The sequence below is a fragment of the Nicotiana sylvestris genome, chromosome 2, assembly GCF_000393655.2.
Source record: "Nicotiana sylvestris chromosome 2, ASM39365v2, whole genome shotgun sequence".
Classification (NCBI taxonomy): domain Eukaryota; kingdom Viridiplantae; phylum Streptophyta; class Magnoliopsida; order Solanales; family Solanaceae; genus Nicotiana; species Nicotiana sylvestris.
The window spans coordinates 157904879-157976967 of NC_091058.1; the positions used below are offsets into that span (position 1 = coordinate 157904879).

Sequence of the window (72089 nt, forward strand, 5' to 3'; positions counted from 1 at the left end):
TTCCTGTAACTGATCCTTCAACTTCTTCAACTCAGGAGGAGTCATACGATATGGAGGAATAGAAATAGGTTGAGTTCCCGGCAACAGATCAATGCCAAAATCAATATCTCTATCAGGCGGCATGCCTGGAAGGTCAGCTAGAAACACATCAGGTAAATCTCGTACTATTGGAACTGAATTAACTGAAGGGGTATCAATACTGACATCTCGCACATAAGCTAAGTATGTGTCTCACCCCTTCTCAACCATACGTTGAGCTTTAGGAAAAGAAATAACTCTACTGGTAGTGTAATCTAAAGTACCCCTCCACTCAACACATGGTACACCTGGCATAGCCAGCATCATGATTTTGGCATGACAATCAAGAATAGCATAATGGGGAGACAACTAGTCCATGCCCAAGATAATATCAAAATCAACCATGCTGAGTAATAATAGATCGACTCTGGTCTTAAAACCACTAAGAGCAACCAAACATGATCGATAGATGCGGTCCACAACCAGAGAATCTACACAGGAGTAGAAACATAAAAAGGAGAACTCAAAGAATCTCGAGATATACCCAAATGCGGAGCAAAATAAGAAGACACATAAGAGTAAGTAGAGCCTGGATCAAACAGAACTAATGCCTCTCTGTGGAAAACTAATATAATACTTGTGATGACAGAATCGGAGGCAACAACCTCGGTACGGGCAGGAAGGGCATAGTATCTGGCCTGGCCTCCCCCTCTAGGGCGACCTCCACCTCGAGTTGGCTGAGCAGGTGGGGTAGCAACTGGAGCTGTAACCATAGCCTGAGAACTCTGTGGGGCACGTTGTGGATGAGAAGTATGTGGAGGTGCACCCCTCCAAAGTCTGGGGCAATCCCTCAACATATGACGTGTGTCACCACACTCAAAACAAGCTCTGGGAGGACGTGGTGGCTATGACTGGATTGGGCCAGGTCTGCTGGACTGACCTCTGAAAGCACTCCGCGCAGGAGGCGCGCTAGAAACCAGAGGTGCATAATAAGGCTCCTAAGATCTGGGAGGAGCTGGAGCATTACTGGATGCTAGAAGAGATGAATGAATAGGAAGACTCATATAACCCCTACCATGACGACCTGCAGCTAGGGTACGGGCACCAGAATAATTGTCCGATTCTCGAGACCTCTTGGCCTCCCTCTTCTCTCTCCCCCTAGCATGCATACCCTCAACCTCCTAGAAATGCTCACCACTTATTGATAAGAAATCTCCATCTCCAACTCACAAGCCATGCTAGATCTGATACTGGGAATAAAGCCCTCAATAAACCGGCGAACCCTCTCGCGAACAGTAGAAACCAAGGCGGGTACATGCCTAACCAAACTGGTGTAACTGACAGCATACTCTGAGACAGTCATAGTATCCTGGCGCAAATGCTCAAACTCTGCATGTCATGCGTCCCTGAGGCTCTAAGAGACATATTCCCTCAGGAACAGATTTAAAAACTAAGCCCAAGTCAGTGAAGCAGCCTCATCTGGACTGTTTAACTCATAGGTGTGCCACCACTCATAGGCAGCCCCTCGAAGCTGGAAAATAGTAAAAGAAACCCCGCTCGATCCTAAGATACTTATGGTACGGAGAATGCGGTAACACTCATCCCAGAGCATCCTCCGATGCTGTCACACCTCCTTTTTTACCTGCACCCCTAGAAGGGGTATAAAGGAGTTTTTCCAATTAAAGGACAATCGAACCGGGATTTATTTATTTAAAATTCAGAGTCGCCACTTGGGAGATTTATGATGTCCCAAGTCACCGGTTTCAATCCCGAATCGAGGAAAAGATTGACTCTATTTAATAGTCCGCAAATCAAAAATCCGGGTAGGGAATTCTGTTAACCCGGGAGAAGGTGTTAGGCATTCCCGAGTTCCGTGGTCCTAGCATGGTCGCTCAATTGTTATTATTGGCCTAATTATCTGATTTTAAACATGTTTAATCCTATGTGCAATTTTACCTTTAACCGCTTTATTTAATTATTATTTTTTCAAGGAAAATTGCAACGTCATTTAAAATATGTCTTGAACCATGACACATAAATGCACTCGCGATTCGCAACACATTTTATCCGACGTTGAGATTTGGATTTGGGTCACATAAATGAACACCCGAGTTTAGGAAAGTAAATTATTAAAATAACGCGCCTAAAGCAACTACACGTTTTTAACTTTGCGAGGGCCATGGGAATTTGCTAAATGGCGTGCCTCGAATTCTGAGGATTAAACAGAACTTAATTAAAACGAGTGTCATGCAATTGTCATTTTTGTTTGGCATGATGCACCTTGATTCTAATTTAAAAGGGTTTTCAAATTATATTTGGAGGGCCATGGACTATTTATTATCTACTATGGTTCACCCCTAATCTACTTCGAAAAAGAAAACCAATTAATTAGATAAAGAAAGAAAATTAGAGAGCCTCTATTTATTTGAAATAAAATTTCAATCTACTGGCTAATTAGAAAAACATTGAATTAAGGGAATATTTAATTTAAGAATCTAATTCACAACTTCTTTCAAACTTGACCCAACGAGCCTAATAACTTTTCAGAACCCAAAAGCTGCTGAAACCACTGATGGATTAAAATGACCCAAAGAAAACCCTATTCACGTTGCAATTGTAAAACAGGTGCTCAAGGTCGAATCTTTGCGGAGCCCAAACATATTTAACTTGGAAACTAAGCCCCAAATTATGATACCAATTCTGAATGCCTTTTAACTGATACCTTCTGGGAATAAGAAATTATCCTACTTCCTACCTACTTAGCCTTCCAATTTAAATCATCCTATCCCGACATGAATAACACAACACAGCATTAAACAATCAGGTAAGCATGTTTGATTCAGCTTTTACTAACTTTAAACATGACTCTGAACCTTAGCTTCACCAATGGGCATGTTTACAAGGCAGAATATGAGTGAATAGATACAAGCTGATATTTAGCAATTCACTGAAATCAAATGGCTACCCAAGCTAAGACAACTGGTCTACAGTATAAGCTAAACATGGATTTACAACCCAAAGCATTACACTAAACCTTTATACAAAACCTTAATAAATCCTTTAACTAGTACTCACTTAGATTTGTTAAAAGAAAACTAAGTAAATAGAATCCACAGTTCATACATCAATACAAATGCAAACTTACTACTGCAGACTACTCTTCACACACGAATTCAGAAAACCTAACTGACATTTGTAGTTCAAAACCTAACTACGTAATATTGAAAAAGCAAGAGAAACATGGGAGGTCAAATTCGAATGCAGCTTCCATTCAACTAGAATTTCGCTAGAATTACATGTCCAGCAGTCATGCTATACTCATAAGCTAAAGAAAAGTACCTGAAATTTGAAAACAACACGGAAAATGAGGAAGCAATAGCAGGACAGTAGCAAGAACAGTGATCAAAAATAGAAACAACCAGGTAAACCAGTTTTAAACCAGGAAACGAAGTGCAACACTCACGAAAATGCGGCCAGAACTTCAAGAACCAAACTTTTTAAAATACCAAACTCAAATCATTTCAACCTAGATAGACCGGAAACTATTTCAGAAATTGAAAACTTTGGAAATCAAATCAGAGGTCAATGGAACAGTAGCCAATTTTTAGCAGTTTCAGTTTTTCTTTTCTGATTCCCTCCCTCTTCCCTTAGGTTTGTCTGTATGTACTCACTCAGAAAGTTCTCTCCCCAATCTCCTAAGCTCTCTCTTCTTCTCTCCAATCCCCCTAACTCTGTCCTAAGTCCCTCCATTTATACCCAAACACTGACCCTGCCAGCTCGTAGGAGCACTCAGGCAGAACCCCACTAGAGTATGTATTGTTTCTCATTAACCCTTGTCTTTACTTTATTTAAAGTTCTAGCAGGTATGGGCAACATATTTTAATCAAACTCCTTTTTACCTACACCATACCATTATGTTTTGTTCCCCACTAACACATTAGATTAATGGTTAATTAAGTACTTTACTAACATCCCACTTAGCAAGACCATTTGCCAAACTTTTAAACCTCCAAAATACCCCTGAAGACCCTGTGATTGCAGCTATAACCAATTCTCCTAAGTTCTGAATGCAACCTTATAACTCACTACTATCTAATTAACGTTATCATACCAACACTAAATTCAAACCAATGTCAGATTCATTTCATACCCTAAACAGTAGGATTCAATTCATCAAACTCAACAACAGCTTAAGCTTGAACCAGGTTGAATCAAATAGCAACAAAATAAAGGCCAAGGCTTTTAATGATTCAGAACACCCTTACAGGTAATGACACAGTAGGTTCAGGTGACAACCAAAACAACAGTTCATGTATTTTTCAAAGTATTTCAACTGACCAAGCAATTCAAAACAATGTGACGACCGACTAAGCGATTCAAACATTGTGATGAACTAATCCTTAATTTTAGCAAACGGACAAACTTAATTTATTGATTGCAAAATCGGCAATGTTCTAACAAATCGACCAACTGACTAGCTTCAACAATTGACTAAAATTAACGAGTCAACACCAATTACCAAACCAAAACAAATTGACGTGACAGGAAATTAATCTGAAAAGACACATATCGAATGAAGTCTAAAAAATGAGATGAAATAAAAAAAAGGAGAAAAATGAAAGCTAAATGACAAACTCCAAATGGAAATGGGAAATACCTAAAATGAACGACCAGCTCGGCTTGAACAAAATCCGGCATCTTTTGATTTTGATCGGAATAGGTCTTAATCACGAGTTCTCAAACGAGAACACACGAATAAAACCTATTTCGGCCTCAAATCTTCAATACAGGCTCTTGATTTGAAAACTCAGCGTTCGTTCATTCGAATTGAGATTCGACAAACTCCGGTTTGATTCGAGTGGAACTAGGGGTGGTTTAGGGACAAGGAAGTCAGGTGGTGGTATGGTGTTAATTTGGGACTGATTGGGTAGGTTTAAGGTTTGAGGTCTTGTCTTCGATCTATGATTCGAAGCAGTCGGCCATGATTCGAGGGTGATGGTTAGAGGGGTTAGGTTGGGGAGGTCGAGGGGAAGCTGGGGTGTGAATTTGGTGGCCATTGGACCACCGGAACCGCCGTGGGGCGATTTCCGGTGGGCGGAGGGCGATGGCGAGACAAGGTCGTCTCTGAATCGATGAGAGAGACGAATGGGAGGGGTTTTGATTTTGGGGGTAGGGGTCGTTTGGGGGTTTTTTGTATTATTAAAATAGGGTGATTAATGTGAACCGTTGGATGATAGAAATCCAACGGTTGTGATCAAATGGGCACGGAACGGGGTCATTTTGGTTCTGGGGTAGGATCAGTTCAGGGATTGGGTCGGGTTCGGGTTGTGGGTGAGATTCTGGACCGTTTGATCTCATCAAATCAAAGGTCCAGATTGAGATGCTCGAAACGGCATTGTTTGGTTGAGGCTGGAGACGGACTGGGTTGGGACGGGTATGGGCTGGTTTTTTGGCCGGGTTTGGCTGAGTTTTGGTCTTGGGCTTGGCCAAATTGGCCTAACCAGATTTTCCTCTTCTTATTCTCTTTTCCTTTTCCTTTCCTTTTCAACAATTAAAACTAAAATCCTAATTAAATTATAAAAGCCGAATTAACTTAAAAAATACTAATTTACTCCAACTGATAATTAAATGCCAAATTAAAAGAGAATCACAACAATTTGACTAAAATTACAAAACATGTTATTATTTTTTGAATTTTCATTTTGTAAAACACCTAATTATTAATTAATTCCAAAAAATATATAAAATTCAAATCTTAAATGCAAATGCTATATTTTTATATTTTTAATGCATTAATAAAATTAAACATGCACACAAAATTATGCAAACAATCAGGGAAATCACACAATAATTCCTAAAAAATAACACATAATTAAAGAAAAGACCTAATTTTGGGAATTCTTTTGGAGTAATTCGTATGAGGCAAAAATCACGTGCTCACAGCTGCCCCTCTTTGTCCGGAAACATGAAGAGTTTTCGTGCAAAGATAAAGTGAGCGGATTCGAGCGTTTTTTGCCTGTTTGAATACTCCGTGGGGAAGCATTTTGAAAGATTTGACCGAACCTCTGCTTCAAAGGTTTCCTACACATCCTTGGCTATAAAGGAATCAGGTCAATGTAGTTCGGGAAGTTTTGGTAGCTGGGACTACCATGAAGCTGCGGTTTTGCTGTTATTGCTGCTGATACTGCCTACTGACCTCCTTATTACACCATGACAAAAATGAAGAAGCTAGACTAAGCTATAATCTATGCTCTACAAAGATTTATTTCCAAACTTGATCTTGTGACTGATGTTCCCTTGTTGATTTGTGTTTCCTCCGCTGTTTCTTTACTTCTGGCTCGACTTGTGGTCTTCCTTCTGATTTCTGCTGGGGATTTTTGTTGTAACCCTTCGTTTTACTGACTTCAAACTTCAATGTATTCCTCTGTTATATGGACAGGCTCCCAACTTCAAAACTTGAAATGTAAAGACTGAAATGTATTCCTCTGCTCTCCAGGCGGGCTCCTAACTGCTAAACTTGAACTGCTTCTCCCTGTTCTCCAAGCGGGTACCTAATTGCTAGACTTGAAATGTATTTCCTGCTCTCCAGGCGGGCTCCTGACTACTAACTTGAAATGTATTCCCTGCTCTTCAGGCGGGCTCCTGAATTCAACCAAAATAGAAGAAAATAAAGGAAATTTTTCTGCCCCGGTTTGGGTATCTAGGAACATGTGTAAGTGTAAAACGAATCATATTACCAAATATCAATAAGAACTTGAAAATAAAACTTGAATCGTACTCCCTTGTTCTCCAGGCGGGCTCCTGACTGCTGAGCTTGAATGTATTCCCTGCTCTCCAGGCGGGCTCCTGACTTCAACATAAACAAAGCAAAGAATTTGAAAGCTAAACTTAAAATTGTACTCCCTCGTTCTCCAGGCGGGCTCCTGACTGCTGCGCTTGAAAGTATTCTCTGCTCTTCAGGCGGGCTCCTGACTGCTGACTTGAAAGTATTCCCTGCTCTCCAGGCGGGCTCCTGACTTCAACTTGAAATGTATCCCCTGCTCTCCAGGTGGACTCCTGACTACCGAACTTGAATGTCTTCTCCCTGTTCTCCAAGCGGGTACCTGATTTCAAAAAAAATAGACAAAAACAAAGAAAATTTTTCTGCCCCTGTTTCAAATCAAAGAAAAATCTTGTTAGTTTAAAATGTGGTGGTTGGTTTGTGGCCTTGACTTTGAGGGCGGTTGCTCCTTCACTTCTCATGATAATCGATTTCCACTTGAAGACCTTGCTTGTTCCTTGACTAATCACTTTCTTTGTCATCCTTACCACAGAAAATACCTCTTCTCCGTTCAGACCCAATACTCTCTATCTGTTGCATTACTCATAAACTGATATTTACCAACCTTTGTGTTTTATCGAAAATACCTTTGATCTGTCCACCAAACACCCTCCATCTGTTGCATCGTGCTCTTGTGTTGACATGTACTGCACCTTTGTGTTTCTCATGAATTCCAAAGCACGTTAATTGCCATCCCCTTAGTGCGCATGCTATTTTTTCCTGACTTAAAGCACTGGCCTTGGCTTTGAAGTCTATTGTTCCCTCACTTGTCACGATAACTTTGATTTCTGCTTGGAAGACCTCGCTTGTCACTAGTTAACCACTTTCTTTGTTGATCTCATTGCAGAGAATACCTTTGACTCATTCACCCAACATCCTCTATCTGTTGCACTGTTCACGAATTAAAATATACCAAACCTTTGTATTCCTCATGGACCTCAAAGCTTGTTGATTTTTACCAACTCAGTGCGTTTGTTGTTCTTTCTTAACTTATGCCACTTTGCTGTGCTGGCCAGATCCCGTTTTGTGCGATTGGGAAGCTGGTGGTAAATTTTGAAGTCATTTCTCACTTATTTTGACCAAACAGACTCAGGAGGAGGAAGTAAACAAGACAAAAGGAACAAAGTAAAGGACAAAGGAAAGAGATAACTCCTAACAAGAAAACTACAAAGTAGAAACCTATCAGATGTGGATACCAACTCTAATGGCCATGACATGCACCTGTAGCCTATTCTGTTGAGCAAGTCTGATGTTCGACTCTTGTTGTACCTTTAAACCGTGAAACTGGGCTTCAATGCTCTGATTATTCAATCTGATTCACAATCATTATTCGACTTGTAGTGCCCGGAGAGTTTTCACCATCAAGCCTCTCTCATTTGTTCTTTCTCTCAACTCACTGTTGCCTCAAGGTGCCCGCGACGGTTTTCACCAATAGGACTCTCTCATTTTTTATTTCTCTCAGTTTCCGTCGCCTTACGGTGCCCGTGAGGGTTTTCACCAATAAGACTCTCTCATTTTCAATATTTTCTGCTTGGACCAGAGTGTTGCCCTTGATATGAATCCTCCACTTCCTTGACTTGTCATCTCTCGAAGACTGATTGGAAGGTCTTTCTTTGGACCGTAATATGGGCTTTTGGATAGGGTTAGGAAGAAAGGATATCAAAGGATCAAAACAATTTGAATGGGTTCAAAATTACAACTTTCGGAATCAGATTTCCTACCACAACCACCACTTCCGCCCCAGTTTCTTTGCTTGGGGACTTTTGGATTTTTATTTTGATGAGACCGAACCGTGAGGCTGCCTACGTATCCTTAAAAGGAATCAGGTCGAACGTAGTTCATGACATAGGAATTGCTCTGTTGTTGTGATTTTTCTTTTCTCTTTCTCTTTCTCTTTTCTTTTCTTTCTCCCTTTTCCTTTTTTTTTTGTTGTTTTGTTGTTTTTTTCTTTCTTCTTTTTCCTCTTTTTTTTCTTTTTCTTCTTTTCTCTTCTTTTTTTTGTTCAATTTTCATTTTTCTTCTCTCCCTTTTCGTTCTATTCTTTTCTCCTTTTCCTTTACTTATCTTTCACGCTTGTGTTTTTGATCTTTGCTACTGATTCCGAAAGCGGGGTATAAAAGAAAATAAATGAGGCTCAAAGGGGTAATGAAGGATAAGGTGTTTAGATAGCAAAACAAAATGCCTTCGTCATTCCAATCTTCAAAACATGCCAAGTACAAACAACACAATTAAACAAACCAAGGAAAACAATCGTAACATCTTTTGATTGTACCAGACTTGATAACCATATCTACAGATTCGCCTTCTACATCTGTTAAATATAAAGCACCATTGGACAACACTCTCACTCTCATTACCAGGAATGACCCCTGTCAATTTGGGGCAAACTTGCCGTTGGCTTCAACCTGATGCGGCAAATGCATTTCAATAGGGTTTCTCTATGTTCTATCTGCCCCAGTTTCACGCAATTCGGGCTTGAAATGATCTCAAAATGCCTTTACTCATTTCCCTCAAATTTCCCTATCATCTATAAAATTGTTTCATTGCTTCATGACTAAACTGACTCTTCTTTTTTTGAAGACCGGGCTGAGAATTATGCATGCATGTCATGTCACTAGAGTCAACAGGGAAAGAACTGTAAAAAGAAAAGAGAACTAAACAAAATGACCATAAATAACAGAAAATGGAAACTTGCATTAGATAGATGGTGAAGGCTTTTGAACAACAAAACAAGCACTAAACTGGGGTTACAAACCTGGAACAACCTAGACAGCACTAAAGGAGTTACTACGACTAAACAAACCAGGCAAAAATAAAAGGATAGAAGGGTTTGAATCATAAGACCATATCCGGATTACAACCCTTGAAATAATCCAGACAACAGAAATGACAACAAAATAAACCACCAAACTCCTCCCTAGCAAACCAAGAAAAGAGCATCTTTCCAATCACCAAACTCAACATCTTAGCCACTAACTTCTGCATCAACAATACTAGGACCTTCACAAGTCTCCATCACATTGTTCTTAGCAAATTTCTTTTGGGTTCCCTTTGCCTGCTCTTTCTTAGGATCAACCTCTAATAGCGCTGAAAGCTTTGTAGCATGTGGACCTCTGAGGTTCTCAGAAGAATTCTCATATTCCTTTTCAAAATAAATCATACCCATCATATGCGTCTCATTATGCATAGGCGATGGACTTTGGCTAGTGTCTGCTGCATCTGGATTTTGCACAACAATGTCGCTTGCATCAATAAGCTTCTGAATTGCTTTCTTCAGATTCCAACACTTCTCTATGTCATGCCCCGGGGCATCTGAGCAATATGCATACCTTTGAGAAAAATCAAACTTCTTTGGAAGAGGGTTTGGCATTTTTATCTAGTTCAGCTTCAACATGTCCAATTGCTTCAACTTTTGGAACAAACTGGCATATGACACTCCCAATGGGGTGAAAGCCTTTTCTTTTTTCAGCAACCTCTCATTCTTAAATGCTTGATTGGGCCGGAAACCTGATCCAGGGGGTTTTCAATAGGCTCGTGGGGGTGGATAGGCATTTTGTGGAGCTGGGTACTGAGAGAGTGATGTACGATTTTGGGAGTTCCATGGAGAGAAGTGGCATTGGGGACGATCACCAAGTGCATCAGGATAGCCATGGGGATGATGTCGAGGCTGGAAGTATTGATCGGGAAAGCCCATCGGATCATCTTTTCTGTTTCTCTTTCTTCCACCCAAGCTTACTGGGATGTTCTGAATGTCTTTCGAACAACTCATGATTTTGCCTGACTTGATTCCCTCTTCTACTAGCTCCCCCATTTTTAACACATCTTTGAAAGGCTTTCCCAAGGCCGGGATCAAATGACTGAAGTAGGTGGGCCCTTGGGCTCGTAGGAAAAGTTCAACCATTTCTTCTTCACCAATCGGGGTATTGACTCGAGAAGCCTGTTCCCTCCATCTGAGCCCAAACTCTCTAAAGCTTTCCTCCGGCTTCTTTTCCATTTTAGATAGGGAGAAGCGGTCTGGGGTAACGCCTGATCTGTACTGAAAGTATCAAACAAAATCTTGAGCCATGTCTCCCAATGTAGTCCACTTACCAACATCTTGGTGAATATGCCAGTCCAAAGCTGCCCCAGTTACGCTCTTACTGAAACATGCCCTCAACAGGACATCTTTCTCTCCAACGCTTCTCATTTCACTACAATAGACCCTCAGGTGGTCTACCGGATCTCCACACCCATCATACAAGTTAAATTTTGGCACTTTGAACCTCGCGGGCAGGCGAACGTCAGGGGACACAGAAAGTTCTTTGTAAACCATGCTACCCTGGTCTTCCCTTCCTTGTTTGTTCTTCAAGGATTTTTCTATGCCTTTCAGCCTCCTGGGTATCCCTTCTTTCCCTTCTCTTCCTGTGAACCTTTCATTTTTAACATGAAGCTTATCCCGAGGGCTCTTCTTGTATGAGTCAGGAACCTTGTAGGCAACCTCTATGGGGTAGTTTTGGTCATGAGCTTTGAGAGGATATTCATTGTTGGGAATAGTGGATATGACAGGAGGGCACTTTTGGGAAAAGATAGTTGGAGGACGAGTGATGGAGCTACTAGGGTGGTTGGGAAAGTTGTGATAAGCGGGTAGATCTGGAGAGTATGGAGGATCATCTGGCATTATGTCCGGAGTTTGGGTAAGGGCAGCATCTAGGAAGCTAGGTGGTGGCGGGGGTGGTGCCTTCCCAGTCATCCAAGCCTGATACATGTCCGCCATGTGTTGTCTTAACATCTCTACCTCTTCAACCAACCCATTGTCCTGTTCAACCAACTGCTTTTGGGCACCGGTATCAACCAACTCAGTTCTTTTGTTGTCTACCATTGTCTTTTGACTTTGTGTTGTAGAGAAGAGTTACCACTTTAAAAACCACAAACCAACCACCCTTCTGCTATGAATATAACAAAATGAGGTCATCACGTTAGCGTTAGGGCATTTAACAACAAAAATATCATATTGCGTGCAATGCACCTAGCCACAATTAACGGTTCTAGAATGACTTCGAGGGTCATAAGGTCACTTGGCATCATCCAATTTGCTCATTTCAACCTCCCTTTTCTTTGCTTTTCTAGCACTTTCTTGATCATTTTCCTTCCTCTTTTTTTCTAATTATCACTCTTTTCTTTCCTCTCATTTCTCACGTCTCATAATTTCACCCTTTTTTTCTTTTCTTTTTTCCCCTTTTTCCTTCTGTTTTTTTCTTTTTAAAAAAAATAAAATGATTCGATCGAACCCTATGTAGGTTGCCTACGTATCATGACGCCACATGAATCAGATCTTTGCGTAGTTCTAGAAGAACGGGAATAAAGTAAATAAACTGACATTCTCCTTTTTTTTACCTCCACAACTACTCTGATGAGAAAAGATAAAATAAAACTAGCAAATCCTCTTTTTTTTGAATTTCTAGACTTAACGTTCTATGATCTATTCTAAACTCAAGCTTAACGGGCATGTTTTTATTTTATCCTTTTGAAACAAATATTCTATTAAGGAAATATCCTAGAAGAGAAAAATATTTTTTTTTTTGATTTTTTTTTAGGAAGAAAATATAAAGAATAAACCACAGAAAAATATTTAGAATTTTCATTTGATATTCTGATGCAAGGTTTCGAAACAAGCAACGAAAAAAATAAAACAAAATATTTTTTGGATTTCAATTTTGATTGCCTAAAGAAGAATTTCTAATGATAAACAAAGGATAAAATATATTTTTTTTTCTATGTACAATATCCTAAAGTTCTAATAAAAATAAAAAGAATTATTTTTTATTTTTCACTAATTTCCCCAAGAAACACCTCAAAAGAAAATCTTTTTGGATTTTGGAATTAATACCTTAAAGAAGGATTTTAAAGAAGTACTAAAAGAAAATCCTCTTTTTTTTTGAATTTTGGTCCTAATATAGTAGAGGAAATATAAAAATAATTTATTGTAAGTCCAAGATATTAATTGCCTAAAGGAAAAACAATATCAAAGGAGAATTTTTTTTTTTATTTCTTATAACAAAAATGCAAAATTTCTTCTCTTTTTTTTCTGGATTTTCGACTTGTAACACATTTCCACATACAAAATAAGAAATACAATAATAAAAGACTCGGCAAACTTAACCTGACTATTACAAACTCTAACATCACCTAAAAGAATAAATACTACTATACAAGACTAGAAAACAAAACAAAAACAATTGACTCAAAAACATAAAATGGCTCCTCGAGCAGCTCCTGAATGCAATGATCCTCGGATATCTGTCATGCTCAAAAGTCAAAATCCAGTAAGTAGATCCACACCTGTATGAGAAAATTTAAACTAGCATTATGTGAGACAATAATATTCCCTAAGACACATGCAAGACATGATTGAGGCTATTTTTGCAAAATGGCTTATTTGACCAAAAGGTGGCTAGAAGTGCAAAATTTGGCTATGACCCTGCAAAGCCAAAACCTAAGATTTACTAGGAAGACCGGACCCTATGTGGGTTGCCTACGTATCACGCCCCGAAAGACGAGAATCAGGTATGCGTAGTTCGGGCAAATTGGATACGGGCCAGAAATAAAAATAACAACTAATTTAGAGAAAATATTTGTTTCTTCTTTTCTTTCTTTTTTTTTTGAAAAATGATGAAACATGTAAAATCTTCTTTTTTTTATTTTTCCCCCTTTTTTTGATTTTTGATTTTTGATTTTTGAAAAAATGATAAAAAGTGCAAAATCTTTTTGAAGTTTCCATGCTCTTTTTTTCTTAATAAAATGTAACAAAAATATAATTGGGCCCTACTCGCTTCATCCTCACACTTCACCCTCTCTTTTTCTTCTTTTTTTCATTTGCCCTCAACTATCATTGGTCCGCCAAATGACCCTTTTACCCTTGAATAAATGCAACATGTAGCACATAGGATACATCAAGATGGTCTTTTCATTTCAGGTACACCTGTCCTAGACAGACCCAACCCCTGTGTTGAGTCTCTAAAGTCAAATGCACATGATGCAAACAAATGTTCCTACTAGGGATCCGACATGAGGCTGAGTTATTTTAGGTTCAAAACCTGGGTATTTGTTCTAGACTTGTGTACCCGAGCGGACAACTCGAGCCGAGGAGGGGGCTACGTACCGGGAACCAAAAGGTCATTCGGCTTAGTAACTTATCCAAGCCTCTTTCTTATTTCAAGATATGACACTAACAGAATAGAGAGTCTCGACCAGCGAGCACATCCCCGAAGATGAGAAGAGAAGGGTTTCGTAGCAGTTTATATACATTTCAGATAATATCAAAGCGGTAAAAGCAACATTTAGCACATTAGGCCCAAACATGTAATAAAATCAGATAAATAAATAAAGCCAAATAATAACAATTATTCTAAGCTCGAATTCTGAACCCTTAACCAGAGATTCTGGGTTCTTTTCCCTAGCAGAGTCGCCAGAGCTGTCACACATCCTTTTTTACCTGCACCCCTGGAAGTGGTATAAAGAAGTTTTTCCAATTAAAGGACAATCGAAATGGGATTTATTTATTTAAAATTCAGAGTCGCCACTAGGGAGATTTATGGTGTCCCAAGTCACCGGTTTCAATCCCGAATCGAGGAAAAGATTGACTCTGTTTAACAGTCCGCAAATCAGAAATTCGGGTAGGGCATTCGGTTAACCCGGGAGAAGGTGTTAGGCATTCCCGAGTTCCGTGGTCCTAGCACGGTCGCTCAATTGTTATTATTGGCCTAATTATATGATTATAAACATGTTTAATCCTATGTGCAATTTTACCTTTAACCGCTTTATTTAATTATTATTTTTTTCAAGGAAAATTGCAACGTCATTTAAAATATGTCTTGAACCACGTCACATAAATGCACTCGCGATTCGCAACACATTTTATCCGACGTTGAGATTTGGATTTGGGTCACATAAATGAACACCCGAGTTTAGAAAAGTAAATTATTAAAATAACGCGCCTAAAGCAACTACACGTTTTTAACTTTGCAAGGGCCATGGGAATTTGCTAAATGGCGCGCCTCGAATTTTGAGGATTAAACAGAACTTAATTAAAACGAGTGCCATGCAATTGTCATTTTTGTTTGGCATGATGCACTTTGATTCTAATTTAAAAGGGTTTACGAATTATATTTGGAGGGCCATGGACTATTTATGATCTACTACGGTTCACCCCTAATCTACTTCGAAAAAGAAAACCAATTAATTAGATAAAGAAAGAAAATTAGAGAGCCTCTATTCATTCGAAATAAAATTTCAATCTACTGGCTAATTAGAAAAACATTGAATTAAAGGGAATATTTAATTTAAGAATCTAATTCACAACTGCTTTCAAACTTGACCCAACGAGCCTAATAACTTTTCAGAACCCAAAAGCTGCTGAAACCACTGATGGATTAACATGACCCAAAGAAAGCCCTATTCACGATGCAATTGTAAAACAGGTGCTCAAGGTCGAATCTTTGCGGAGCCCAAACATATTTAACTTGGAAACTAAGCCCCAAATTATGATACCACTTCTGAATGTCTTTTAACTGATACCTTCTGGGAATAGGAAATTATCCTACTTCCTACCTACTTAACCTTCCAATTTTAATCATCCTATCTCGACATGAATAACACAACTCGGCATTAAACAATCAGGTAAGCATGCTTGATTCAGCTTTTACTAACTGAGTGAATAGATACAAGCCGATATTTAGCAATTCACTGAAATCAAATGGCTACTCAAGCTAAGACAACTGGTCTACAGTATAAGCTAAACATGGATTTACAACCCAAAGCATTACACTAAACCTTTATACAAAACCTTAATAAATCCTTTAACTAGCACTCACTTAGATTTGTTAAAAGAAAACTAAGTAAATAGAATTCATAGTTCATACATCAATACAAATGCAAACTTACTACTGCAGACTACTCTTCACACACGAATTAGAAAACCTAACTGACATTTGTAGTTCAAAACCTAACTACGTAATATTGAAACAGTAAGAGAAATATGGGAGGTCAAATTCAAATGCATCTTCCATTCAACCAGAATTTCGCTAGAATTACATGTCCAACAGTCATGCTATACTCATAAGCTAAAGAAAAGTACCTGAAATTCGAAAACAACACAGAAAATGAGGAAGCAACAGCAGGACAGTAGCAAGAACAGTGATCAGCAACAGAAACAACCAGGTAAACCAGTTTTAAACCAGGAAACGAAGTGCAACACTCACGAAAATGCGGCCAGAACTTCAAGAACCAAACTTTTTAAAATACCAAACTCAAATCATTTCAACCTAGATAGACCGGAAACTATTTCAGAAATTGAAAACTTTGGAAATCAAATTAGAGCTCAATGGAACAGTAGCCAATTTTTAGCAGTTTCAGTTTTTCTTTTCTGATTCCCTCCCTCTTCCCTTAGGTCTGTCTGTATGTACTCACTCAGAAAGTTCTCTCCCCAATCTCCTAAGCTCTCTCTTCTTCTCTCCAATCCCCCTAACTCTGTCCTAAGTCCCTCCAATTATACCCAGACACTGACCCTGCCAGCTCGTAAGAGCATTCAGGCAGAATTAAAAAACTAATTCTGCCCATGATATTCTTTAGAACTCCACTAGAGTATGTATTGTTTCTCATTAACCCTTGTCTTTCCTTTATTTAAAATTCTATTAGGTATGGGCAACATATTTTAATCAAACTCCTTTTTACCTACACCATACCATTATGTTTTGTTCCCCACTAACACATTAGATTAATGATGATTAATTAAGTACTTTACTGACAACCCACTTAGCAAGACCATTTGCCAAACTTTTAACCCCCCAAAATACCCCTGAAGACCCTGTGATTGCAGCTATAACCAACTCTCCTAAGTTCTGAATGCAACCTTATAACTCACTACTATCTAATTAACATTATCATACCAACACTGAATTCAAACCAATGTCAGATTCATTTCAGACCCTAAACAGTAGGATTCAATTCATCAAACTCAACAACAGCTTAAGCTTGAACCAGGTTGAATCAAATAGCAACAAAATAAAGACCAAGGCTTTTAATGATTCAGAACACCCTTACAGGTAATGACACAGTAGGTTCAGGTGACAACCAAAACAACAGTTCATGTATTTTTCAAAGTATTTCAACTGACCAAGCAATTCAAAACAATGTGACGACCGACTAAGCGATTCAAACATTGTGATGAACTAATCCTTAATTTTAGCAAACGGACAAACTTAATTTATTGATTGCAAAATCGGCAATGTTCTAACAAATCGACCAACTGACTAGCTTCAACAATTGACTAAAATTAACGAGTCAACACCAATTACCAAACCAAAACAAATTGACGTGGCAGGAATATAATCCGAAAAGACACATATCGAATGAAGTCTAAAAATGAGATGAAACAAAAAAAAGGAGAAAAATGAAAGCTAAATGACAAACTCCAAATGGAAATGGGAAATACCTAAAATGAACGACCAGCTCGGCTTGAACAAAATTTGGCATCTTTTGATTTTGATCGGAATAGGTCTTAATCGTGAGTTCTCAAACGAGAACACACAAATAAAACCTATTTCGGCCTCAAATCTTCAATACAGGCTCTTGATTTGAAAACTCAGCGTTCGTTCATTCGAATTGAGATTAGACAAACTCCGGTTTGATTCGAGTGGAACTAGGGGTGGTTTAGGGATGAGGGAAGTTAGGTGGTGGTATGGTGTTAATTTGGGACTGATTGGATAGGTTTAAGGTTTGAGGTCTTGTCTTCGATCTAAGATTCGAAGCAGTCGGCCATGATTCGAGGGTGATGGTTAGAGGGGTTAGGTTGGGGATGTCGAGGGGAAGCTGGGCCATTGGACCACCGGAACCACCGTAGGGCGATTTCCGGTGGGCGGAGGGCGGTGGTGAGACAAGGTCGTCTCTGAATCGATGAGAGAGACGAATGGGAGGGGTTCTGATTTTGGAGGGTAGGGGGTCGTTTGGGGATTTTTTATATTATTAAAATGGGGTGATTAATGTGAATCGTTGGATGATAGTAATCCAACGGTTGTGATCAAATGGGCACGGAACGGGGTCGTTTTGGTTATGGGGTAGGATCAGTTCAGGGATTGGGTCGGGTTCGGGTTGTGGGTGAGATTCTGGACCGTTTGATCTCATCAATTCAAAGGTCCAGATTGAGATGCTCGAAACGGCGTCGTTTGGTTGAGGCTGGAGACAGACTGGGTTGGGATGGGTATGGGCTGGTTTTTTGGCCAGGTTTGGCTGAGTTTTGGTCTTGGGCTTGGCCAAATTGGCCCAACCAGATTTTTCTCTTCTTATTCTCTTTTCCTTTTCAATTTTCTTTTCCTTTCCTTTTCAGCAATTAAAACTAAAATCCTAATTAAATTATAAAACCTAAATTAACTTAAAAATACTAATTTACTCCAACTAATTATTACAAATAATTAAATGCCAAATTAAAAGAGAATCACAACAATTTGACTAAAATTACAAAACATGTTATTAGTTTTTTGAATTTTCATTTTGTAAAACACCTAATTATTAATTAATTCCAAAAAAATATAAAATTTAAATCTTAAATGCAAATGCTATATTTTGTATTTTTAATGCATTAATAAAATTAAACATGCACACAAAATTATGCAAACAATCAGGGAAATCATACAATAATTCTTAAAAAATAACACATAATTAAAGAAAAGACCTAACTTGGGAATTCTTTTGGAGTAATTCGTATGAGGCAAAAATCACGTGCTCACAGATGCTAGACCACTGAATACAGGAGGCTTGTACCTCTTGAACCTCTCAAGCCTTAGTTGTTCCTCCTCGGAAGCCGCTGCCCTGACCTCGGGCTAGATTGGCACTGCAGGCGGTATAGGAATAATCTTAGGGACCTGCTCCACATGCACTCGCTGCTCAGGAGTGCGGGTGACGGGAGTCTGTGCTCCTCCCCCAGCCTGGGATGTAGCTGCAGCAAGGGAAAGCAACCCTGCCTGAGCCAAAGTGGTGTACATGTTCATGAACTGTGCTAGAGTCTCCTAAAGTGCTGCAATAGTAGTAGTAGTAGGCGTATCAGACTCCTGGACTCCAGTTGGAACTGCTGGTGGTACCTCGGCGGCAGCTCGCGCAGGTGCTCTGGCTGTACCACGTGCGCGTCCTCGGCCTCTACCCCGGCCCCGGCCTCTGACGGCTGCAGTAGGCGGCGCAGGTGCTTGATCATCTCAGGTAGTACGTGTCCTCACCATCTGTGAGAGAATAGAAAACAAAAGTTTAGAATTGTGATGTCAAAATATTGCACGACAAAGAAATCAAATGAAGTGGAAATTTTCCTAACAGTTATATAGCCTCTCGTAGATAAGTACAAACGTCTCCGTACCGATCAGCGAGACTCTAATAAACCGACTTGTGATTCGTGACTCCTATGAACCTAGGTCTCTATTACCAACTTGTCATGACCCCGGTTCGCCCTTCGTGAACCATCGTGACGGCACCTAGTCTCTACGACTAGGTAAGCCTAAATTGTGAAAGATAACCAAAACTTGTGGAATTAAAATAATTTAAAAATAGAATAAGGCAATAACAGTGTTAAATGTGTCGCTCGGCATACACCATATTTATTTAGATCTCAAAACCAATATCTAAAACCAAGACCCGGAAACCCACGAATCACAAGCTAAGAAAAAGAAATGATACATAGCTCTAACTTTGGAATTTTTGTCTAATAAGAACAGAAGTACAGAAGGGCCAAATACTAAAAGCATGAATAGAAAGGGACTTCTCGGTCTGTGGACGTGGCAGATGTACCTCAAAGTCTCTAAGCATTCGCCTCCCTCAATGATAGTAGGCCTGAGTAGCGGTACCTGGATCTGCACATGAAAAACATGCGCAGAAGGGGCATGAGTACACCACAGCTTTACTCAATAAGTGTCAAGCCTAACCTCAGTTGGGTAGTGACAAGGAAGATCAGGGCCCTACTGAGGTTAAATATAATAATAAGGTCAACGGTAAAGAACAGAACAATATAAATGAGTACAGTAGTGGAATAACATAGGATGTACAAGACAGCAACAACTATAAAGAAACAAGGTAAACACGGAAAGGAAGTATAGCTCGGCACCAATAATAACAAAATCGAGGATCTCCCAGGATTCCTGTAGTCCCATGTGTACAAATCCAATGGATCTCCCGGGATACCGTCCCGTAGTCCAACTCATAGTGTGCGGGGATCTACGGAATCCCGTTGTGTAGTTTTAAATGTAAATACCCAGTACTGGGGGTGATTTGTTCCATTTTGATTTGCCGGGATGTTCGGTTTTAAGTTTCGGAGAGTTTTTGAGACACTTAATCCCTAAATGAGAGCTTAAGTGTTGGAAAGTTGACTGTAGTCGGAATAGTGTGAAGATGGCTTTGGAATGGAAATCTGATGGTTCCTCTAGCTCCGTTGGGTGATTTTAGGGTTAGGAGCATGTTCAGAGTGTATTTTGGAGGTCCGTAGTTAATTTAGGCTTGAAATGCCGAAAGTTGAATTTTTGAAGTTTCCGGTTCGATAGCGAGATTTTGATACGAGGGTCAGAATGGAATTCCGAGTGTTGCGGTAGTTCCGTTATATCATTTTGTATGCGTATGAAAAATTTTAGGTCATTCGGATGTATTTTGGTTGGGTTTTTGATCGAAAACAAAATTCGGAAGATTTTAGAAACTTAGGCTTGAATCCGATGTGTTTTGGTTGTTTTGATGTTGTTTGAAGTGTTTTGAAGATTAGTACAAGTTTGAATAAGGTTTTAGGACATGTTGATACCTTTGGTTGAGGTCCCGGGGGCCTCGGGATGAATTCGGATGGTTGACGGAGGAAATTTTGGAGTGAAGTTGTTGCAGCAGCTGTTCTTCTAGTATTTTCGCATCTGCGGTTTTGGGACCATAGAAGCGAAATTTGGGATTTTCCTCAGGAACCGTAGATGCTGTGAAATGTCTGCAGAAGCGAAACCGCTCCTGCGATTAGAGTTCCGCAGATGCGAAAGCTGGGTCCTTAAGTGAAAGTCGCATATGCGACACTTGTTTCGCAGAAGCGGGACCGCATCAGATGCGAAAATTGCTGGACAGAATGTTTTAAGTTCTCCCATTTTCCATTTTTACGAATTTGGAGCTCGGGGAGAGGCGATTTTCGGGAGATTTTTGATAAAAACAATGGGGTAAGTATTTTTAACTTAATTTTGGTTAGATTACTCGAATCCATTACTAGTTTTGGCATTAAATCTATGAATTTAGTTGGAAGAGTTTCAAAACCCTCTCGGATAAATTTGAGGATTTGAGGGTCGAAATGTTATGGGATTTGGATAATTTTGATATGGTTAGACTCGTGAGAGTGCGAGGTTTTTGGAAATATAAATTTTACCCTATTCCGAGATGTGGGCCCGGGGGCGTTTTGGTCATTTTACATAATTTCGCGCATTAGCTTAGAATGTAATTGTAGAATCAGTTACTTGAAGTGTTATTTACATTATGCAATTGAATTGAATAGATTTGGGTCATTTGGAGTCGAATACTCGTGGCAAGAACGTGGTGTCGGATTGATTTTTTAGCCGGTTCAGGTAAGTGGCTTGTCCAACCTTGTGTGGGGGACCTTCCCCTTAGGATTGGTATATTTAGTAATTGAAATGCCTTGTACATGAGGTGACGAGTGTGTACTTGTGCTAATTGTTGGAAATCCGAATTTTCTTTAAGTAACTACTAGTATGTTTTCCTTTCTTGTTTCAGTACTTGTACTATTAAGCCTGTTGTTAGCTTAAAAAAGCATGTCTAAATGATTTAATTGCTTGATTGCTCAATCTGTTACCTGAACTCTATGCAACATGCTAGGCTAGAATTATTTGTTGCCTTAATATGAAATTTCCCTTCTTTGAATATTTTCTTGCTGTTGCTATGTATTTACATTGGGATTATGGATGTGGGATTTCGATAGCTCTCCCTTATTTGTTTACTTTGGGACTACGGGTTAGATTCCCGGGAGATCCCCCTACACATTTACTTTGGGACAACGGGTTAGATTCCCGGGAGACCCCCTTGTACATTTACTTTAGGACTACAGGTTAGATTCCCGGGAGATCCCCTGCACGCAAATGCTACTTATGAAGGGATATAAGCAAGTATATTATAATGGAGAAGTAGAAATAGTGGAAACTTGGTATCTAGAATAATTTACTAGAATTGAATAATTTAATATTTTGTTTCCTATATATTACACTGGAGGTATATATTTTTAAACCATAATATGCAGTATTTAATACTGGACGTGAAAAATCCAGATTTTTAACCTTAAATTTGACCAATTTTGGTTACTCCCTATAAATTATACTACAAATGCTACTTATGAAGGGATATAAGCCAGTATATTATAATAAAAAAGTGGAAAATAGTGCAAAGTTGGTATCTAGAACAATTTACTGGAATTAAATAATTTAATATTTTGTTTCTTGTATATTACACTGGAGGTATATATTGTTAAACCATAATGTCTAGTATTTAATACTGGCGGTAAAACATTCAGAATTTTTTACCCTAAATTAGTCCAATTTTGGTTACTGCCTATAAAATATGCTGGAAATACTAATTATAAAGGGATATAAGCCAGTATATTATAATTGAGAAGTGAAAAATAGTGGAAACGCGGTATCTAGAATAATTTACTGGAATAAAATAATTTAATATTTTATTTCCTATATATTACACTGGAGGTATATATTGTTAAACCACTAGGTCCCGTATTTAATACTGAATGTGAAAAATCCAGATTTTTTACCCTAAATTTGACCAATTTTGGTTACTCCCATTAAATTATGCTGCAAATGCTACTTATGACCAATTTTGGTTACTCCCCTTAGCTATTTTTATGGCGTATGATACAAGTCACTCTAGTATATCTGCCCATAATATTTAATCATTTCGTCAATACTTATGACCATTGGGTGCAGTCTTTTATGTATTTTTAGCTAAAAATTATATTATACGTTGGGAGTTGTGTTAAACTAATAATTATATTTTGGATAATAAGTTGGATATCATAATTTTACAGGATTATACTTATTAAGTATACCGAAGTCTAATTTTCATTTGTTTTTGTAATTTTAGTTCCTGTATATTATGCTACAGCTATATCACATACAAGTATTTTCTCCAGTATTTTATACCCGAGTGTGTACAATAAATTATATTAAGCTGCAGCTATATCATATGCAAGTATATTGATTTATGCCTATTAAGTTTGATTTCATAGGTTGGTTCCTAGAAATTCTAATTATGAAGCGATATAAATCAGATTACAGCAATTAGTATTTTATCACGTAATAGCTATTATATGATGTGACATACAAATACCTCTAGTATAGTTTCCTATAATATTTCATCATTACCTATAATATTTCATCATTTCCTATGAATTCCAGTACTTTACATAACCATTGGGTGCAGTGTTTTATGCATTTTTAATCACAAATTATATTATATGTTGGGAGTTGTGTCACAATAATTAGAGCATTTATACTTATCCATTATACTGGAGTCTAATTTTGATTTTTTAGTATATTATACTAGAGTTCTATATATATAATAAGAAATATAGAAAACTCGAAAAAAATCTATCCAAAATAAATTGCTGGAATATCATACACTTTGCTTTGTATTTCGTAATAAATACGGTATTTTATGAAGTAACATGCAAGTAATTCTAATATAGTTTCCTATAATATTTCATTATTTCATCTACATTGCATTACTTTATTCTAATATAGTCATTGATGCATTTTTAACCACTAAAATTAATTTATATTTTACATTGGGAGTTGTGTTATAGTAATAATTATATTTTCACTCTTTTCATTAAATTGTGATTCATGAATCTTTATGTTTACCCCTTACGTTTAATTTGCCTTCTGTCTTTTCATATACAGTGTAGAAATTTTTTTCTGCTATATAAGTAGGCTATCGTTTCCCGATTTATTCACACAAACGCATCTAGTTTTAATACACAAAATAGAAAAAAGAACGAAAAATGGATGTCGTGATCAAAACCATAATTGATGAAATGAAAGAAGATATTATAGAAGCATTTGAGATCAAGTTTGATGAGTTCATTGAGAAGTATGAAAGGGATTTAAGAAGACTCAAGGACAAGCTGGATAGGCTGGAGAGGATTGCACGAGATGGGGATTATGGTGGCTCTGTAGAAGATAGTTCCTTTGACTCTGACGATATGGATGATTAGTTTTTTATTTTATGCTCTTTTTTAGTGTATAAACCTTTAAACTCCAGTAGATTATACTGGAAGTATCTGGAAGTAGGCTATGTTTTGTGGAAGTATCTGGAAGATGGCTATGTAGTTTTATTTTCTATTAATATATTATCTTTTTGTTTAAATCTTTATCTGCTTTACTTTTGATAATAATTCCTCTTCAAATTCAAGAAAAAACTGAATAATGACTAAACTTTTACGGTTAGATATGTGAAAAAATCAAACAATCCGCATATAGTACTGGAAGCTATATAACCCAGTATATTATAATGGAGAGAAGTGTAAAATAGTGCAAAATTGGTATCTAAAACAATTTAGTGGAATTAAATAATTTAAAACTTTATTTCCTGTATATTTTGCTGGAGGTATATATTACGAAACCATAATGTCCCGTAGTTTATATTGGATGTGCACAATCCAGATTTTTTACCCTAAGTTTGACCAATTTATTAATTGAAATAAAGTTGTAACGATTGAAGATTATAATTTTGATGGTGTGTTTTTAAGTATAATATGTTAAGATTTAATAATTTTTGCTGATGCAACTCTTGTTTGAATTCTTATTTTGCTTGTTTCCTATAAATTATGCTGGAAAAGTTACTTATTAAGACATATAGGCCAGTATATTATAATGGAGATGTGTAAAACAGTGAAAAATTTCCTCTTGAAATTCAAGAAATAACTTAATAATGACTAAACTTTTACGGTTAGATATGTGAAAAATCACACAATCCCGCATATAATACTGGAAACTATATAACCCAGTATATTATAATGGACAGAAGTGTAAAATAGTGCAAAATTGGTATCTAGAACAACTTACTGGAATTAAATAATTTAAAAGTTTGTTTCCTGTATATTTTGCTGGAAGTATAAATTGCGAAACTATAATTTCCAGTATTTTATACTGGATGTTCACAATCCAGATTTTTACCCTAAGTTTACTGATGCAACTCTTGTTGGAGTTCTTATTTTAGTTGCTTCCTGTAAATTATGCTGGAAAATCTAGTTATTAAGCTATATAGGCCAGTATATTATAATGGAGATGGGTAAGACAGTGTATAATTTGTATCTACTATAATTTGCTCGAATTAAATAATTTAAAAGTTTGTTTCCTGCATATTATTCTGGAGGTATATCACTTGAAAATATAATCTCTCGTATTTTCTACTGTATGTGTACAATGCAGATTTTTTTTAGCAGCAAATCAAGAAACAAAAAAAATAGACATTAATAATATTTTGAAAAACAAGAATACCGAACAAATTATTCGGGATTACAATCACTTTTTCACATGAGCCAATGCAACCTTATTGTATATAATCAATTAATTTTTTTCTGTATTTTCTTGCATAAGGATGAACTACAGCAAAATTTGTGCAATTTGTTCTGTTATGCCCATATTTTTTGCAACGACCACATCTTGGTTCCTTCTTGAATTATGTGCCGGAAACATGTTGATTCTTCTATTTTCTTCCTAGCATTACTTTTGCATCTAGAGGCTTTATGATTTCTGATTTAATAGTGTCTGGTATAACCCATGTTGTTGAATCACCTACAGAATTTACTTGTCCTTCATATGTTTTCAACCAAAAGTCCCTTGAATAATAAGCCGAGCAAAAGGACGATTTCTTTTGATATATACTGTCAATTGCAGCAATTGCATGTTCACAGGGTATCTCATCTAGCTGAAATTCAGAACAATCACATGTTCTTTTGTCTAGATCAACAATAAATTCCAGACCCCCTTCTTTGACATTGAATTTGAGTCGATTAATGGGCAATACTCTAAATGTAAAAGCTGGTTTAATTTTTTCTTTCAATGTTGCTTCTGCCCAATTTGATATCTCACGGAATATTCCTTTTGCAGTTGTCCTTCTTTCATAGAACCAGCTTTGCCTTTTTTCTTGTATGAAATCCATCATTGTTAAAAGTGGCAATTCTCTTGCACCTCTCAAAACATTATTCATTGACTCAACAATATTTGTTGTTAACATATCATATCGTCGTCTTGGACAATGGGAACGAGCCCACTTTCCTGGTGGTTCCTCCATCAAATAATGGAATGTTTTCTTATCAATAGTAGCTATTTAGGACATGAAGTCATCAAATTCTGATTGAATGTATACTCTTGTAGCACTTTGAAAGAGGTTTCTTACAGTGTTTCTCACTCTTCTTTGCTTTAGATTCTTTTCTAAATGATATATGCAAATACCATGGTAGAACTCAAGGAAAACTTTTGCAATGGCCTTGTGTCGATCTGACAAAAACATTAAATTTTTACGAATCCCAATTGCTTTTCTTAATTCTCTGAAATACCATTCATATGATTCGTTATTCTCTGAATCCGCTACCCCAAATGCTATAGGGAAAATCTGGTTATTTGCATCTTTTGTAAAAGCCACTAACAGAATACCTTTATATTTATTTTTTAGAAATGTTCCATCAACAGAAGTAAGTGGTCTACAATACTTCCACCCAGAAATTGACTCCCCGTACATAAAAAACATGTAAACAAACCTGTTAGATTGAAAAGTAAATAACATTCAGTTATACCATATGACTGTCACGACACGGATTTCCTACCCTCGGGAGTCTTGATGGCGCCTACTAATGGGAGCTAGGCAAGCCAAACCTTAACTACTTACTACACCTTAATATTGCTTCTTTTTAACTAACAAAAGGCGATAAAATGATAAAAGCGGAATTTTAAATAAATAAGTGGAAGTCAACAATTATATATTTTAAGGCTACGTCTATTACAAATTTTAAAACCTCAATACCCAAAACCTGGTGCCACAGTGTCACAGACTATCTAAGAGTTACTATATACAAGGTCTAAAGAAATACAATACACTGTTTCTGAACAAAAGAAAATGAAACAGGGAATAGAGATAGAGGGAGACGCCAGGGCCTGCGGACGCCTACAAGTCTACCTTGGGCCTCCGGGTAGACTGAGGGAAGCACTCCAACTACTGTCTAAAAGCTGCTCCTAGATCTTCACACAGTGTAGAGTGTATTATCAGCTCAACCGACCCCATGTGCTGGTAAGTGTCTAGCCTAACCTCGGCAAAGTAGTGACGAGGCTAGGACCAGACTACCAAATAAACCTGTGCAATTCAAATATATACATCGGAAAAGAAATACAGAAATAACCAGTCAATGTGGGGGGGAACATGTTGTGGGGGAGATAACAGTTCTGAATAGAAAGGCATCAAGTAAGGAAAGAAACAACATAACTCGAATATCAACAAGAAGCAGAAATCAACAATTGCACGGCATTACCCTTCGTGTTTTTACTCTCATCCTCACCAAAGCAATTATATAATAAAAGTGTGCACGACATCACCCTTCGTGCTTTTACTCTCGTCTTCACCAAAACAATCATATAATAAAGACGTGCATGGCATCACCCTTCGTGCTTTTACTCTCTTTCCTCACCATATAGTCAATAAAATCGGCACGGAATGGTACATCGTGCGGCACGGCATCACCCTTCGCGCTTTACACTCTTTCCTCACAATAGCAAACAATGCACGACATCACCCTTCGTGCTTTAACACTCTTCCTCACCCAAACAAGAATCACAAACAAAGGGGCAAGGAAATAAACAAGATCATATAGGAATCCCGACAAGGGAACAACAATTATACAATTAAATCCCAGCAACGGAACAACAATTAAACAAGTAAATTCCAGCAATGGAACAACAATTAAACAATGAAATCCCGGCAAGGGAGATAACCAATAAAGTAACAATATCCCGGCAAGGGAATAATTTAATAACTCTTTCTCTTTCTTTCACTTTTGTTTCATAACTCACTTTACCACTTGAGCCAATGCTCCAAAGGGTTCAATCACCTCATATACTTTCATAATTCGTAATATAAATTGAGCCAATGCTCCTCGATATTCAACGGTCACAATTTCTTCCACAAACTTTTCACAATAATTAGAAATCATCACCAAGGCATGAAAGATACAACGAAATCAAGATATTCACAATATAAAAACTCACGGTCATGCTAGACACCAACGTATAGATACTCGTCACCATGCCTATACGTCGTACTCAACAAATACCACATAGCAAATAGGTCTCAACTCCTAATCCCTCAAGCTAAGGTTAGACCAAACACTTACCTCGATGTCACAAACACAATTCAAGCCTCAATTATCGCTTTACCTCTTGATTCCACCACCAACTCGCTCGTATCTAGCCACAAGTTACTTAATTATATGAATAAAGAATCAATTTAAATGCATGAAAATGAATTTTCCAAAGTCTTACCCAAAAAGTCAAAATCGCCCTCGGGCCTACGTGGTCAAAACCCGAGGTTCGAACCAAAACCAGATTACCCATTCCCCCACGAACTCAAGTATATAATTTGTTTTGAAATCGGACCTCAAATTGAGGTCCAAATCTCTAATTTTTGAAAAACCTAGGTTCTACCCAAAACACCCAATTTCCCCCATGAAAATCATTGATTTGAAGTTGAAATCATGTTAAAATATATTAATGATTGAAGAAAACTAGTTAAAAATGACTTACAATCGATTTGGAGAAGAAAGGTTATTTGAAAAATTGCCTCTTATGTTTTTGGGGTCTTAAAAATTGAAAAATAACTGAAAATCCCTTCTAAATATACTAACCTCAGATGCCCTGTGCGGACCGCACAAAATCAACCGCGGCCGCACAGGCTTCCTGTGTTCTGCAGTGATAGGTCTTAGTATTTTGGCCATAACTTCCTCTACATATGTCCAAATGCCTAATATAATATGTTTCTGAAAACTAGACACGAAGGACTACAACTTTTATTTTTTGAATCATCTTAAAATTCCTTGTGGATCAAAAGATATAGGATTCCGAAGTCGGACCAATGAAGTGTTCTTTACCGCGGACCGCACCAAAACTAGTGCGGCCGCACAAGCCTCTCCGCGGAAACAGTCCATATCGTGCGGACCGCACTGCTCTGTTCAGAGGTCCTCCACCTCTCTGAGCCTGCAACAGCTCTGTTTTTAAGCCTAAAACACCTCGGAACCTACCCGAAACTCACCCGAGCCCTCAGAACTCCAAACCAAATGTACACAAAACCTCAAAAATATCTTACGGACTTATTCGTGTAATCAAATCCTCAAAATAATATCATGAACATCAAATTAAATCTCAAGATCATTGAAATTTTCTCAAAACTTCTTTAAACATCAATTTTGCAATTTAAGTCCGAATCACGTCAAATGACATCCGATTTTCACCAAATTCCACATAAAGGTCTTAAATCATATATAAGACCTGTATCGGGCACCGGAACCAAAATACGGGCCCGATACCATCATATTTTAAGCAAATTTCATTTCAAATTTTTTTAAACAATTTCATAAAATAATTTTCTTTAAAAATTCATTTCTCGGGCTTGGGACTTCGGAATCTGATTTTGGGCATACGCCCAAGTCCCATATTTTCCTACGGACCATCCGGGATCGTCAAATGATGGGTCCAGGTCCGTTTACCCAAAACGTTGACCGAAGTCAAATTAGCTCCTTTATAGTCAAAATTTATCATTTTTCACAGATTTTCATATTTAGGCATTCCGGCTACACGCCCAGACTACGCACGCAAATCGAGGTGATGCTAAATGAGGTTTTCAAGGCCTCAAAACACAGAATTTCAAAAGAAGGAAGTACTTGAGTCGGGAAAATGATAGGGATAAAGGCTCCGCATATCAGACTCGGACTCCTAGGTCGATGCCTTAGGAGGACCTCTCCACTGAACACGAACAGAAGGAAAGCTCTTCGACCTCAATTGATGAACCTGCCGGCCTAAAATAGCCACCGGCTCCTCCTCATAAGACAAGTCCCTATCAAACTGGACAGTTCTGAATCTAACACGCGGGATGGATTGTCGTGATATTTCCGGAGCATGGACACATGAAACACTGGATGCACAGCTGACAAGCTCGGCGGCAATGAAAGTCTATAAGCCACATCTCCCACTCGATCAAGAATCTCAAATAGACCAATGAACCTAGGGCTAAGCTTTCCCTTCTTCCTAAATCTCATCACGCCCTTCATAGGTGACACTCGAAGCAACACCCGCTCATCAACCATAAAAGCCACATCTCGAACCTTGCAGCTTGCATAACTCTTTTGCCTGGACTGAACTGTACGAAGCCTATCCTGAATAATCCTGACCTTGTCCAAGGCCTTCTGAAACAGATCTGTACCCAACAATCGTGCCTCCCCAGCTCAAACTATCCAACCAGAGATCGACATCGCCTACCATATAAAGCCTCATAAGGACCCATCTGAATACTCGACTGGTAGCTGTTGTTGTAGACAAACTCTGCTAAAGGCAAGAACTGATCCCACGAGCCTCCAAAGTCAATAACACAAGCTCGAAGCATATCCTCCAAAATCTGAATAGTCTGCTCGGACTGCCCGTCCGTTTGAGGATGAAATGTTGTACTCAACTCAATCTGAGTGCCCAACTCTTGCTGAACTGCTCTACAGAAACGCGAGGTAAACTGCGTACCTCGGTCCGAAATGATAGACGCAGGCACACCATGAAAATGAACAATCTCCCGGATATAGATCTCAGCTAACCTCTCGGATGAATAGGAGACTGCCACAGGAATGAAATACGCTGACTTGGTCAGCCTATCAACAATGACCCATACTGCATCGAACTTCCTCCGAGTCTACGGGAGTCCAACAATGAAGTCCATAGTGATCCGCTCCCACTTCCACTCGGGAAGCTCAATCCTCTGAAACAGTCCACCAGGCCTCTGATGCTCATACTTAACCAGCTGACAATTCAAACACCGAGCCACATATACAACGATATCCTTCTTCATTATACGCCACCAATAATGCTGCCACAAATCCTGATACATCTTAGCGGCGCCCGGATGAATAGAGTACCGGGAGCTATGGGCCTCCTCTAAGATCAACTTTTGAATCCTATCCACATTAGGCATACAAACTCGACCTTGCAATCTCAAAACTCCATCATCATCTAAGGTAACCTGCTTGGCACCTCCGCGCTGCACCGTGTCTCTAAGGACACACAAATAGGGATCATCATACTGCCGATCATGGATACGCTCCAATAAAAAAGAACGAGCGACCATGCAAGCTAATACACGACTAGGCTCAAAAATATCCAGCCTCACAAACCGATTGGCCAAAGCCTGAACATCCAAAGCAAACGGCCTCTCACCGACCGGAATATAAGCAAGGCTGCCCATACTAGCTGACTTCCTACTCAAAGCATCAGCCACCATATTGGCCTTCCCCGGGTGATATAAGATAGTGATATCATAATCCTTCAACAACTCCAACCACCTCCTCTGCCTCAAATTCAACTCTTTTTGCTTGAACAAATACTGAAGACTTTTATGATCCGTGAATACCACTCATGCCACGCCATACAGATAATGCCTCCAAATCTTCAATGTGTGAACAATGGCTGCCAACTCCAAATCATGAACCGGATAGTTCTTTTCATAAATCTTCAACTACCTCAAAGCATAGGCAATGACCTTGCCATCCTGCATCAACACTGCACTAAGCCCAATACGGGAAGCATCACAATACACTGTATAAGGCCCTGAACCTGTGGGCAAAACCAACATTGGTGTCGTAGTCAGAGCTGTCTTGAGCTTCTAAAAGCTCGCCTCACACTCGTCCGACCATCTAAACTAGGCACCCTTCTGGGTCAACCTGGTCATCGGGGCTGCGATAGATGAGAACCCCTCCACGAACCGACGATAGTAGCCTACCAATCCTAAGAAACTCCGAATATCTGTAGCTGATGCCGGTCTAGGCCAGTTCTTGACTGCCTCAATATTCTTCGGATCAACCTGAATACCCTCTACTGATACAACATGACCTAGAAATGCAACTGAACTCAACGAGAACTCACACTTCAAAAATTTAGCATATAGTTGACTATCCCTCAAAGTCCGAATAACCACTCTGAGATGTTGCTCGTGCTCCTCCCGGTTGCGGGAGTATATCAAAATATCATCAATGAAGACTATCACGAACGAGTCCAAATAAGGCTTGAACACTCGGTTCATCAAATCCATAAAAGTTGTTGGGGAATTTGTCAACCCGAATGACATAACCAAGAACTCATAATGCCCGTACCGAGTGTGGAATGTTGTCTTAGGGACATCGGATGCCCTAATCCTCAACTGATGGTAGCCAGATCTCAGGTCAATCTTTGAAAATACCTTGGCACCCTGAAGCTGATTGAATAAATCATCAATCATCGGCAATGGATACTTATTCTTTATTGTAACCTTGTTTAACTATCAGTAATCAATACACATTCTCATCGACCCATCCTTCTTCTTAACAAACAACATCGGCGCACCCCAAGGCGAAACACTAGGTCTAATGAAACCCTTCTCAAGAAAGTCTTGCAACCGCTCCTTCAACTCTTTCAACTCCGGCGGGGCCATACGATACGACGGGATGGAAATGGGCTGAGTGCCCAGAGCCAAATCAATGCAAAAGTCAACATCCCTATCGGGGGCATACCTGGCATGTCTGAAGGGAAAACATTAGGAAAATCACAAACAACGGGCATAGAATCAATAGCGGGAACCTCAGTACTAGAATCATGAACATATGCCAAATAGGCCAAACACCCCTTCTTGACCATACGTAGAGCCTTCACATAAGAGATAACATTACGGGTAGAATAACCAGGAGTCCCTCTCCACTCTAGACGAGGCAAACCCGGTAAAGCTAAGGTCACAGTCTTGGCGTGACAGTTTAAGATAGCGTGGTAAGGTGATAACCAGTCCATCCTCAATATAACATCGAAATCAACCATATCTAAAAGCAATAAATCTACACGAGTCTCAAGACCCCCAATCACCACAATACAAGAATGATGGACTCGATCAACCACAATATAATCACCCACCGGCGTAGACACATAAATAGGAACACTTAATGAATCACTAGGCATGACCAGGTACGGTGCAAAATAAGATGACACATACGAATACATAGACCCTGGATCAAATAACACTGAAGCATCTCTATCACAAACCAGAACCGTACCTATAATAACTGCATTTGAAGCCTCAGCCTCGGGCCTAGTTGGAAGAGCATAACATCGGGGTTGGGCCCCACCACCCTGAACCACATCTCTGGGACGGCCTGCCGCTGGCTGGCCTCCACCTCTGGCAGCCTAGCTCCACCTCTCGTACCTCTACCTCCACCTCTAGCACCTCTACATCCACCCCTAACTGGCTGGGCGGCCTGTGGAACACCGGGTAAATGTACCATAGTGCGAGAACCCTGATGTTGAGAGCTACTCGGTGCTCGAGGGCAAAACCTAGTAATGTGACCTGTCTCACCACAAGTGTAACAAGCCCTCGGCTGTTGAGACTGCTGGCCCTAACGACCTGAATGACCACCCCAAAAACTCTGAAGCGGCGGTGCACTGATAAGAGCAGGTGGTGCACTGTAAGATTGCTGATCAAGATACTACAACTGGGAACCACGGCCACCTGAAGTACCGTGAGAAACCTCGAGCGCTGACTGAAAGGTCCTAGGAGGATGGCCTTTACCATATGAATCTCTACCTCTAGACGAGGTACCACTGAATCTGCTTGAATGACGAGGTCTTTTATCCGACCCATGACCACCTCCCTGTGACAGAACTATCTCAACTCTGCCTCCTTGGCCATCTGAAGACGAATCGGCTGAATAAGACCGTCAATAAACCTCCTCACCCTCTCCCTCTTGGTGGGAAGTATGACAAGAGCATGGCGAGATAAGTCGATGAACCTGGTCTCATACTAGGTAACCATCATGGAACCCTACTGGAGGCGCTCAAACTGCCTCTGATAGGCCTCTCTCTGAGTAATGGGGAGAAACTTCTCCAGAAATAGTTGTGCAAACTGCTCCCAAGTCAAGGCTGGCGATCCGGCTGGTCTAGCCAAGCAATAGTCTCTCCACCAAGTCTTGGTGGATCCAGACAAGCGAAATGTAGCAAAATCAACCCCATTGGTCTCAACAATACCCATGTTCCTGAGAACCTCAAAGCAACTATCTGGATAATCTTGGGGATCCTCAGTAGATGCACCGCTGAAAGTAGTAGTGAAGAGCTTGGTGAACCTATCCAGCCTCCACAAAGCATCAGCAGACATAGCTGCTGGTTGAACCGTTGGAGTCTGAATCTGAGGAGCTACCTGCTCCGGAGTGCGAGTAGCAGGAGTCTGGGACCCTCCTCCAGCCTGAGAGATGGCTGGTGCTATAGGAAGCAAGCCTGTCCGGGTGACACTCTCTAAGAGGCCCACTAGTCGGACCAGAGCATCCTGAAGAACTAGGGTAGCAATAAACCCCTCTGGGACCTAAGATGGGCCCACCAGAACTGCTGGGACCGGAACCTCCTCATCAAAGTCAACCTGAGGCTCCGCCACTGGTGCTGCTGCTCGGGGCTGAGCTCTGCCCCTACCTCGGCCTCTAGCACGGCCTCGTTCTCTGCCCCTCGTGGTAGCTATTGTTGGGGGCTTGGGCTGATGAGCGGTGGATGTGGAAGCGTGTGTTCTCGCCATCTGAGAAAGAATAGAGTAGAAGTTCAATTAGCATCGAGAAATGAAATCGCACGACGAGAAAGAACAAATGTGAAGTTTTTCCTAACTCTGTATCCTCTGGGGATAAATACAGATGTCTCTGTATCGATCCCTCAGACTCTACTAAGCTTGTCTGTGAACTATGAGACCCATGTAAACTAGAGCTCTGATACCAACTTGTCACGACCCGGATTTCCCACCCTCGGGAGTCGTGATGGCGCCTACTAATGGGAGCTAGGCAAGCCAAACCTTAACTACTTGCTACACCTTCATATTACTTCTTTTTAACCAACACAAGGCGATAAAATGATAAAAGCGGAATTTTAAATAAATAAGCGGAAGCCAACAATTATATATCTTAAGGCTACGTCTATTACAACTTTTAAAACCTCAATACCCAAAACCTGGTGTCAGAGTGTCACAGACTGTCTAAGAGTTACTACATAAAAGGTCTGAAGAAATACAATACACTGTTTCAGAACAAAAGAAAATGAAACAAGGAGTAGAGATAGAGGGAGACGCCAAGGCCTGCGGACGCCTACAAGTCTACCTTGGGCCTCCGGGTGGACTGAAGAAAGCACTCCAACTACTATCTGAAAGCTTCTCCTAGATCTGCACACAGTGCAGAGTGTAGTATCAGCTCAACCGACCCCATGTGTTGGTAAGTGCCTAGCCTAACCTCGGCGAAGTAGTGACGAGGCTTGGACCAGACTACCAAATAAACCTGTGCAATCCAAATATATACAGCGGAAAAGAAATATAGAAATAACCAGTCAATGTAGGAGGGGGAACATGTTGTGGGCGAGATAACAGTTCGAAATAGAAAGGCATCAAGTAAGGAAAGAAACAACATAACTCGAATATCAACAAAGAAGCAGAAATCAACAATTGCACGGCATCACCCTTCGTGCTTTTACTCTCATCCCCACCAAAGCAATTATATAATAAAAGTGTGCACGGCATCACCCTTCGTGCTTTTACTCTCGTCCTCACCAAAACAATCATGTAATAAAGACATGCACGACATCACCCTTTGTGCTTTTACTCTCTTTCCTCACCATAAAGTCAATAAAATCGGCACGAAATGGTACATCATACGGCACGACATCACCCTTCGTGTTTTACACTCTTTCCTCACAATAGCAAATAATGCACGGCATCACCCTTCGTGCTTTAACACTCTTCCTCACCCAAACAACAATCACAAACAAAGGGCAAGGAAATAAACAAGATCATATAGGAATCCCGATAAGGGAACAACAATTATACAATTAAATCCTGGCAAGGGAACAACAATTAAACAATGAAATCCCGGCAAGGGAGATAACCAATAAAGCAACAATATCCCGGCAAGGGAACAATTTAATAACTCTTTCTCTTTCTTTCACTTTTATTTCATAACTCACTTTATCACTTGAGCCAATGCTCCAAAGGGTTCAATCAACTCATATACTTTCACAATTCGTAATATAATTGAGCCAATGCTTCTCGATATTCAACGGTAACAATTCCTTCCACAAACTTATCACAATAATTAGAAATTATCACCAAGGCATGAAAGATACAACGAAATCAAGATATTCACAATATAAAAACTCACGGTCATACTAGACACCAACGTATAGATACTCGTCACCATGCCTATACGTCGTACTCAACAAATACCACATAGCAAATAGGTCTCATCCCCTAATCCCTCAAGCTAAGGTTAGACCAAACACTTACCTCGATGTCACGAACGCAATTCAAGCCTCAACTATCGCTTTACCTCTTAATTCCACCACCAACTCGCTCGTATCTAGCCATAAGTTACTTAATTATATTAATAAATGCTAAATGAATCAATTTAAATGCATGAAAATGGATTTTCCAAAGTTTTACCCAAAAAGTCAAAATTGCTCCAGGGCCCACGTGGTCTAAACCCGAGGTTCAAACCAAAACCAGATTACCCATTTCCCCACAAACTCAAGTATATAATTTGTTTTCAAATCGGACCTCAAATTGAGGTACAAATCCCTAAGTTTTGAAAAACCTAGGTTCTACCCAAAACACCCAATTTCCCCCATGAAAATCATTGATTTGAAGTTGAAATCATGTTAAAAGATGTTAATGATTGAAGAAAACTAGTTAAAAACGACTTACAATCAATTTGGAAAAGAAAGGTTGTTGGAAAAATTGCCTCTTATGTTTTTGGGGTCTTAAAAATTGAAAAATAACTGAAAATACCGTCCAAATATACTACCATCAGATGCCCTATGTGGACCGCACAAAATCAACCGCGGCCGCACAGGCTTCTTGTATTCTGCAGTGACAGGTCTTAGTATTTTGGCCATAAATTCCTCCACAGATGTCCAAATGCCTATTCTGAAAACTAGACACGAAGGGCTACAACTTTCGTTTTTGAATCATCTCAAAATTCCTTATGGATCAAAAGATATAGGCTTCCGAAATCGGACCAGTGAAGTGTTCTTCACCGCGGACCACACCAAAACTAGTGCGGCCGCACAAGCCTCTCCGAGGGAGTAGTTCATATCGTGCGGACCGCATTGCCCTGTTCAGAGGTCCTCCACCTCTCTGAGCCTGCAACAGCTCTGTTTTCAAGCCTAAAACACCCCGGAACCGACCCGAAACTCACCCGAGGCCTCGGAACTCCAAACCAAGTGTACACAAACCTCAAAAACATCCTACGGACTTATTTGTGTAATAAAATCATCAAAATAATATCATGAACATCAAATTAAATCTCAAGATCATTGAAATTTTCTCAAAACTTCTTTAAACATCAATTTTGCAATTTAAGTCCGAATCACGTCAAATGACATCCGTTTTTCACCAAATTCCACAGAAACGTCTTAAATCATATATAAGACCTGTATCGGGCGCCGGAACCAAAATACGGGCCCGATACCATCATGTTCTAAGCAAATTTCATTTCAAATTTCTTTAAACAATTTCAAAAAATAATTTTCTTTAAAAATTCATTTCTAGGGCTTGGGATCTCGGAATCCGATTTCGGGCATACGCCCAAGTCCCATATTTTCCTACAGACCCTCCGAGACCGTCAAATCACGGGTCCGGGCCCGTTTACCCACAAAAATGACCAAAGTCAAATTAGCTCCTTTTATAGTCAAAATTTATCATTTTCACAGATTTTCATATTTAGGCTGCGCATGCAAATCAAGGTGATGCTAAATGAGGTTTTCAAGGCCTCAGAACACAGAATTTCATTTTAAAAGTCATCACAATGACATACTGAATACTAATGACGTACTGGACAACAAGCTTAAAGACGACAGACTTCCATTAAAATATACTGAAATCAAACAAAACTCAAGTATTATATACTGGATTAAAGATCATAATAATAAAAGAAGACAAATAATCACTAAAAAAAAGTAATGACAAATAAAACAAAGTTCTAGGTTAAACAAAACTCATCCAGTATAATATACTGGAGAGAAAGCTTACACCCGACAGACGTCCCGTAAAATATACTAGAATCAAACAAAACTCAACTATGTTATAATATTCATCCAGTATAACATACTGGAGGACAAATATTCACATGAGATTTTAGTATAATATACTGGACAAAATTTATTACTAAATTCAATAAACAAAAAACATTAGCAAAAACCAAACTCAAAAGACAGATTTCCCGTATAAAATACTACACCATATTTATATATGAAGGCCACTATATTATAATCAAACATAAGAAACTTACCTGTTTTCTGCATCTCTCTGAATATTAGTATATGATCCTGGATTTTTTGTTCGATCATATACAAATATGATGGCAGTTGCTCATAATTCTGTTTAGTTGTTCCTCTTAATAAAGATAACTCTTTTTGAATAGCATGCAATGCTTTTCCATAACCAACATCTATCTCATGTGCTCTTTTCATTTCTGAAATGACAAACTTAGGCTTTACTTCAGTAGTTATGTCCCTTAAGTTGTCAATCATGTAATCTCTAATCACATTTGAAGTTGTTTGTCTTTGATGTGACTTTCTAATATCAACCGAGCACTCATGTGTTCTCTGAAATTTAACTATTTTAAAAAGTGTTGATTCCTTAATTCTTGAACCTCGAACAGTCCAACCACACTTTTCATCAGTACATACCAAAGAGTATCTCGTGTTACTTGACCTGTCAATATAGAACTCAAAGTGCTCCTTTATAGTTGTTTAGCAAAACATCTAATCATAGCATTTTTGTCTTGAAAAACATACCCGAGTTTTACATCATCCAATGATGTATTTTCCTTTAGTATTATTGATGGGGATTATTTTGCCTTTCCTTTTGCTTTCCTTTTTCTTCCTTCAATAGTGTCTAGTGATTCAATGTGTTGATCTTCCACAGGAATTGCAATTTCATTTTCCATTGTAATGTCATAAATTGGCATCTCCTGCTCTTCTGCTATTTGAGGTATCAGCATCACTTGCTCTTCCGAAACATATGTGTTTCTGTGCAATAATTGTTGATTGTCAATTTCCATTATTACATTACCTTCTGCTTGTTGATCTGGTATTTCTGATATTTCAACAATAAATTTGGAACCTTTATAGTATGGATCGTTTTTTAAAAGCATCATACACAAGGTAAGATCTTCATCTTTTGTCACTTGTATTCCCTTAGCAATACCTAGGTTGATATTTCATACTTTTGCTTCAAACTTGTTGTTATCGAACTCCATAACTTGAAAAATTTTACTCATGAATTCTTCAAATGAAGTCCCATCATTTATAAGGAGAAGCTTCGTTTTATGATCTAAGTACTTATAATCTGTTGTCCATTTGCCATCGAATGCGATGATCAAGAAATTTGTATGCATCCTGTATTAAATGAACCCAAATAATTAGATATTTAGAAGTTATACTGTTAAAAAATATAACTCCATTATAATAAGTTGGAATTAATTGAGTTTTTCATATTAATTAAGCAAATTCCAGCTTATTATAATGGGGTTACTGTAGTCACATATACTTCCAGTATAATATACTGGAAGTGTCTAAGTTTTACTTATTAAATTAACAAACGTCCAGTATTCTATACTGGGGTTTTGTTCTATACCATTTTATTTATAATTTTTTATAGTAGTTTGGATGAAAGATACTTCCAGTATAATACATTGGAGTTTTATGAGTTTTTCATATTAATTCATAAAGCTCCAGTATATTATACTTGTGATTTTTTCAAGAAATTATGCGAATGTGTGTTCTTATTTGAATAACAGATAATTACAGTATAATAAGCTGGAAGAATCTTAGATTTTGATATTAATTCAAAAATCTCCAGCATGTTATACGAGCATTATATTTTGTACCATTTTATTCTGCAGACTTTATTGATTTCACATATATAATCATAAAAGTCTATCATTTTAATCAAGAAATTATGGGAATCTTAAAAATTTAGATGTGTTCTTCTTATTTGAATCATATATACTTCCAGTATAATAAGCTGGAAGAATTTGAGTTTTTTTATATTGGTGTTATCTTAATTTTAGGAATCAGCCACTGTAAAACCATTTTATGAGATACTTCCAGTATAATAAGCTGGAAATTTCTCAGCTTTAAATATTATTTTAAAAAGGTCCAGCAAATAATACTAGCGTTATGTTCTGCACGATTTTATATTATTGTCTCGACCCAAAACCGACTCGATCGTGATGGCGCCTATCGTGAAACTAGGCCAGCCGACACAACTCCCGAATCAACCATTTTCCAATAAAAGTTGTTTTTATACCATTTATAAACCAATAATATCATAATGAAAATTTAAAAGAAAAGTGCGGAATAATTACACAATCCCGACATCGAGGTGTCACTAGTCATGAGCTTCTACCAGGGTCTGAATACAACAAGAGTCTAAAAATGTACTAAATGCAGTAATGAAAATGAGAGGAAGGAAGCGGTGCTGCGAACGTCGTGCAGCCACCTTGCTATCTCTGATGACTCCGCATCTGAGCAATCAACACCCGCTATCGGGTTCTGAAATACCTGAATCTGTATACGAGGTGCAGGGAGTAATGTGAGTACTCCAACCCAGTAAGTAATAAAAGTAAATAAAGACTGAGTAGTAGGAAACAATGAATCCACATTTATGATACACTCAATAAGCACAACAGGCTTTCAAATCAGAATACGAGTCAATCGTCTTATTTTAAAAAAATCCATCTTTTGGTAAAAATTATTTAAAAATGCTTTCCAACAGTTTCAGTAAGGGTTCGATACCATTTATAATAAAAGAGATGAAAACCATAATCGGCCCCTCGGGCAAAAAAACTTAGTTCGTATACAGCCCCTCGGCATAACGGAAATTCACAACCCTTTTCATAACTTAAAAACTTCAGTTCAAATGAAAGATTATTTCATTTGTTCAACATTTTCAATAGCGTCTCAGTCTAAAGATGAATGAAAGTAGTAATTAGATCAACGTATTCAATAGAAACTCACTTTAAGGAGGAGTAAAAAAAATAGTAAGTTCATAAACAGGTCCCTCAGGTAAAGCATCACTTATGTACATGTATATCTATAGCCCATCGGGCAAGCCTCTCAGTCACTCGTGGCTCAAATCTTACCAATCAACACTCACACTCAATAGGTACCATATAGTAACCGCTGCAGCGTGCAGCCCGATCCATATATCGCTACAGCATGCAGCCCGATCCATATATATAGTCGCTGCGCTCACTAGGGGTGTGCAGACTCCGGAGGGGCTCCTATAGCCCAAGCGCTATATCGTTGCGGCGTGTAGCCCGATCCAACATATCGCTATGGCATGCAGCCCGATCCATAAATATATAATCCTCTCAACTAGGCCCTCGGCCTCTCTCAGTCATTAACCTCACAATCAGACTCTCGGTCTATCTCAGTCATCAACCTCACAATCAGACCTTCGGTCTATCTCAGTCATCAATCTCACAATCATTTGGGCCATCAGTAAAATCAAGGGACTCAGCCTAAACAGTTTTTCATATTTTTAAGAAGTAAAGTGATAAAACTAGATTTAAACGATAACAGGTAAAAACATGACAGAGGATATGTTTTCAAAACAAATAGAGTGAGGAAAAGTAGTAAAAATGCCCCTAAAGGGTCTCAACAGGTCGGCACAAGGCCCCAAACATGGCATACAACCCAAAATATAATATCAATCTCTAGAACATGGAATATCATAAGGTTTCAAATCAAATACGCGACTTAACAGTCGTACGGGATGAACCAAGTCACAATCCCCAACGGCGCACAACTCCACGCTCGTCATCTAACGTGTGCGTCACCTCAAAATAACACAACGATGTGTAATCTGGGGTTTCAAACCCTCATGGCAGTATTTACAATCATTACTTACCTTGATCCGGTCCAAACTATAGCCTGCGATGCCTCACCCACGCGAATCAACCTCCGGATGCTCTAAATCTAGCCACAATCAGTGTATGATCATTAAAATATGCTAATGGAATGAAGCTCACTCGAAAATATCCAATTTACATCAAAAATCCCGAAATTGCTCAAACCCGGCCCCCAGGCCCACGTCCTGGAACTGGAAAAACTTTATACCAAAATGTTCTTCATCATCTCACGAGTTCGTACATATAAAGAACTCGAAAATCGAAGTTCGTTTGACCCCTCAAATCATCTCTAGAAGGTCTCATAATCTCAAGCCCTAACTCCGCCTTTTTCTACTGATTTTCATGAATTTACACTGATATTTTCGTACCTTAATCACAATTAATCAAGTTTTAGGGTCCAAAATTCTTACCTCAATGAAGAACAATGGTTTCCTTTCTTCAAACTCGCCTCCAAGCTCTTTTCCCGTTCAAAAATGGTGTAAAAAGGGTTCAAAATCACGGAACAGGTCTTTAAAACATTCTGTCCAAGTATATACTCTTCGCGATCACAGAAAATACTTTGCGATCGCGAAGCACAACTTTTCTCATCCCAAAATTTGCCCTTCACCATCGCGGACAACGCTTCGCGATCGCGAAGAACAAATTCCTAGCTCTTCCGGACAGCCTCCAGTGTAATGGTCATAACTTTTTGCACACAATTCCAAATGACAAATGGTTTGATTGTCACGACCCCAACCCCGGTCGTGATGGCGCCCAACACACTGCTAAGTAAGCCTGACCAATTAACAACCTTAACCTATTTCTCATACAGTTCATTATTAGCTAACACAGTTAAATTGACAAATTACCATATTAGAAGTCTGAGGTAAGGGTTAAACATGCGGAATTTCAGATAAAATCATACTACATAGCCCATATGGATCCGGTGTTACAAGTCCGAGTCTCTAATATAGGTCTATCAACCTAATACATATCAGTCTAGGGAATGTGAATGAAATAAAAGGATAGAAGGGAGAGATCAGGGCTGCGGACGCCATGCAGCTACCTCGATGCTCCCGGATATACGTTGCTCAACTGAAGAATCCTCACTCAGCCTTAGATGCACCTGGATCTGCACGCAAGGTGTATGGAGTAATATGAATACTCCGACTCAGTGAGTAATAAGCATAAATAATGGCTGAGAATAAGAAATCATGGAAGAACATAGAGTAATCTATAATCCGGCAGTTTAAAACAAGTAATTTGGGAGCAATAAACCAATGGAAACAAATTATGGAAATGCTACAACAATTAAGCAGTTAAGTGGCAGACATATAAAGAAAATCAACACATAAAACGGCACCCTATAGTACCCGCTGCGGCGTGTAGCCCAATCCATTTATTTATCGTCGACGGCGCTCACTGGGGGTGTGCAGACTCCGGGAGGGGCCCCTTATGGCCCAAGCGCAATATCAAGCCATCTTGTGGCATCAAATCTAGGCCCTCGGCCTCATATCAATATTAGTATAACAATGTTGCGGCGCGCAGTCCGATCCCATAGTATCCTCACATCTGGCCCTTGGCCATACTCAGTCCAGATGTCATATAAGCCCTTCGGGCAATAGTAAAACAGTAATTCTCAGCCCAAAACATCATTTAATATATCATTTTAGTTTCAAAACCGAGAAAAAAAAAAGAAAAAACAAGTGGCTGAGTTGTAAAATAGTGGAAAACAGTACGACTGAGTTCAAGTAGTAAGTCAAAACAGTGAGGAAATAATGATAAAACTCCCCGGAGGGTTCAAATAGTTGGCACGAAGCCCAAATATGGCAATTAATCCAAATAATAATGATAACAAATAAGCTTCAATCAAATACGAGGTAAAAGCATCACTCGGGACGGACCAAGTCACAATCCTCAATATTAAACGACCCCATGCTCATCATTAAGCGTGTGTCTCACCTCAATATAGCACTACGATGTGCAAATCCGGGGTTTCAAACCCACAGGACATCATTTATATTCATTACTCACCTCGAATCGGCTAAAGCTCTAGCTTGATATGCCCTTGCCTCTCAAATCGGCCTCCTCGCGCGACGAATCTGACCAAAACCAGAACGAATATGTCACAATATGCTAAGGGAACATAACCCAAGCGAAAACAATCGAAAAATATCAAAAATCCCGAAATTAGCAAAACCCGAGCCCCAGGCCCACTTACCGAAAGTCAGAAATTTTTACATCATCGTGTTCCTTGTCCTTCCACGAGTTCATACATGTCAAAAACTCCCAAATCTGACCTCAAATGGCCCTTCAAATCCTAATTTAAAATCTCAAAATCCCAAGCCCTAGTTCTTCCATTTTTAGCTAAGTTTCCATGAATTTCTATGTTAATTTCACAATATAATCACGTTTTTAGTGCATAAAACTTACCTCCAATCAATCCTCTTCGAATCCTTCTTCAATTTCTCCCAAATAGCTCTCAAAATGCTCAACAATGATGGAAAAATGACTTAGGCTCGCGGATGAAATGTTTTAAAAATCCTTCTGCCCAGCTACAATTTCCTTCTATGCGAACGCGAGGGCCTTCTCGCGTTCGCGATGAACAAAACTCCTGCCTCTCAAAATACCCTTCGCGAACGCGTCTGAAGGCACGTGAACGCGAAGCTTCAACTGCCTCAACTACGCGAACTTGAGCTCTATGCCGTAAACGCGAAGAACAAAACCACTGGACCCCCAATTACTTATACGCGAACGCGAAATACTGCACGCGAACGCGAAGCACAAGGTCAAGGCCCTCCGCGAACGCGAGACCACAAACGCGAGCGCGAAGACTAAACTCAGGCCAACCTAAATTCCTTCTACACGATCGCGAGGGACCTCACACGATCGCGAAGGCCAAAATCTACACATGCTGCTGCATTTTCTGCAATTCTCTCAAGTTCAAAACTTCCCGTTAGCCATCCGGAATCACCCCGAGGCCCCCGGGACCTCAACCAAAAGTACCAACACATCCTAAAACCTCATTCAAACTTGTTCCAATCATCAAAACACCTCAAACAACACCAAATCCATCAATTCACATCGAATTCAAGCCTAAGTTTTCTAAAACTTCCGAAATACGCTTTCGATCAAAAACCTAACCAAACCACGTCTGAATGACTTGAAATTTTGCACACACATCCCAAATCACGTAATGAAGTTACAACAACTCTCGGAATTACATTCTAACCCCCGGATCAAAATCTCACCCAGAGGCGGATTCAGTTCATTAGTTACGGGTTCTCGTGAACCCAGTAGCTTTTGTCCCGAATATGTTTTTGTATTGAAAAATTCATTAAATTTGTAAGAATATTTAGCTTGGAACCCAGTTCGTTCATACGGTTAATGTTGTATATTAACTCAATTTTTGTAGGAACCCATAAACCTAAAATCCTAGATCCGCCTCTAATCTCACCTATCAACCGGAAATCGCCAAAATACAAACTTTGTCAATTCAAGCTTAATTCTACACCGGACCTCCAAAACCACTTCCGATAACACTCTTAAGTCACAATTCACCTCCCGAAGCTAATCGAACCATCGGAACTCACATCCGAGCCCTCTAACTCATAAGTCAATATCCAGTTGACTTTTCCAACTTAAGCCTTCTTAAAAGAGACTAAGTGTCTCATTTCTTACGAAAACCACATCAAGCGCAAGCCAATCAACTCGACCACATAAAACACGGATAGCGAAGCATAAAGAAGCAGAAATGGGGAAAACGAAGTGGTAACTCATGAGACGACGGGTCAGGTCATCACATTGATGTTTTGAAAACTAGACACCAAGGACTATAATTTCATATATTGCTCATTTCCTTACTCTTTATATATTGCGAGATATAAGCTTCCAAAGTCAGCCTTGTGCATTAGAGATTCCTAAACCCTTCCCAGATAGCCTATAGTGTAACCACCATAACTTTTTTTACACAACTTAAAATTCTAATTAATTTACATTTCTGAAAACTAGACACAAAGGGATACAACTTCATTTTTGGATCATCTCCAAATTCCTTATAGATTGTGAGATATAAGCTTCCAAAGTTGGATCAGTGCAGCAGAATATTTACTCTATGTGATCGTGAAGGTTCGTCCGCGATCGCGAAGCACTGACATTTTTTTCGCATTTTACTCATCGTGATCGCGTCCAATTCCCCGCGATCGCGTAGAACACTGCTGTAGCCAAAAACCAGCAACTAAAAATAGCTTAGAAATGGTCCGGAACCACCCCGAAACTCACCCAAGGCCCCCAGGACCTCAGCTAAACATGCCAACAAATCCTAAAACATCATTCAAACTTGTTCCACCCTTTGGAGCGCTCAAAACAACTCAAAACATCGAATCACCCTCGGATTCAGGCCTAAAAATTCTAAAACTTTTGAATTCCGAATTCGATCAAAAAAACTATCAAACCTCGTCCGAATGACCTGAAATTTTGCACACACGTCACAAATGTCACAACGGACCTACTCCAATTTCCTAAATTCCATTACGACCCATATATCAAAATCTCACCTATCAACCAAAAAATGCCAAAATTCCAATTTCGCCAATTCAAGCCTAAATCTACTCCGGACCTCCAAAACACATTCTGATCACGCTCCATATCCCAAATCACCTAACGGATCTAACCAAATCATAAAAGTTCCAATCCGAGATCATAGCTAACAAATCAAAACTTGGTCAAACCTTTCAAATTTTTAAGCTTCAAACTTAGAATTGTTCTTCCAAATTCATTCTGATCATCCTGAAAACCAAAACCGACGATTTAAATAAGTCATAATACATCACACGGGGCTAGTCATGCCCAAGAACTGGCGAGCAAAGTGCAAAAGCTCAAAACGACCGGTTGGGTCGTTACATCCTCCCCCACTTAAACATATGTTCGTCCTCGAACGTGCCCAGAGTTGTTCTGAAAGCAAACCAATCGTTGAATAACTTTACCATGATCATACCCAGGGGTGATCCCATGTCACCCTATCTCATATAGGTCAGGTAACACATTGTAACTGAAATTTTTACAATCCAACCTAGCCCATAAACCTCAGAACCACATTTCCAATTCTGAAATCATCCACAAGATCTGAATCTCACATCTATACTCTGAATAAGCCTGAACGAGCTGTATTAACCCATAACTGCAACCTCAAGTGCAATTACATGATATACCACATACCTCAAACACATGTAGCGATAACTTCCATTCACAGCAGCTGCACCCAACAACCGAATACCGGTAGAAAACCCCTTATCAACTAAAGTCTCATTCAAACACTTTCATATACTGCCAATGATAAATAAACCACACAGTAAGCTATAACCATTTCTCAGATCAACCATTCATGAAGTGTCACGACCCAATTCCCGAACCTGGTCGTGATGGCGCCTCTCATGAAGACAAGGCCAGTCATTCAACCCAATTCATCCTTTTAAGACAATTAATTAACACAATTATAGTATAAACATGGTTTAATAATATCCAATAGCGGAAAGTATAGATAAAATACGGAAATCCAACCCAACTCAGCCCTAACCGGGGTGTCACAAGTCATGAGCTACTACAAAGTTTACTAAAATTCTACAAAGTATGGAATTAGGAACAAAGTCTGAAGATATCATAAATAACAGAAGATAAGAGAGAAAACGGGTCTGCAAACGCCATGCAGCTACCTCGATAACTCCGATGAAAACTGAACAGCAGAAAACTCGCTCTATGCCTCAGGAATACTTGTACCTGCACACATGGTGCATGGAGTAATGTGAGTACTCCGACCCAGTGAGTAATAAATATAAATAATGACTGAAGGTAAGAAACCACGTTGAGGCACACAACATTCTATACAGAAGCAGTGAAATCATTTAAAATATTAATTCAGTGAAACATCATGTGAAATTTCTTTTAAACCAGTAAAACAGGTAATTTGGCAGTAAAATGATGAGTAGAAATCTGCCCCTCGAGCTCAATATCAAAACAACAAGTAGAAATCTGCCCCTCGGACTCAGTATCAAAATAATAACTAGAAATCTGCCCCTCGAGCTCAGTGTCAAAATAATAAGTAGAAATCTGCCCCTCGGGCTCAATATCAAAATAATAACTAGAAATCTGCCCCTCGAGCTCAGTATCAAAATAATAAGTAGAAATCTGCCCCTCTGGCTCAGAGGGTACTGTTCACGGGGTAATGTTCACGGATACTGTTATGGGGTACTGTTCATGGCACTATTCACGGATACTGTTACGGGGCACTGTTCATGGGTGCTGTTCATGGACACTGTTCATAACTACTGTTCACAGTTCTGTAAAAAAAAAATGCAGCAACTTTATTGTTTTCGTGCCTAAATCGATCCGTTAACCTTCCGAAATACACCTGAGGCCCCCGATACCTCAACTAAAAGCACCAACATGTCCTAAAACATTATCCAAACTTGCTCCAATCGTCAAAACACCTCAACTAACGCCAAAATCATCAAATTATATCGAATTCAAGTCTAAGTTCTTTTAAAACTTCTAAAACACACATTCGATCAAAAACCCCGACCAAACGATGTTCGAATGACCTGAAATTTTGCACACATATCCCAAATGACACAATGAAGCTACAACAACTCTCGGAATTTTATTCTGACACCCGGATCAAAATCTCACCTATCAACCGGAATTCGCCAAAATACTAACTTCGCCAATTCAAGCCTAATTCAACACCGGACCTCCAAAATTACTTCCGGTCCTGCTCCTAAGTCACAAATCACCTCCCGGAACTAACCGAACCGTCGAAATTCACATCCGAGCCCTCTAACTTATAAGTCAATGTCCGGTTGACTTTTCCAACTTAAACCTTCTTAAAAGAGACTAAATGTCTCATTTCTTATCAAAATCGCTCCAAATAAATTCTAATGCACCCAATACCAATAATGAAACATGAGGAAGCAAAAAATGGGACGAACGAGACAGTAACTCATGAGACGACGGGTCGGGTCGTCACATGAATCCACTTCTCCTTTGGCAAAGACCATAGCAAAGTTCCGAGCCGAACTTCGATATTATCCTTCCAACATGCTGAAATTGAATCCTTTTGTATTCATTAAAGATCCCAACGAGCTCATCTAATCCAACACCCTACTTTGGTGACATGACACATCAATACAGGTTGAAGCCGTAACTTGTGCAATCCGCGCACCAATAAGCAAAATCCGAACATACTCAAATCATGAAAATGACTCAAATGAAAGAGTTGTACCGCAATCTCACTAGTATCACCACACACAATGCTGAGAACCCGTCTCACATCATAGAAACAGAACACACGAATCTAACCCGCAGGATCATACCTCCCCATAGCTTCGCTCCAATGCGCGACCTCATCCAAACACTGGTCCACGTGAAAACACTTTAAGTCACTATGCTCAAAGTCGACAACCGTGCGCAATATGATGTCTAAAACCAAAGCAATCATCATAACCACCGCGAAGCAATTGATATCACATTACACATACCCAAAGGGACACAACCAATACTCTACCTGCCGAGCAATACCTGGTACTCTACCCGCTCGAATTCCACTGAGAGGCCCCAATAACACTGCACCACATGTGCCTATAACCAACAAACCCTGGTGTCTCGCATCACGGAAAGATAACTCATAGATCCCCCTGATTACTAATAGCTCAATAATAATCGAATCAACACATCCCTCACCAATGGCAATCGAAGTCAACAAAGTCGTCTCGATGCAAAACTCACATCCATATAGGTCTACCAATGAACCATACGTCAACTCTAGTCACACACAACAAATAAAAATCCTCCGAAGGTTCACAATGACTGAATCATAGAACTCACTATCATCTGACTAACTTACCCACATCTTTGCCGTTTACAACCACGAGCTAACCTGAATATGAGAACTTCTAGTCTCCAAGTCCATAAAGCACACGAATTACCATATCTGATCCCAATTCCGCCACTCGTATATATAACACACCTCTAGTACTCAATCATTTCATGAGAGGTACACCTATAATTCTTGTGAGCCACCAAGCAAACTCGAATATCATCCGTCGATCGGACAAGATAGTGCCGCAATACCAATAAAGCATTTGCAACTCAAACACATCGCCCTTTCTGAAATGTATACCCTCATCAAGCCACACCAATCAGTGATCTCATTTATCTAGTCACCTGATGCTACCCATGCTATCTAAAAATTTGTGACCTCCCTTTTTCGAATCTGAACCATGCCCTTACACCTGCAAATCTCAATCCTACACAACATACCGCATAACCCGTACCATCCTAGGATAACTATGAGAACTTCATATCCCTTCCAAACCACAAGCAACTATGTACTCCACTAGCCAAGAACTTCCCATTGATCCCATCTAGAGGTAATTCACTATACATCCCATGCTCCTCATGCCAATAGGAAAAATATGCCTCTCTAACTGTGGTGGAAACCATCTAGAGCTCTCCGAATTTCATTTGCACAAAACTAAACCGTCAGGGCTGAATCCTTCTAACTCAACCAAGCTACGCATGCCACTAAAATCCAAGGGTATTGTCACGAAACACCCGAATAAACTCATTAGCTCATAAGCATCCAAAGAACTAATCATATCCCTACCACATCGATCCGGCCTACTACTAAGTTATCCTATCTATCTGAGTTCCTTCTGATTTACCTTCACCAGATATTTCTTCTTGATATAACACCACCATTCCTCAACCCAAACTCGCCACACGAGACCCAAGCATAAAGCCACACCGTCTAAGGCTTATAAGTTGTTGAATACTTTCTCAGATATTCCCAAGAGCACCATGATCAAAATACTTTAATCGGAAGAGACTTCCTGCGAAATCTAAATCTGTACCTTTACCTACTTGATACTGATACACAGAATCCCATAATTGATATAGAAATGCCACAAATCTTGACATCTTCCAATGAAAACTCAGTTTCTATCCACACATACAACTTGAAAATACCCAATTGTTACATGTAAAATCTGGAACACATTAGAACCATTCTCAAGAGTCATCCACTCTACTCAAACCGCAATTAGCCTAATCAAACGAACAGAACCACCCGTGCCCCAATAGCATTCTAACACCGCAGAGTGAAATCTCGTCCTAGAACAACCAATCCACTTCCTGCTCTATGCACCGAGCACCCATTACCAACAACAGCTCAAGACATTCTATGATTCTCATACACCTATGAAGCATGACATGACCTTTGGCAAAAATTTTCCTTTACTCGAGCCATCCTCTGTCTAAATCTTCGTCAGCCATAACTGATTCACCCGTATGCCTCAAACTGGAACCAACATAGTACATAACTGTGCAATCAACTAATCAATAGCAGACTCCCCTACTTAGCTCGAAGCCATAGATCAAACACACTCAATAACTCATAACGCATATACTCTATTGCTTCCATAATACCATAGTGAGATTAAACTCAACCTTTCATACACTCATGAACACAAACCACCTAGTACTTTAAATCTTATGCAAATCTCGCATTCACCCTCGTAACAGTTAAGCCCACTCTCTTAAGCAACCCAAATTTAAATTTCAACACATATAATTCACTTGTAAATGACACCTCCTAACAGACAACATAAGGATCACACAACCTCAGAACACTCCGCAGGAAATAACCCACCTGCTTTTCCCCAAACTAACATTTCTGTGTACCTTCCACCGTCATAAACATCACGCAGTCACGTAGTCTTCCTGAGTCTGAACTCACACCGCAACATAAAATTTACTTCACTTCCAATTAGAACACATGAAAAGATTCTTCACACACCCATAACTCGGGGCTATACTTCGAATTAAGATGGAAATCAAACACCAAATAGTCCTTGTTGCCCCAAAGCAGACACTTTTCGCCTCATTCGGTTTATATGAACACATCTCGTAGTCATAACATACTCATCATGCAACTATCCAGTCATTACTTCTACCAATAGGGCACTATCGAACGTGTAAGTTCAAAAACACTTGCTCACACAATCAGCAACTCAGTGCTCAAGCTATAGGCAAAAATCCGGCCTCAAGTCCTCCATATTGGACCAACATCAACACAAAGATCACATCTCGCCCCTCGATCAAGGAATCACAAGCCATCGATGCACATTTGATACCGAGCGCTCATGCGCGCATACGAACATGTGGAAGGAATTCAAAGAGTTACATTTCAAGCTGAATCAAGGACGCACGATAAGAATTCAAGAATGTGAAGTTTTTCCTAAAGGTTCTGCAGCCTCTCGAGGATAAATACAGACATCTCTATACCGATCCGCGAGACTCTACTAAATATGCTCATGACTCGTGAGACCTATGTAACCTAGGCTCTGATACCAACTTGTCACGATCCAAAACCGACCCGGTCGTGATGGCGCCTATCGTGAAACTAGGCCAGCCGACACAACTCCCAAATTAACTATTTTCCAATAAAAGTTGTTTTTATACCATTTATAAACCAATAATCTCATAATAAAAATTTAAAAGAAAAGTGCGGAATAATTACACAAACCCGACATCGGGGTGTCACTAGTCATGAGCATTTATTAGGGTCTGAATACAACAAGAGTCTAAAAATATACTAAATGTAGTAATGAAAATGAGAGGAAGGAAGTGGTGCTGCGAACGTCGTGTAGACACCTTGCTATCTCTGATGACTCCGCGTCTGAGCAATCAACACCTGCTATCGGGTTCTAAAATACCTGAATTTGCACACGAGATGTAGGGAGTAATGTGAGTACTCCAACCCAGTAAGTAATAAAAGTAAATAAAGACGGAGTAGTAGGAAACAATGAATCAACATTTATGATAAACTCAATAAGCACAACAGGCTTTCAAATCAGAATACGAGTCAAACGTCTTATTTAAAAAAAATCCAACTTTTGGTAAAAATCATTTAAAAATGCTTTCCAACAATTTCAGTAAGGGTTCGATACCATTTATAATAAAAGAGATGAAAACCATAATCGGCCCCTCAGGCAAAAAACTTAGTTCGTATATAGCCCCTCAGCATAACGGAAATTCACAACCCTATTCATAACTTAAAAACTTCAGTTCAAATGAGAAATTATTTAAAACATTTGTTCAACATTTTCAATAGAGGTTCGGTCTAAAGATGAGTGAAAGTAGTAATTAAATCAACGTATTCAATAGAAACTCACTTTAAGGAGGGGTAAAAAAAATAGTAAGTTCATAAACATGCCCCTCAGGTAAAGCATCACTCATGTACATGTATATCTATAGCCCCTCGGGCAAGCCTCTCAGTCACTCATGACTCAACTCTTACCAATCAGCACTCACACTCAATAGGTACCATATATTAACCGCTGCGGCGTGCAGCCCGATCCATATATATAGTCGACTGCGCTCACTGGGGGTGTGCGGACTCCGGAGGGGCTCCTACAGCCCAATCACTATATCGTTGCGGCGTGCAGCCCGATCCAACATATCGTTGCGGCGTGCAGCTCGATCCATAAATATATAATCCTCACAACCAGGCCCTCGACCTCTCTCAGTCATTAACCTCATAATCAGACTCTCAGTCTATCTCAGTCATCAACCTTACAATCAGACCTTCGGTCTATCTCAGTCATCAATCTCACAATCACTCGGGCCATCAGTAAATCAGGGGGCTCAGCCCAAAAAGTTTTTCATATTTTTAAGATGTAAAGTGATAAAAACTAGATTTAAACGATAATAGGTAAAAACATGACTGAGGATATGCTTTCAAAACAAATAGAGTGAGGAAAAGTAGTAAAAATGCTCCTAAGGGTCTCAACAGGTCGGCACAAGCCCCTAGACATGGCATACAACCCAAAATATAATATCAATCTCTAGAACATGGAATATCATAAGGTTTTAAATCAAATATGCGACATAACAGTCGTACGGGACGGACCAAGTCACAATCTCCAACAGCGCACAACTCCACGCTCGTCATCTAACGTGTGTGTCACCTTAAAATAATACAACGATGTGTAATCCGGGGTTTTAAACCCTCAGGACAGTATTTACAATCATTACTTACCTTGATCCGGTCAAAAATCTAGCCAGCGATGCCTCACCCATGCGAATCGACCTCCGGATACTCCAAATCTAGCTACAATCAGTGCATGATCATTAAAATATGCTAAGGAAACGAAACCCACTCGAAAACATCCAATTTACATAAAAAATCTCGAAATTGCTCAAACCCGGACCTGGTACCATGTCCTGGAACTGGAAAAACTTTATACCAAAATGTTCTTCATCATCTCACGAGTCCGTACATATAAAGAACTCAAAAATCGGAGTTCGTTTGACCCCTCAAATCATTCCTAGAAGGTCTCATAATCTCAAGCCTTAACTCCACCTTTTTCTACTGATTTTCATGAATTTACACTGATATTTTCGTACCTTAATCACAACTAATCAAGTTTTAGGGTCCAAAATCCTTACCTCAATGAAGAACAATGATTTCCTTTCTTCAAAATCGCCTCCAAGCTCTTTTCCCGTTCAAAAATGGTGTGAAAAGGGTTCAAAGTCACGGAACAGGTCTTTAAAACATTCTGCCCAAGTATATACTCTTCGTGATCGCGGAAAATGCTTTGTGATCACGAAGCACAACTTTTCTCAGCCCAAAATTTGCCCTTCGCGATCGCGAAGAACAAGTTCCCAGCTCTTCCGGACAGCCTCCAGTGTAATGGTCATAACTTTTTCACACAACTCCAAATGACAAATGATTTGATGTTCTGAAAACTAGACAACAAGAGCTATAATTTCATATGTTGCTCATTTCCTGACTCTTTATATATTGCGAGATATAAGCTTCCAAAGTCAGCCCTGTGCATTAGAGATTCCTAAACCCTTCTCGGATAGCCTATAGTGTAACCACCATAACTTATTTTACACAACTTAAAATTCTAATTAATTTACATTTCTGAAAACTATACACAAAGAGATACAACTTTCATTTTCGGATCATCTCCAAATTCCTTATAGATTGTGAGATATAAGCTTCCAAAGTTGGATCAATGCAGCAGAATATTTACTCTATGCGATTGCGAAGGTTCATCCGCGATCGCGAAGCACTGACATTTTTTTCGCATTTTACTCATCGCGATCGTGTCCAATTCCCCGCGATCGCGTAGAACACTACTGTAGCTAAAAACCAGCAACTAAAATAGCTTAGAAATGGTCCGGAACCACCCCAAAACTCACCCGAGGCCCCCATGACCTCAACCAAACATGCCAACCAATCCTAAAACATCATTCAAACTTGTTCCACCCTTCGGAACGCTCAAAATAACATCAAAACATCGAATCACTCTCGGATTCAAGCCTAAGAATTCCAAAATTTTTGAATTCCGAATTCGATCAAAAAGTCTATCAAATCTTGTCCGAATGACCTGAAATTTTGCACACACGTCACAAATATAACAACGAACTTACTCCAATTTCCGGAATTCCATTCCGACCCATATATCAAAATCTCACCTATCAACCGGAAAATGCCAAAATTTCAATTTCGCCAATTCAAGCCTAAATCTACTCCGGACCTCCAAAACACATTCCGATCATGCTCCTAAGTCCCAAATCACATAACGGAGCTAACCAAATCATAAAAATTCTAATTCGAGATCATATGCTAACAAGTCAAAACTTAGTCAAACCTTTCAAATTTTTAAGCTTCAAACTAAGAACTGTTTTTTCAAATTCATTCTGATCATCCTGAAAACCAAAACTGACGATTTAAATAAGTCATAATATATCACACGGGGCTAGTCATGCCTAAGAACTGGCGAGCAAAGTGCAAAATCTCAAAACAACCACTCGGGTCGTTACAATTATGTTCTGCACGATTTATATTCTGCACGATATAAATGTTTAGCATTTTATTCACAATATAATCTACTGGTTTGAATCACAAATATTTCCAATATTATCTAATGGAAATATCTGACTTTTACATATTAAATTAAGAAAAGTGCAGTATTTATACTGTTTTTTTATACCATTTTTAGTAATTTTTTTATAGTATTTTGAATGAAAGATACTTTCAGTGTAATACATTGGAGTTTTTTTGAGTTTTGCATATTAATACAAAAAGATCCGGCGTATTATACTTGTGTTTTGTTAATTTTTGGAATCAAGTACTGTAAAAACATTTTATGAGATATTTCCAGTATAATAAGCTGGAAGTATCTCAGCTTTAGATATTAATTTAGAAAGGTTCAGCAAATTATACTGGCGTTATGTTCTGCGGGATTTTATATTATTTTTTGTGGTTTTGAACAATGTAGATTTTGTTAGTTACGATCTAAATTATAGAAAAGAAGATATATAATACAATTAAGCACAGATTAATGCATTGAGAAAATTAGACAATAACACAGATTAAAGCATAAAAAACAAACCAGAAAATTCGAAGAATCAAATTTTTTTACTGATACTTTGAATTTTCTGGTTTGAATTACAAAGAGAAGAATTGTAGGGTATTACAATTAAATCTGTGATCATAGAAGAAATTCAAACTAGTTAAATTCAAATAATCAGACAAATAATTGAGAGAATTTACTTCGATTTGCAGATTGACGCTGGAAGATTGTGCTAAAGAAGAATATGAGGTCAAGTCGCGTAAATTTAATAAACAGAGTAGGGGTATTTTAGTCAACAAATTGTTACCCTGCTAACTTCGCGGCTAAATATCGTTGACCTTTGATTATGTGGCTAAATTTGATTGACCAGGCGTAAAACTGGCCATTTATAAATTTGTGGAAGTTACATGATATACCCATTTGTAAAACTCACTTTCACGATATACCTAAGTTTTGAAATTACATCAAATATCCCATAAATATTACATGCTATACCTCCATATATTCTAAAAATATCACGATATTCTACTTTGGAATACAATCCAAACCTAACTTACCATATATTCTAATTTGGAATACAATATTCTAATAAACCAGACCATAATGTTTTAATTTGGAATATATTTTTCAAACTAAAGATACCACAATATTCTAATTTGAAAAATCCAAACCTAGCTTACCATAATATTCTAATGAAGAATACAATATCCAAACTAAACATACCATAATATTCTAACAAAACATACAACAATATCCAAACCAAATATACTTCTAACAAAACATACTATAGTATTCTAATTTGGAATACAGTATCCAAACCAAATATACTACAACGTTTTAATTTGGACATTATCCAATGCAAATATACAATAATTTTTAATTTAGAATACAATATTCAAACTAAACATGCTATAATATTCTAATTTGGAATACAATATCCAAATTAAATATATCACAATATTCTAATTTGGAATATACAGTATTATATTTTAGAATACAGTAGGTATACATAGTAAAATAATTTTACAAAGTAGGTATACAGAGTAAAATAAATATTTTAATAGTATATAATGTTAACTGATGTTTTCAATGGGCATACCGCGTAGATTATCCTATAAATTTTTCTCAATTTCCACATGGGATTTTTACCTTCCTATATCACATAGGAAACCTTATTACCCTCAATGTTTAAGGTTTGATTTAATTACAAACCCGTATACCAAATTACCAATCTTATACCATACTTAATTAAGAGTCTAATTAATGGGCAGTTTTTACTCCTTAATTAAAGGTATCCATATATCCCACGTTTCTCTCCCCCCTTAATTCCTAAGATCTGACCAGCGTCGTTTTCCCCCTCCCATTTCTTTCTCTTCTCCATTCCTTCTTCTTCTCAAAAAATACAGAGATGAGACCCATTGAGTATAATCAGATTTTTAGCCAAAGAGATTCAATATGAAACCCATTGTTTCGGTTATTGTAATTTCTGGTAATTGTCAGATATTGTTCTGAATTTTAACAACTACGAGATCGAGAGTAGATGTATGACACAGAAGACTTCCTCAATCGATCAATCAACTCAACAATTCTCAATTGTAAATTTGTGGGGTAGCCATATGAATCTTCTGTAACCTCGGCTCCATTTTGTCTATATTATTTTAATATTAAATAAATTATCTTTTTAGGCAATTTAGAGGGTCTTTAAAGGTAGAGATTCTTCAAGTGTCACACTTATCCGGCATTGACACACAAGTTCTTGACCAAACCAGAAAAAACTTAGGTTAACAAACATCTGACTCAATATAAGTGTGACAGTGTGGGTGCAATTGTAGTTTATTTGTAGTTTTTTGTAGAAATTTTGTAGATGAAGAGCAAATTTTGTTGTCAACATTTTTTTCCACATAAGATTGTAGTTTAATTGTAGTATAAATGTAGTAATTTTGTAGATACCCTTAAAAACAATACAACTTTATACAATACTTAAACTGATTTGTAGAAATTTTGTAGATAAAGAGAAAATTTTGTAGTCAACATTTTTTTTCAACATAGATTGTAGTGTAATTGTACTATAAATGTAGTAATTTTGTAGATACCCTTCAAAACAATACTGCTTTATACATACGTAAACTGATTTGTAGTTTCTTTGTAGATTTTTTGTAGAAAATTTGTAGATTAGGAGAAAATTTTGTAGTCAACATTTTTTTCCAATATAGATTGCAGTTTAATTGTAGTATAAATATAGTAATTTGTAGATACCATTAAAACAATATTGCTTTATACATACTTAAACTGATTTGTAGTTTATTTGTAGACTTTTTGTAGAAAATTTGTTGACCCAAGCGCATCAGCTCACTCCCGTCAAGAACAAGAGCTCCTCCCTTCGAATAGTTGACGAAAACAAAGCCTTGCATATTTAAATATGCTCAGCCATTCCTAAAAGAAAAAAGAGGAGAACCAAATCAAAAAGATCCTGAGCTTTAGAAAAGAAAGACTGGTATATACTTAGAGAAACAGAAATACGTGAAAAATGAGGAAAGAGAAGCCTGCAGAAAAAAGGAGGAAATAAATCTGATGTAAATATGAAAAAATATTTAGTCCAAAATTTTTAGGCGCCTAATTTGGAAGGAATAAGCTATTCAAATATTTATCCCATATTTGTAGGCGCCTAATTTGGAAGGAATCAGCTCTTAATATTGGGTATTTAATGAATGGTATAAATTTTGTAGGAAAAATATAAACATGGCGGGTAATAATGAAAATATGCACATTTTTAGTAATAAAGTTTCATATATATATATATATATATATATGGTATAGAGAGAAAAAAATCTCTTTCCACGTCACAAAGACAAACCATAGCCCAACAGAAGAGGCCCAGCGTTGGCTCGATACTTAAATAAGAAATTACTGTACGGCTTACTCTAGCAAATCGACGTCGTTTAAGTTGGACTAATAAAAAACTGGCTCGCATAACTTTTGGCCAGATACCCTAATCCCTACAAACTTGCGCCTTTGGATCCCCACTGGTCCTGCCCCGCTGCCACGCAACTGCCGGTCGCCGTCGGTCGTAAGTCACCTTCCCTGAGTATTTGTGTTTCTGAATCTCCTTATCTCGCGGGAAGAGCTCTATTTCTTATCATGATGCAGTAATCAACTGACTTTCGTGACAAAACTCTTTTTTATCTAAGAGGAGATGCTTATCGACTGACTCTGTCTCTTTTGTGACTTAAAGTATTGATTAAATTTTGTTGCTTGCATACTTTTATGACAAAATGGATTGAGTTTCACTTAAACAGATACTCAGTATATTCATAGGCAGCTTCCATAAATTGGGGGAAATCATTTAAAATACCAACTTATAGATGCACATAGTGATTGGAAACTACATTACAAAATGCTTGAAAGTGGAAATCATATACATACACATGCATGTGAAAATTAAAAAAAAGTATGTGTGCCGGTGTGTGTGAAATGAAAAACGAATATATTATCCACTGATTAAGTCTGGGGAAGTTGAACTGAATAAAAGACGACGTGAAGAACATGCTAGTGCAGAATTGCTGGGCTTAGTTTAGCTTCGGTGGTTAAATACTCCACTTTACTTAAAGTTCCATTTCCAAATTTTAACAATCGCTCCTGTTATATCCCAATTCCGCACCTATCTTCTCTTTCTCCTGTCGTCAATCTGATATCTTTTTTTTGTTTTTTTGCCTTTTAATATTCATAGTTTGAACATAAGTGATTATATTTCATGCATGTAGGAAAAAGCTGCATAGCAAGAATGGAGGCAGAGTTTTCCAAGTACATGTAGATTTTTACTTATTGAAAAACACATTTCTTTGTACTTCTCATTCCACAACTTTATGAAACTAGCCTTTACCGTGCAGTACACCAAACGTTAGAATATTGAGTGTCAATCAGCACGGATCAGATCTCCCCACTATTGATTCCCAATCGTTGGCTTTGGTGGGATACCTGCAGTTTTATAAGTTGCTCCGTTTTTCTGAGCTCCAATTGGTCTTGGAGAAGGTTACCAACGGTAATATTTATCCCAATTTATTATCTTAGTTTATTGTATATACTTGCCCATGACATAAAACATGCAGTTTGTGTACACTTGTTTGCATTTGTCGTAGTTGAAGTTGCGCTTGCTTACATTCAGCTATATTAATTATCCGAGTCAATCTTTTTGGAGAAGACTTGGATATGCGATACTCCGTGGGCCTTGAAAGAGCATGATGTCTAGACTTTAATGGGTAGAAATTGTTAAAAAAATAAAACTCTTATCCTACATCAACTATATATAATTGTGGTCAACAAATTCCCAACGAATTACATAAGTAACATGAACCAAAGATGTTCCTTTTTTCCATAATGGTATATACAGATCATGCACATAATATGCCTGATGAATTTCACCATGAAGGCTTGAGAGAAAAACATCGTTAAATATTAAACTTATTTTATTTTCTCCATGCTTGGTTAAGAATCAACTGTATATCCTATTCTTCATAGAGGTAGCTTCAGTCTACATGATTTTGCTTACCCTACCTTACCCACTCTCTCCTGGCTCTTCCTTTTTTCTTTTTCTGGATATTGTTACCTTTTCTTCCTACTGCTATTTTTGTTTTACCGGTAATGAACTTCTCACTTGAAACTTTTACTACTGAAACAATATTTTCTTTTTTTCTTGTTCTCATTTTGACGGGTTAATTTCTAGGTGAATCACTTGTCTTCTTTCTAGGACTAACTCGTTAAACTTAAGTTGAAGTTTAGATGTTTTAAAGCATTGGAGTAATTCTTATCTAGTGTTTTAACAGTTTATAAATTTTTAAGCCTTTTAGCCTAGTTATACCTCAAAGGGACATTCGTGGAAGTTCGTCAGAGTCATTTTTCCTAGATGTACAATACGCGTTCTTTGTTTTTTTCATAAGTTTTTTTTGTTTAACCATAGAAAATTAAGTGACAAAAAATATAAAAATATAAAGTTGTTTGTACTATTATGATAAAGAAAAAAAGCGGGCAATCTATTCCCATTTTCAGAACATCATATTCAAATTACAAAAGCAAACAACTAGTTTGGATGTCTGATATTTTCCAGATCGCTTCTGTTCTTTTTTGTTTTCCCAAAATAGAGCTAATGAGGGAAGCTCTGCCTATTTGAGTTCCACAAATCAGAGCTACTCTTACTCTCTTAGACCTTTTTAAAGGAGGAAGGTCGCCTTAGATTGATAGCTAAAGTAAAAATAGTCCAACTATGACGGATACTGATTTTGGAGAAGAGCAAAATGGATACATAGGATTTGTATAGTGGATTCCGACTAGTTTAGGATTGCAAAGTAGTTGATTGGTCGATTGATCAGTTGGCAGCGGAGATTGGAGATCGAATTTGTAGCATTCTGGCTACTAAGTTGTTGCACAGGACTTTTTGATCTCCAAGGGCAATGTTTCCCCTCTCCCCCGAAAGACAAGAAATGATATTAACACAAACAGATGCTACTCTGCTACCTTATGGCTTATGCTGCATTTCAAGATATCCGAATACGGAATGCCTGTTCCTATTTATTTTTCTTATCCACTTTGATCAGGTTCAGCCTTACCCGTCTTCTTGTTTATTTGGATGGTATTAAATGATTTTGCATATCTATATGTTTGGTGATAGTTACTTGACACCCTCCCCGGCTTTCCAGACAAAGCTGAAGTGTTATTACACTAGGCCTCAAGTAGGGTTCCTTTTCTTTTCTTTCTATTCACGCTTCTTGTCTATACCAACCATCTTGAGCACGTATATGTCTGTTACTGCTTACACAGTGAAATAATCTCCATTCAGTTTTAGGCTTTTAATCATTACCATTGTCACCATTTCTTTATGGTGTCAGACTTGGTATATATATGCTTTTGTTTGTGATGAATGTGATGCATATATGAGGTCTCTTTTACAAGTAGTGAGTACTGTCTTCTAGTTTCTCTTTACATCTAGTTTTGGCACTGGTATAAGCTATGATTTCGTAAAGTGAGGAAAATGAAGGGTAGCTCTATAGATTTGAGCTTTTTTAAAATTTACATCATTTTTAATTGTAATTTTCCTATTCTGCCTCAAATTAATCAAAAATATAGTTTTTAAAGAGTTTTGCATAGAAATAAGTAGATTAGGATACAAATTGTTAAGAAACATAGGATATGGTGCAAATTTCGAAAGACCACATACTTTAGGGGGTCAAAACGCAAAGAACCTGAGAACATTTGATGGAATAGAGAAAGATTTAGTAGACATGAGGAGTAACCTCTTATCACTTACTTCCTTTTGGTGCACCCACGATGTTCCTATTTATATAGAAGAGAGTGTTGTTTGTAGGGAACAATTATATTTTTGTAAGGTTTTTACTTTTAGCGTACTTCTTGTATATAGGTGTTTTGATGCTCTTTATTAACAAAATTTTATCACTTTATAGAAAAATCATGAAAGTTTATGGACAACGTAATAGTAATGCATTAGTTTTCGGTGATTGGTTGGGTGATATTAACTATTTGGTATTGTGCATGTTAGAGATCCTAGTAAAACATAAATGTCAAAGTGGGCATTTCTAGTTTTCAACATTAAACATTAAATGATTAGGAATGTCAAATTTATAATTAAACCGGAGATAATTACCGTTGTATTATGTAGTATATTTCGCATATTTATGTTCCCGCCGCCTAATTTATGTGGTATAATTTTTTTTAGTCTGTCCCTATGAGAATGATAGCTTTTTATATTTAAATATAATTTATCTTTAAAATGCTCACTTTACTCTTCATGAGTTTTGTAGTCACACAAAGTCTGTATATTCTTTTAGATTACAATTTAAAAGTTTTCTTTCTTTCTCAAAATTCCACGCCCAATTAAACGAGGACATATAAAATGGGACAGATGGGTAATAATTTATCGTTATCTAATTTAATATACAAATGATTAATTTAATTCTATAAGAAATAAATATAAATAGACAAAAACTTGAATTTTAAAACTTTTCTAACTTGGAAAGATCAGATTTACTGAATTTTTAAAATCATCATACATGAAAATTTATCTTTAATTAATTAAAAAGATCATAAATTCCAGGAAATTTAAAGTATAAAAGTAGGATGAGCAGGTCTGTCAAGTTCATAATTACACAGGAGACTTTTAAATTAATTTGTTTTGTATGTGGTTCCATATATTTTTAACAAATTGCTTTCTAATTGAGTTTAAGAGATTAAAATAATTCTAACGAAATAGAAAAGGTCAAAGACTTTAAAATATAAACTTTCCTAACGATCTCGAGCATGTTTGAAACTTGGGAACTTGGAAGCATATTGATTTACTACTTTCTTAATGTCACTATATAGGAAATAAATTTTAGGAAAGTTAACGTGATAAATTCGTTACTTCAAAATCCAACTGCAACAACATCATACCCAGTGAATCCCATAAGTGGGGTCTTAGAAGGGTCTGGGGTGTACGCAGACCTTATCCCTACCTAGCGAGGATTTTTTCGATAGACCATCGGCTCAAAAAAAGCGTTTTCAAAACTGGGTTGAAAAAGCAAAATATGAGTAAAAGGCTAGTTTACTTCAAAACCCAAAATATCAATTTATCTAAATTTTTAACAAATTAATCATAATTACTTTTTTATCCAACATAAAATCTTCCATAAGCTTTCTATATTGTTAGTGTCCTCTGATGCTATGTCAATTTCAATTTAGCCAAGAAGCATTTAACTTGCTTTAATTAAAGAATCAATCTCTGCTTTTTGTCTTAATGCTCCATCCATTGTTGTGGGATTTTGACCCATTTGTTTGATAAATTAGAACTTACACAACTTTGTCGTTTATCAACTCATCTTCTAAAGGGGAGTGATTTCATTTATTTGACCTCCTCTAATTGATATCAGATTGCGATATGAAGATTATTAAGATTCTTGCTAATCTAATTCAAAATTTAATGACGTTCCTGAGCAAGGAAAATATAATCAATTAAAGGTAGTCAACCCTGACACCAAGTTGAGAAATAGTTGGAAGAATCACAGATGAGCAACTTGTAGACGTATTTGTGCATCTCCTAAATTAATGATGATTGCAATACAAAAAAGGAAAAGGGATATTAAGATGGTTATTATGTGTATTATCATATCTATGAAATACTTCAATTTTTGTGTGTTTGTTTAAATAAAAAGGAATGTGCTGAAGTACTCAATTAACTGTAAACTGAAATAATATTTGTAAACTTGGAAAGGAGACTTAATGCGTTCCTTGTGTCAACAAGAAAACGATGAAGTTTGTATTAATTAAAAAGGTCAAATAATGAAAACAAGGTAATTTTTTAAACTTAATCGTAGTAACAAATTTTTCCAGCATGGAATATTAGGAGTGCAAAAAAGGAAGGATATCTTAATTTTGTGACTTTTTTGAGTTACCTTTGTAACATTTCTTTAATACTTCCCTTTATTATTGAAGTAGATCTATTTTTGTTTGAATTCTATTCTTGTCGGGTGTTTGTTAATATTTTCAAGTTGATTGTTTTTTCACCTTTTCCATCTCAATAATAGGTAAGAACAAGAATACTTTTCTTATTAGTTGATGTCCTTTTAGCATTCGATTACAAGGATAGGAAATAAAATATATGAACTACATAACCATATAGCAAGAGAAAGATTCTCTTCTAGAAGGCTGGGAGTAGTAGGATTAGTGGAGAACATGTATATTAAGAGGTTCTGTTTCCTCATCTGCGTGTGCATGTTTGTATGTTCATTTTTAATTAGTACTATTTTTTTTCCATCAGATCAAGAAATTTGTGTATACTTTGGAGATAAGACATTTCGATCAATTGAGGAGCTGAGACCCACATTGTACAACGTAGAATATGTATTGGGCACCCCTCTCTTACTTGTGTGGGAAAGATTGAGAAGTTGATTAAAGATGTTGAGAATGCAAGTATATGGGGACTCAAATACTTGCAACCGAATGAAGGCATTTGGCGTTTGAGAAGGCATTTGGCGTTTGAGAATACATGAGTAGTCCTAATAAAGCTGTAGAAGCACACTGAATGAAAATGATGTAAACTAGCCTATAATTACAATGAAAAGGACTTAGTTTATTACAAGGTAGAACTAAGTCCGATGGCAGCAACTTTGTCTTGCGGGTCAGGGTCTGCGCGCGCGTTGCTGTGGGCGCGTGCGAGGCATCAGGATCTGCGCGCGCGACGCTGTTGTCATTGGCCAGCCCTTGGGCGCTGGCAAGAGGCATCGGTGGGGCGACAGAGCCGCATGCGCGCTTGTCGCTTGGCGCATCCAAGACCACGGAGCCGACCATGGCGCTAGGCATTGTGAGGCTTGCTAGGCCGCCATGGGGTGCGACCAAGGGGTTATGGGGCGTGTCTGGAAAGCAGCCCATGACATTCTCCCCCACCTGAGTCGGCGCCGTCCTCGGAGCCTTATGATGATTATTATGATGATGCTTCTGGTGGTTGTTGGATGGGAGGTCTGCGCCCCTCTGTTCTGTGAGCTTGCTGTTGTAGCGACGCAATGATTTCATGCGGCTGACATGGAAGACTGGATGGATCTTCCACCAGGATGAAGTTTTCACCTGGTATGTGGACTTTCCAATGCGTTTTTCAATGGGCAGGGGCCCGATATATTTTTGTTGCAGGCGAGGGTCATGGGTCCTCTTTGCAAACAAGTACCGCTTTGGGATGCATAACATTACTTTGTCCCCTGTTTGATGTTGGGCAAAACAAAGATTTTGTTCGGTGAATCTTTTTGCCCGCTCTTGGGCTTTGACGAGATAGCTTTGCACTATCCCCATGTTGCGCTCCCATTCGCTCGAAAAGTTGGCAGCTCGAGGAGATTTCGGCATGGTTGATGCATTCACCGTTTGCGGGAGAAGCGGTTGCTGTCCGGTAACAATTTCAAAAGGGCTTTTGTTTGTATGATGGCTCTTTTGAGAATTGAAACACAATTGAGCAGCATCCAGGAGCTTCACCCAATGCTTCTGTGATCCGGTTGCAAAGTTGCGGAGATATTCCTCCAGCATGTCATCGAACCGGTCTGTCTGGCCATCCGATGGTGGATGGATGTCTGAGTTGTGACTCAATGTTGACCCAAAGCACCTGAAGAGATGGGTCCAAAAGTTGCTAGTGAAGCGTGAGTCGCGCCTACTAATAATGTCTTTGGGCAGGCCCCAATGTTTGACAATGTGCGAGAAGAAGAGTAGAGCTGTATCTTCTGGTGATGCGTTTTGTGGGGCTGCTATGAAGGTTGCATAGTTTGAAAATTGATCTATGACAACCATGATGGATGCAAGGTTGCCGACTTGGGGCAATCCCGTGATGAATCTGAGGGAAACACTTTCCCATGGTCTCTGTGGGACATGTAATGGATGCGAGAGTCCCGTTTGTGATGAGTGATCCGACTTGTCCTTGTGGCATGGCTGACAAGTCTTCACACGCTGAGGAGCGTCACCAGTCTTTTGAGGCTGATGACAATGATGGCTGATTGTTGCTGCGAAGGGTAGCCGGAACCAGGGGTTCATGTCTGTTGACTACCTTCTCCAACTGCATGGCCGAGATGTTTTTAGCGGCCATCTTTATGGGAAAGCATGGTATGGTGCAGGGCTTGGCCCCATTTCCTCCCATCATCAGGAGCATGTTGGCATATGGTACCGGTATGGTGTTGGTTTGCCTCATGAACTCCAAACCCACTATGATGTCGAAGTCATCTATGATTGCGATGCGCATGTCGATGCTTCCTTTGTATGGGCCAAGTTTCACTGGGACATTTGTAGCTGTTCCACCCAATATCTGGGGTGGTGAGTTGATAGCCTTGACGCGGCCTTTGCTCTTTTGCACAACAAGTAGTTGTGGGTGGCACCCGTGTCTATCAATGCGTGAAGGGGCTTGCCGTTCACTTTCAATTCGACGAACATTAGGGTCCTCGCTTGCTTAGGAGGTCTTTCGTCCATCTTTTCCTTCCCTTTCTTGGTGATTGAGACTGAGATTTTCTTAGGAGGACATGCACTGGTCCCCGCTAAGGCATGCGGGATAGAGCCAACAATTGCATTGAAGGCGCCTACCTGGTCTTCTTCTGATGTGTCTGATGCGTCTGACTCATCCTCGACAGTCTGATGAGCATTGACCTTTATGTTTGGGCATTCATTGTTCCAATGTGCCCCGCCGCAATGACGGCATTCTGAGGGAGGCTTTCTCTCTCCCCTGATTGTTGTTGATGGATGCAGCACTGTTGCTGCTGGAGGGAGGAGTCTTAGTTTTGGATGCACTCCGATCTCCCCCACTTTTGCTTGGGCCACCATTGCTGGGATGGTTCCCGTTGAATCCCCCTCAGACAGACGGCTGGGGCCTGTCATTCTGAGTTCCCAAATGATAATCGCCAAGGCATTCTGCAGCTTGAATGGGTGTTTACCCGTTGTCTCTGTAGTTCCATACGGGCATGAGGTTTCAAACCTTCTATGAATGCGAAGAGTTTGTCTTTGTCCCCCATGTCGCGTATGTTTAGCATGAGTGCGGAGAATTCGCGCACGTACTCCCGCACTGATCTGGTGTGGCGAAGTTCCCGTAGCTTTCTCCTTGCATTGTATTCCACATTTTCGGGGAAGAACTGCAGGCGTATGGCTACCTTCAATTCATCCCATGTCTGGAGAGTATCTTTACCGGCCTTGATGGCTTCGTATTTGACCCGCCACCAAAGTTTGGCATCGCCCTAAAGATACATGGCAGCAGTCGCTACCTTTTTGGATTCTTCCAAATGGCCCACGGCATCGAAGTATTGTTCGATGTCGAAGATGAAGTTTTCCACTTCTTTAGCATCCCGGGATCCATCGTATGGCTTTGGCTCCGGTATCTTAAGCTTTTGTGTAATGGGGGTGAGGTTTGCTGCACCCTTGATGTGGTTGTCGCCTCCTCGAAGTAGGCTCTGTAGGGCAGCATTAACAACATTGAGCTTGCCTGTCAAGTCGTTTATGCTTTGCTGCATGGCAGTTAGTCTGTCTGCCTCTTGTTGCCGATGGGCTAAATCGTCGGCACGCTCCTGTTGGAGGTCCTCAAATTTGCCATGAATATTGGCAGTTTCGATGGCTGCCGTTTGTCGGTCATCGTCAGAGTCACGACTGATGTTTGCAATGTCATTTTCTGCCTGCCGCATTCGGCGGTCCAGGTCGTCCAACCTTTGCACTAGGTTGTTGTTTTGATCAGGCACCGTATCCGTGATGGGTCGTAATCGGTCAACCGTCTCTTCTAGGGATGCTAGACGCTCCCCATGATTCACCATGGTCAGAAATGGCGATGATGGCAAATGTGTTCCCTCGTCCGATGTCGAGCCTAGGCTCTGATACCAACTGTTACGCAACACCTTCCTGATGTTCTTTGGAAAGACAACTTAAGGCTAAGCAACCGATGTCTGTGCGGTTGCTGTCCGCCAATGAGGTCCCCTCCGCACGCTAGACTAGATTGTCAGTGCCGTGCGTGAAAACCAATGTCACGAGCAATTGCGGAAGCTGAGAGAGAATTGGGTTTTGAATGATGATGATGATTTTATTGATGACTGAAATGCTGATTACAAAAGATGCGGTGTCGAGGGGGAGAGACACCAGAAAATTGCTTGCTTGATAATAATGCTTAAAAAAAATAAACCAACATTACATGACTAGTCCTAATAAAGCTGTAGAAGCACACTGAATGAAAATGATGTAAACTAGCCTATAATTACAATGAAAAGGACTTAGTTTATTACAAGGTAGAACTAAGTCCGATGACAACAACTTTGTCTTGCGGGTCAGGGTCTGCGCGCGCGTTGCTGTGGGCGCGCGTGACACTTGCTGTGTTGGCCTGAGGCTGGGCGCTGGTGCTTGGCATCAGGGTCTGTGCGCGAGGCGCTGCTGGAATGGGCCTGCAGTTGGGCGCTGGCGAGGCATCAGGATCTGCGCGCGCGACGCTGTTGTCATTGGCCAGCCCTTGGGCACTGGCGAGAGGCATCGGTGGGGCGACAGAGGCGCATGCGCGCTTGTCGCTTGGCGCAACCAAGACCACGGGGCCGACCATGGTGGTAGGCATTGTGAGGCTTGCTAGGCCGCCATGGGACGCGGCCAAGGGGTCATGGGGCGTGTCTGGAAAGCAGCCCATGACAATGCACACGCAGATGAGGAAACAGAACCTCTTAATATACATGTTCTCCACTAATCCTACTACTCCCAGCCTTCTAGAAGAGAATCTTTCTCTTGCTCCCACCTTGTGAAGGTAGAGAAGATGTTTTCAATAGACCCTTGGCTGTTTCTATAAACATAAAAGGGGTTAAAATTTAAGAGTCTTCGACCGATTTAATTAAGATCTAGACTGGTCGATTTATCTTTGAGGTTAAAACTACTAACTAAACATGAAAGCTGCATGCAAAATTTTAAGTAATTTTTTAGGTGATGAAGGTCATTTTTTAAGCAAGTGGTAAATTTTCTTTCTCAAAAGCATCCTCTTATAAAGAAGAGTTAAAAGTTTCTTCTGAATGTTTTATATGTTTTTCAAACTAAGGTTAAATTCTAAGCAATTGTATTTTTTTTTTGCCAATGCCAGGTATCCAAAAGATCACTGCCCATCTCATTTGGATGCTAAACTTTTTGGAGTGGCGATTGTCATAGAGAAATGTTTTGTTAGTAGTTTTAACCTCAAAGATAAATCGACCAGTCTAGATCTTAATTAAATCGGTCGAAGACTCTTAAATTTTAACCCCTTTTATGTTTATAGAAATAGCCAAGGGTCGATTGAAAACATCTTCTCTACTTTCACAATGTGGGAGTAAGGCTGCCTACACACTACCCTCTCCATACCCCACTTGTGGGATTACACTGGGTTTGTTGTTATTGTTGTTTATGTTATAGAAATTGAAATCAGTTTTTTGTTATGTGTTGGCAGGGGTCTGTTGAGGACAATCAGTATTGCACTACTATATGTGAAGCTTTGAGGAGGCATTTGAATTTACGGGCTTATCTTGAGCGCTTGCATGCCCTACTGATCCTACCATTGGAGTATCAGTGTGAGTAATTTTACATAGTATTTTGTCAATAGTATTAGTGGTTAATTAGTTTTTACTGTTGAAACATAAGGATTTTGAGCCAAAAGATGTGTATTCATTTGTTAGCTGGATGCTATAATAACTGACGTGTTTATAGCTCAAAACCATGAATAAGATGGATGGACATTTCAGTCATAGTTTTGGTGTCGAATTGAACAACTATTTGGGTAGATTTTCTGCAAATTCTTTCTTGTGAAAGATCTTTATTTAGTGCAAGCTACTATTATGAATATCACTTTGGAGAAATACTAGTTCTGCTTGATTTTCCACCTAGTGAGTTTTGTGCATGATAAATTTGATGCTCATGCTTTTCTCAAAAAAAATAAAAAAATATTTGATGCTCATGCAGGTCACAATTATGGTGCTGCGATTATGGATAATCCTAATTTCATCAATGATTGTCTTTCACCATCAAGACTCTGCAAAAAGTAGCGGTGATCTTTATCTGTATAGCAGTAAAAGCGGCCAAAATCCATTAGGCTTGGATGGCGAATATTTGTTGAAGGTCTCCACTGACTTTGAGGTAAATGTTTCTATTCGTCAAAAATCTTGAACTTTTTCTTATTCTTTTATAATAGTTTTGAGTGAAAACATTCCTCTGAATATGAATAATTGATCACCAGAGGGAGCTCTCAATGGGGAAACAAAATCTATTCAAATCTGTCTTGAGGCTTGTGGGGTATGGCAGATTTTGGGGCGACGATGGGAGAGAAAGGGCATTCTTGGTTTTTCCGCTAAAGAAGAAGGGGGATCTACAGAGAAATATCAAAGGTATTTTTCATTCTGTGTCTATTATCTTTAATCAAATAGGATTACCTGATGCTCGTGTTCACCATCAAACTATAGTAGCTGGTAGCTGAAAAAAAAAAGGAACATTCATATCCTCACCACTTTTTGACATATTCTGTGTAATTTAATTTACAACAGTACCAATATGGTGCCAAAAACTTTCGGGCCATACATTATTTTGCTTGTTCTAGAGAACCTGTCATACTACTGGTATGTAAATATATTTTCCCTTTACATGAAAAGTACAGGGGACGCTTCCCAATTACTACATGAAAAATGGCTATTAGCAAGGAAAATGCAGTTCCTAAAAGCTTGATTCTGGTCCCTAATAGTCATACCGACAAGATAAATCTACTCTCCATTGGGGGCGTCCACTAGATCTTCTTCGATTTGATTTTGTATTATTTTGATTTTGTTTTTCAGATTTTCGTTATGAAAAATTTATCCAATCCACACAAAATAAATTTGGTTTGGTTCAGGTTTTTTTCTTTGTGGTATGACTCTCTTTTTGGTTTGGCATATTTAGCTTGGATCTTCGGTCTTTTAGATATACCTTATTTTTTCCTTTTAATTGCTCTCGTCATCGGTGAGTGTTAGCCTTAGTAAATAGATAAAGCAATGGAGATAGTAACTAAACCATGAACATATAGATATATTAGTTTAACTTCTGCAGAAAAGGATAATTTCATAAAACAACAAAATGTTGACTTGTTACCACAAAAGTTTTTAGG

At 38.7% G+C, this 72089-nt stretch overlaps 2 protein-coding genes across 5 annotated transcripts in view; one reads left to right on the forward strand and one right to left on the reverse strand.

Moving 5' to 3' along the window:
* Positions 1–25588: 25588 nt before the first annotated feature.
* Positions 25589–34294, reverse strand: LOC104248815 (uncharacterized). Its single transcript, XM_070166839.1, has 3 exons — positions 34125–34294; positions 26338–26642; positions 25589–26208 (listed from the first exon to the last, which is right to left on the reverse strand). The coding sequence occupies exons 1-3, from the start codon at positions 34292–34294 to the stop codon at positions 25589–25591; spliced, it is 1095 nt and encodes a 364-aa protein (XP_070022940.1).
* Positions 34295–59461: 25167 nt separating this feature from the next.
* LOC104231708 (uncharacterized) overlaps positions 59462–72089 on the forward strand; it is a 13136-nt gene continuing 508 nt past the window's right edge. The window contains exons 1-7 of one of the 4 annotated variants that reach the window (XM_070168287.1): positions 59462–59546; positions 60367–60518; positions 70071–70146; positions 70410–70530; positions 70919–71092; positions 71193–71340; positions 71607–71836. In XM_070168287.1, the coding sequence (XP_070024388.1) occupies positions 70928–71092; positions 71193–71340; positions 71607–71674 (381 nt within the window). In that variant the 5' untranslated portion in view covers positions 59462–59546; positions 60367–60518; positions 70071–70146; positions 70410–70530; positions 70919–70927 and the 3' untranslated portion in view covers positions 71675–71836. Of the gene's footprint in view, positions 59547–60366; positions 60519–70070; positions 70147–70409; positions 70531–70918; positions 71093–71192; positions 71341–71606; positions 71837–72089 lie in introns of those variants that run through there. The other 3 variants (XM_070168286.1, XM_070168289.1, XM_070168288.1) reach the window with 3 other exon arrangements.

Excerpts from the sequence above, each read along its gene's own strand:
- LOC104248815 (XM_070166839.1), bottom strand. The coding sequence starts at position 34,294 with ATGTCTGCTGATGCTTTGTGGAGGCTGGATAGGTTCACCAAGCTCTTC. Across the intron at positions 26,643-34,124 it reads GATTTTGCTACATTTCGCTT|GTTTGTTTACATGTTTTTTA; the intron begins GTCTGGATCCAC and ends TCAATCTAACAG. Across the intron at positions 26,209-26,337 it reads TTTCCTTGAGTTCTACCATG|CTACTATTGATAAGAAAACA; the intron begins GTATTTGCATAT and ends TGTCCTAAATAG.